The sequence below is a fragment of the Amblyomma mixtum genome, chromosome 2, assembly GCF_055824585.1.
Source record: "Amblyomma mixtum isolate Tamu chromosome 2, ASM5582458v1, whole genome shotgun sequence".
In the NCBI taxonomy this organism is placed as follows: domain Eukaryota; kingdom Metazoa; phylum Arthropoda; class Arachnida; order Ixodida; family Ixodidae; genus Amblyomma; species Amblyomma mixtum.
Window position 1 is genome coordinate 302,478,032 of NC_143013.1, and position 67,812 is coordinate 302,545,843.

The following is a 67,812-nucleotide window of genomic DNA, read 5'->3' on the forward strand; positions in this document are numbered from 1 at the left end:
CGGTAGAAACGGCTAGTTCAATATACAGGACCGGCGGTAAGAAACGCCTGTGTTTCTCTCTGCAAAATAAATCCATGTTACGAACTTAAATCGCAAACTGTGACCGAGACGTTCTTTCTATTACTTGAAGTGTCCGCGGAAATTTCCGAAGGAAAGAAAAAATCGAAAGAACATGCGGCGCTAAAAGTTCAAGAGCTTTTTTTTATGGAAGGTACTTGGATTGATGCCCTTGCCATTTATTTTCCCTGCAGTGAGAGAAATGCGCAACATGCGGGTTTGACTCCCTCCAAAACCGTGCTACCAAGAGTGTCTCGGCGAAAGCCGGCAGCAAAGCAAGGAGCACTAAGCAGACAAAAAAGAAAAGAAAAGACAGCGCCGAGTAGCAAAAAACGTAAATAAAAGAAAAAGGGGCGTAACTCCTCTAAGTGGCTGTGCTGCCCACCGATACGCATTTCGCATTTTAAGCTCGGTCTACCCGAGAAGAGCCTTTTACCGGCTCGCTTTTAAGCAGAGAGCCCGCAGCGAAACCTTGTTCGCCTTTCTCTTATGGTTCTATCTCCTTTCGGAGTTTTATTTGTATCTTATACCCCTTCCCTCCAACTGAAGTTTAAGGCGAGGCGCCGTCGTCGGAGACCCTCGTAAACTTCTCTCTAAGGACGCCCGTTATGTTCGAACTCGCTGCGTTTCGGTCGAAGTCTAAAAGGAGCGCAAGTATCGGACATAACGGCCACCCAGGGAACTTCTTTTTCGTTTTGCCCTACCGTTTTCGTTTTAGTTCGTAACTTATGCATGTAGTAGTCCAAATACTGAGACGCGAGGTAGAGACAAAGGGGTTGATCGTGTACTTTCTCTAGCTGGATTCCGTTTTATTTTTGAATTTTTTCCCTGAATATATAAGAAAGCAGCTTTTGTGCGGAAACTTCCAGTTCGGTTGGTTGGTTGGTTTATTGAGGTTTAACGTCCCAAAGCAACTCAGGCTATGAGGGACGCCTTAGTGAAGGGTTGGTTTGGTTGGTTTGGTTTATGGGGTTTAACGTCCCAAAGCGACTCAGGCTATGAGAGACGCCGTAGTGAAGGGCTCCGGAAATTTCGACCACCTGGGGTTCGAAATTTCCGAAGCCCTAAACTACGGCGTCTCTCACTGAAGGGCTCCGGAAATTTCGACCGCCTGGGGTTCTTAAATTCTTGTCTCCATATGTCTGTTTTCGGATTTGGTTAAGTCACCCAGTCGGTGGTATCCTTTCTTGCAAGGCGGTGACAATGCGACACTTTTTCTAGCCGCTAGCTTATTGAGATCAGGTTCAGTGATGCCTGAAGTCATAAACAGTGGGGAAAAAATTATGAATTAAACTTTACATGCAACAAAACGAAGACATTGCAATAAGTATGATACAAACTTAATTGAGTTCCTTTTGTGCGCACCCCGACAGAATTCTGCTTTTGTGTACTCAACATTCTTCAGCATTTTAGCCAAAAGGAATAGAAATATTTGTCTAGAATGATCTTTGTTCTGCTCAGGCTATCGTGATGCACTACTGTAAAATAAAAAATGAGCCCATTAGTGTATTTGATTGGAATAAATTAAAACTGTTATATTTACTATAGCGCACTCACGTTTTCGATATAGGCCTTTCTTGACTTTCATTCCCCGCGGAAAGTGTGATTATGCATCAGGGGCAACGCTGCTGTCGACTTCGCCTTATATCATCTGGAAGTCGCCGCACATAGCGAAAAGGACTTCGGAGAATTCTCTCCGAAGATGTCCGCGACCCGATTCCCATTCCTCTAGCTTATTATTTGTAAAGTTATATTAGGCTGAGAAAAGTTCTTTTCAAGTCGCCCAAGTAGAATTTATGAAGGAGCACTTACGCAATCATGATTTGCCGTCAAAACCTGAACGCTGAAAAGCGTACAACGTTTCCGACCCTTACCTGACTGTTTTGAAAAAAGATTGGACAAGAATACGAAAAGTTACCAAGCCTGTCGACCTCGTCGTCCGATATATTGGCGTCGGATGTTCCTACACTTACTTCCTGGGTGTTTCTAAAATACTTTTTGTTGAAAACAAACAGCGCTCTTCCCCCTAACGGCTGCCATACATATGGTAGCGGAAAAACAAGACTGAAAACAAGCTGGAAGACAAGAAATGAAGACTACCGATCAGTCTAGTTTCCAAATGTCTCTTCTCGGAACTAGCATCTTGCTGTAACGAACACCGTCACAGCAACGCGTTACACAATGACGTTTGGCCGTTCCTTTGTTCTTCGCATTTGGCGTCTGTATTACGTCAAGCTTTGTACATTTTACAATCCCTGATTATGCAACACCCTGCAGTGCCCTTGGTGTATTAAAAGTAAATAAAATAAATTTAAAAAGTAAATGCTTTACGATGAGTAGGACGGATGGAGTCAGGCTAGAGTGTACACCCTCGCTATAATAGGGAGGTTTTCAGAAAATGGAAACATACAGGAAATAGTAAATATCACATTTGACAACCAGTGTTAAACATCGCATAAATTAAGTGGTTAGTTTAAAGTTACTTGTCTAAGGTTGGTTTGGTTTGGTTTATGGGGTTTAACGTCCCAAAGCGACTAAGGCTATGAGAGACGCCGTAGTGGAGGGCTCCGGAAATTTCGACCACCTGGGGTTCTTTAACATGCACTGACATCGCACAGTACACGGGCCTCTAGAATTTCTCCTCCAAAGAAATTCAACCGCCGCGGCAGGGATCGAACCCGCGTCTTTCGGGTCAGCAGCCGAGCGCCATAACTTGTCTAAGGATTCGACAAACTTAAAATATCTTCTGACCCACTCAGATCTCGACAACACACAGACGGAAAGTGAAATAAGTAACAGCAATCACAATGCCTTCCTGCAGCCCGTATTCAGAACTCTTACCGTCATACCAGCACATGCTTAAGAATAAAAACAAGTACGTTTCGATCAGACAATTCGAATTTGATTTGAGGAGTCTCAGGGTACGGCTCGAAAGGCACAGCGAACAGTCGCAAATAGGCGTACACAACTTTACGGGTGTAGGCTCAGGTCAAGCTTTTTGCAGCTCACAACTTAAAGCGGAATGTACTATCGGGGCAAAAGTGGTATACTCCATGCGGCAAGAGCCGGAGCAACGGAAAACTGAGGCATTTTTGCGAACTAAAGCACGAAACATTGAAACGAGCCAAGCGACATGCCTGCTGATAGTAAAGGTCACGCATTGGCTGTCTCGATCCCAGATGCTGCATGTAGATGGCGTTACAACGCAGATTTCCGTTGCTCCGGCTCCCGCCGCGTGGAGTATACATACCACTTTTGTTCCCGATAGTACGTATGATTTCTGGTCAAATAGAATTTAGAGTCCTATACTGAGGTTTATGCGCACGTTAGGAAACCACAGGTGGTCAAAACTAAGTTGAAGGTGAAAATGCAATTAAATTGACTTCTGGTTTCACAAACAATAAGTAAATAGGGAGCCCCAATCCCCGCGTAGACGGAAGAGCAGCTATGAGTGCGTGCCTACCTTTGAACAGTGTTCAGGTGAATTCATGCCTACCGTCAAACAGTTCTCAGACTAGAGCACCCTAACGGCGTCCGCTCAAGGCCGACCAGCGACTAACAAGTACCCTTGAATTCGTGTTCCTGAGTTGTTCATAGTTGCGACTATGATTATTTTCAAATAAGTGATCGTCTTTAGTTCAAAACTGAATTAGTTTTTTCTTTTTTTTTTCGCCAAGCCAAGTCGTCTTGAGAAACGTGGGGTCTGCTTCCACGCAAGATGTTACGAAACTTGGAACAAGTTATTATCGATGCAAAAAAAATCAGCCAACTGAGCTGAGTGAGCGCGGAGCGTAGATCTATGAAGTAACCAGGGTACCCTTCGAAGGATTTCTCAGCCTCACGATAACAGGCAGCTCACGGCAAGCCAGTATAGCGTCGCAACTTCAGCTCACTTGCGTAACTAACCTGTCGTCCCCAGGGAAGCAATTTCTCAAGCTTTTCTTCGAACTTTTCCTCGGGCGGGCAGCTAAGCGCTTACGAAATCCCCGGTACTTGCTCAAACGACAACAGTAATCGCGGAACGACCAGGACTGCAAAATCCTTTGAGGTGTAATTTATAACGGATGCCTCAGCGTGCGTCAACGCGAAAAAAATTAAAAAAAGGGTTGGCCCGGCATATTTCCGTGCGGAATAAATGCATCAGATAAGTTAACCCTCTGCGCTACGATATTAGACTCAGGATCGAGTTTAAGCTGTTTCTTGGTTGGATTTGGCTCCGTGAAGTAGTGCTTTCGGACTAAAAGAAAAATGGTAGCTGTAACGTCAGGAAACAGTAAGAATACGCGTGAATTAAAAACCCAGAGAGAGAGAAACCCTTTAATGAAATACAGAGAATTTAGCGGGCGTTTTAAAATCGCTGGCATGCTACTCTGCACGGGGAAGGGAATTTGGGAGACAAAGACGGAAGGAGAACAGCGCAGAAAAGGTAAAATAAAAGAAAATAAAAAGGGTAGAAGATGAAATGTGGCCATTAAAAGCGTATTATGGTGCATCGGCGAGTAATGATGAATTGCATAGTCCGAAAAATTGGCTAAGTTCACTGCGTGAAGAATGAGTGAGAGTAACATGCAAGGTGAAATTAGAGCTTTTCTAGATGTCCAATGTCATTTAGATATACAAAGAAAAAGTTAATTGCGTGTCTTTGTTGCCTATGGCAAGCTAAAGGACCTAAAACACTGTTCATTGTTAGAGGCACTGGGGAGAGCTCCTCCGTGCAATGTTTACAGTGCGCACGCTCGTCAGCATAAGCAGGACACTCAAACTGGATATGCTCTACAGTTTCGATCGAGCCTCAGTTATCAGAGAGCGGACTGTTCACTTGACCGAAACGGTATCGCAAGCCACTTGTAAATGCTGCGTTCAGGTGAAGTCGGTGATGAAGTGTTTCCAGATGGCGAGGAATTCTGATTGGGAGTCTTGATATGATATGTGGGTCGATGGAGTAAAGAAACTGGCAGAGATGTGTCGGCAAGCTCCACAGTCGACACATTTCTTCAAAAGCAAATCTTTTTGCCATTTGAGATGCATCACCTTTCGTGAAGAAAGTCCGAATGTATCTACAATGTTGGTGGCCTTTACGGGCCGCTTCATCTGCTTTTTCGTTGGCCAGAATGCCACAATGTGCTGGTATCCATTGAAATGTTTTGCAGTGGCCTGCGGCAATAGCCAAATGATGTAGATACCCTATGTTAAGGGAAACGGGCTGGTGGTTGGTTTTCTTCAGCAGGTTGGATAGGATCTGCAGAGATCGCCGACTCCAAAAACCCCGATAAGCATGTTGCGCTAGAGCTGATGACGACTGCTTGCTGACTTTGCAAACTGACGTGCAGTAATTTGCCTGCTACTCTCTTTTCTCCTTCATCTTTTTACCCCGTCACCCTTTTCACCCGTACAGGGTAGCAAACCGGTTTGTTGTTGTTTTTATTGTTGCCTTAGTGACATGGCACACGTTTATTCTTCCGGTTAACCTCCCTGCCTTTTCTCTTCCTTCTTTTCCTCCTGATGGTGGTTTGCCCCCCGCCATACCAGCAGAAGAACCCGCCGCGGTGGCTCAGTGGTTACGGCGCTCGGCTGCTGACCCGAAAGACGCGGGTTCGATCCCGGCCGCGGCGGCCGAATTTCGATGAAGGCGAAATTCTAGAGGCCCGTGTGCTGTGCGATGTCAGTGCACGTTAAAGAACCCCAGGGAATCGAAATTTCCGGAGCCCTTCACTACGGCGTCCCTCATAGCCTGGGTTGCTTCGGGACGTTAAACCCCAATAAACCAAACCAAACCATACCAGCAGCTTACGACAACCGGTCGTCGATACAGCCATCCATGCAACCGCTAGCCCTTTGGCTGTACCGTAGTTACTCGCATAATAGACGCACTTACGTAATGAACGCACCCCTCACTTTGGCTGTCAAAAAGTCCCAATTTTTTACCATTTTTCCCGCGAAATAAACGCACCCCCAAATTTATAGATTTCTGGAGGAACAAAATTATGCTCATCATGCTAGTAAATACGTCAATGATTAACGGCAGGCCGCACTGCTACAAGCTCGGATGTTCCCTTCCACTTGGGTTTCGAATGCCATCGGAGTAACGGCATCGCATCACTGCCGCCACACACGTTCAGCTGAACAAGTGTCAAGGTCAAAATGGTGGAAAGCAAAAAACATAGCGAAGAAAAGTGGCAGTGCGAGAAGAGAAAGAGAGAAGGTCACTGGTCTTACAAAGAAAAGAATGGCATGAGAAATGGCCCGCACGGTTGCCGCGCGCACTTCTATTTCGCCGATTCGCTTACACATCGCAATCCCTCGGTCCCACCGAGCTGCACTGTTACAGTTTCGAGCTGCGCCGTGGCCCCTGGGGCTCTCTGGAGACCGAACGCAGGCAGAAGTGGGGCCGAAGAGAGCTCCGGTGCAGAAAGGCAAAGCACTGTTTGTGACGCTCCATTTGCAGCTTCCAACGATGTGCCGGCACGCCGCCGCTGAAAGCCGGCAGTCATCCACGCTCGGAGCAGCAGTATTTCATGCCTCATGGCCCACTCTCAAAGCTATCGAGGGGCGACCTCGGAATCACCGGCATCCGGCGTGACCGAAAGGAAAGAACTTAAGGAATGAAAGAAGCAGAAATGGCACACTGTATAAAAGCGCACGCGCTGTGACCTTGCTAGTATATATAGTCTTTATTTTTTTTTTTGCCTTTCTTATGCGATCCAAGATACGACCCTGAACTTATTTCGTTCCAGGTTGTTGCAGCAACGATCCGCTAAATTGCCTATATTTCTTGGAGCGGACTTATATTCTGTCGCTTCACGCGGTTATTACGTCTGTGCACAGAAGTAGTCGACCTGTTACGCAGACAAGCCATATATTTCACTTCTTGCGTATTCTACCATTTTTTTTCCAAAATTTTGTTCTCTTCTTTCCCTCCTTCCGGTTTCTAAAAGAAGTTTCACCCAGCTTACGGCTGGCTATAAATCTGCAGCCTGTAGCCCGAGGACCCAAGAGGAACTTGCCTGTCGCTTTTAAAGCGAAAGCTTTACTGCCTAGTCAAGCGAAGGTCATCACTGCCGCAATTTGACCTTCAAGCGGAGCAGGGGTGGAGGTGTAGCAGCCACGTGACATTCCGCGTCACTAGCCGCAGCTGCAACCGCGAGCACTGTGGGGCGAGAGGGACCCTCGACCACATAATCTGGGAATGCGCTAGCTCCCCAGGGGCTGAAGCAAATATAAATTATAGAGAAACCTGGGAGCCCTGCTGGGGAGCGAGGCCCCTGCTCCACAGCAACAAGCCCTCCTCCTGGCGGAAGAAACCGCGAGGAGTCAAGACCTCTTTGCCTGCTTCTAATCGCGGAGGTCCCGGCCCCCGTCACCAAGGCCTGCGTGCCGGGGACGAGGAGCAGGGGGCCTCCTTATCTTGTGCCGCCGTGGTGGCTCAGTGGTTATGGTGCTCGGCTGCTGAACCGAAAGACGCGGGTTCGATCCCGGCCGCGGGGGCTGAATTTCTTTCGAGGAGAAATTCAAGAGTCCCGTGTACTGTGCGGTGTCAGTGCACGTTAAAGAGCCCCAGGTGGTCGAAATTTCCGGAGCCCTCCACTACGGCGTCTCTCATACCCTGAGTCGCTTTGGGACGTTAAACCCAATACACTAAACTAAACTGTGGCCACGTGACTAGCCACATGACTTGCGTTCGTTGGAAAAAGGAGCCGGCGCCGCTAACGCGCCATTCGCTCTGCAGTTCTCGCTATGGACACAGCGAATTGGCTGGGGCCATCTACGACGTCGGGACGATTCCGCTAAACCACGCTTAGCTGAGCTAAACTGCAACCATTTTTTTGATGGGGTCTAACCTTTGACCATCAGCACGTTTGCACTAAGTACAGGTGGTTCGCGAGACGCAGTAAGTCACAGGCGGCTCGTATCGACAACGTTACTTTTTGGCTTCGTCGAATGCAGGTGTACTTTATCAAGCCGATAATTTGCTATTAATACAGACATTAGAAGGCTGTATTTAAAGAATAAAAAAGAAATTTCTATGAAAGCCAACCTGTTCTCGCGCTTGTGTTACAAACACGGGAAGGTAAACAGACGCTAGGCTGGAGAGTCCTTTTTCAGAGCGACGCATTATTTCTGAAATCGAGAACGGCCAAGGCATTGGGGAAAAAAAAGGATATATTTACAGACGCTCAGATGGGCTGATACGATGATCCGTGAGCATAATGGGGCTTTAGGATGATGCTTTTCCATTTGATGCTTTTCTGTTTAGCCGCTTCCAACTGCGTTAAAGTTACGCCAATTAATTTCGCTTCACTTAGGCTGGCTTAAATTTATGGCTCGCTGGTGATTTTATGCTTTACATTTGCTGCATTTACACATCGATTTAGTTTGGCTATATTTGTGGCTCGCTATTAATTTTGTTTTTCTGAGACTTTTTTTGCATTATAGACATTTCGCGTTACTTAACGCGCCGTATTAGATCAGCAAATGATGTGCTCCCACTTTCGGTGCCTCTTTTCATTTCTGCGCACTCGCTTGGAGGCGTCGCTGCGCCCGCCTCTCTACAGTTTATTGAGGGCCTTTACTCTCTACACCTCTCCGTCACCACGATTTTCCCTCTCGACGGGGGAGGGGGGTAGGAGGCGGTTCTCGTGAGTGAGGTACAACAGGCGGACGTGATTCTACGCAAAGCCTACAAAACCGCACTCCACCTTCCTCACAGCACTTCAACCGAAAAGCTCCTAGCCCTAGGACTACACAACACTTTCGATGAATTGAGAGAGGCACAACTAGTCTCCCAACTGCGCAGACTACAACAGAGCCCATCTGGCAGGGAGCTCCTAAAGAAACTGGGCCGCGCCGATCAAATTCAAGAGATACAGAGGACAGAAACAATCCCGCACGAATATCGCAACACACTAAAAGTAACGCCAATACCCCGGAACATGGATCCCAACCTACACAAAGCACGCAGAGAGGCAAGGGCTGAATACCTACAAAAGACATTAGCACCCCAAGAAACGACGGTATACGTGGACGCAACCACATACACCAGAACAGCGGGGCAGCACAACAGCAATGCGGTAACAACGGTGATTGACTCAACCCTACGCGAGATCACCAGCGCATCACTACAAGACTGTACGATAGTCGAGGCTGAGGAAGCGGCCGTCGCTCTAGCGGCAGCGGAGGGCTATCGGTCTAAACGGTCTCTAAAAACCCTTACAGACTCACAAACAGCATGCCGCAACTACCTACGCGGCAGAATAGGGCACAGAGCGCTCCGCATACTCCGCTCTGGGGGCCACATAACACAACGACAAACAAACGAAGAACCAATCAGACTGTAGCAGGATTTCCGGGGAAAGGAACTTAGCGTCAGATAGCCAAAATGCCGTTCCGAGCTTCGGTCATCCAGCCAGCGATCTCGCGCCGCGCGCTAGCGGAGCGGCGGCCGCCGCTGCTCATCTTCCTCTTTACAATCACCCCCGGGCTGAAGGCGAAGCCATCCTGGCGAGTCAGGGAGACGACAACACACACGGGTCATAGTACGGCTTCAGGCGTGACACATGAACAGTCTCGCGGCTGCGTCGGCGTTGATCTGTGGAGGGTGTCACCGGGTCGACAATGTAGTTGACCGGGGAAGTGCGCTCTACGATGCGGTAAGGTCCGTGGTACTTGGGGAGAAGTTTGGACGAAAGGCCAGGTGAGGTAGACGGCACGTGAAGCCAGACGAGAGAGCCGGGTAGAAAACTGTCATCAGTGTGGCTTGTGTCGAAACGGAATTTTTGACGCCCCTGCTCGCCGGATGTTAACGACCGAGCGAGCTGACGGCACTCCTCGGCATGCTTGGACGCCTCCGAAAGAGTGGTGCACTCGGACACGTCGGGCCGGTAAGGAAGTACTGTGTCGAGTGGTGAGGAAGGTTCGCGTCCGTAGAGGAGAAAAAATGGCGAGAAGCCGATGGTGGTCTGCGTGGCGGTGTTGTAGGCGTAGGTGATGAACGGCAGGATCCTGTCCCAGTCGGAGTGGTCGGAAGACACGCACATCGACAGCATATCGCCCAAGGTGCGGTTAAACCGTTCCGTCAAACCGTTAGTCTGAGGATGGTAGGCCGTGGCGGTATGGTGAGTGATCTTACACTGAGAAGAGATTCCACGACCTCGGACAGAAAAACCCAGCACCTCCACCAAATTGTAGCAGGATTTCCGGGGAAAGGAACTTAGCGTCAGATAGCCAAAATGCCGGTCCGAGCTTCGGTCATTCAGCCAGCGATCTCGCGCCGCGCGCTAGCGGAGCGGCGGCCGCCGCTGCTCATCTTCCTCTTTACAAGACATACGATAGTATGGACGCCGGGACATACGGGAGTAACAGGGAACCAAGAGGCGGACAGGATAGCTCGAGGGTACACTTATTACCGAGCATCCAACGTAGGCGACCTCGAGGGGAACGAACCTGTACCCCAAGATTATTCGGCGATACTAAATTATTACAAGGGCTGCAGAAAGCGGTATCCACCACCGGACAACTCCCTTAGCAGAGAGGACTCTGTCGCGTGGAGGCAGCTACAGACGGGCTCCTACCCGAACCTACACGTACTCAACAAAATGTATCCAACACAATACAATGACAAATGCCCTTGGTGCCAAGAACCCCCCACGCTGTACCACATAACGTGGGCATGCCAGAGGATAAGCGTGGTACCAGTGATAACAAACCCGAATGCGGAGCAATGGGAGGGAGTGCTCTCCAGCGATCGCCGGGTCGACCAAGAAGGTCTGATTCGGCGAGCAAAACTGGCAGCAGCATCCAGCGGAGCCCTGGACTAAGGGCAACCGACCTTTGAGCAAGATGGACGAAGCCATCTCAAAACCACCGAACACAACCGAATCTAGAGCTAATAAAGTTTTCACTCACTCACTCACTCGTGCTTAGCTGGCTGCAGGCGCCGGAGGCACTTGGCGGCCACGCAGAGACGCACGCCTGCATTTTCGCCTAATAGCATGCTGCTTATACAGTAAAAAGAACAAGTCTCTGAACGTAGTGAACTGCCAGCTATACCTCCCTGAACAAAATACGAATACTACCCAGTAAAGAACGAGGCCAAATATCCCAACAGTTGACAGTTACTCCGGAAGACCGCAGTGCCACTTTACGACTCTCCCCTACTCCGTCCCATCCCCCAAAGTGCACTTGAAGAAAGAAGAAGGCACTTTGAGTTTCGTCTACTCTACTGGCTTCGTGTGTGTGACGAAACAAATACCGCGCTGTAATTAGCGCCTCCAAGAAAAAAAAAAGCAAGAAACAAAGCTTTCGTTCCAGATTTCGCTGCATAATTATAATACCTAAGCAGTTGTAGAACGCCCACTCTTCAAGCATTCTCCCCCTACAGGACTTGTGGCATCTGTCTTTTTTTTTCGGTTTATTGCTTGTTCAAGCTAGTTTGCTTCTGCATTTGCTTCAGCGCGGCGGCGCATGTCGGCTCGTTCCGGATCAGTATGACGCAACCACCTACAGATTCCCAGCGCAAAATATCGGTTTTTCTGGCAGCACTGAAACGAAACAGAAGCTTAGCGAGGCAGACGTATCTTCAAAAGCTGGGCACCTTATAGCTCGGGAAAAGAAAAAGGAAAAACAATACCAATTCTCAGCAAGACACACGGAAAAGACTTACGCGCAGAAAACCAGTGTCCTGGAATCGAATTGCTTTACGGCGAAAAAGTAATCCGTCAATCCTAATGGAAGAGATTAGCCCGAGCGACCACGAAATTTTCCTGAGAATCAAACACCGTAAATCCTCCGAAAGTAGCAGTCGTAAGGTTTCTCTCTAAAAAAAAAAAAAAACAAGCTTTTGTGTTTGCGCAGAAAAAAAGCATACATTTCACGGAAATGGCTTCTCCTCGCGTCAACGAGAAACTAGGCAACACAATCAACATAGAGTTGTCTTTGCTGTCAGCACAGACGCTGATTGTGCAGGAGCTTTGTGTTTCTTTTGCATTAAATGCTGCCATAAGAATACATGTATTGCATTGCTTCAAGAGCCTCTTATATGTAGCCTGAAATAATTCGTACGCCACCAGAAATTTTCGTTTCGTGCAGTTCGCTTGCTCTCATAGATAGCCATTGTAAAGAAATACTCGACTAGTTCTTCGATGTATTGACGGTGTTATATTTAAGAGCTTGAAAAGTTCTGGTTTTCTTTTTTGATCACAATATACAAAAGTGCCTTTGGTTGCTGCTATAGTCCTCGAGCGACACTTGGCCTCTCTATAGGCACACCATACGGACAGCTCAAAGCCAACATTCAAAACCGTTACGGCACGCCAGCGCAGAGAACATTGTTGTTGCAGAGAACATCTCGCGTTCGTGAAGAAGAAGAAGAACGGAGCTGTAAGCGAGCCCTAGACGCCTGTGAAATCGCCTCCGCTGTCAAGAATGGTAAGTAATCTCATCAGTACCACTGCTTCACATGCCCCACCTCTTGTGCTGAGAGACAGAAGTAGAACTTCCATTCTCCTCAGTGGTATAAAACGAGAATGCAAGTGATGACGGTCACCGCTCCACTTAGTCGGCCAGGCTTTGCCAGCGGTCGTGGTACAGTAGATCAGCCGGTCCTCAAGCAGGTGAGGTTAGGGTGACGGATGTAGAATCGGTGAATGACGACCCGGCGTTGCTAAACCTTGTCGGGAGACCTCCACAACGGCACCTCTTCCTTCCTTTCTTCTTTCATTCTTTCCTTTATCTCTTCCCTTACGACGCGGTCCAGCTGTCGACCGAGATATGTGAGACAGTTCCTGCGTCATTTACTTTCCTCAAAACCGATTTTCAGTTTTTTTCTGCAAACTACGCCCCGCAGTGCAAACAGAAGGATGGACCGGGACGATTTCGTGAACGGTAAAGACGATAAGAGAGAACGGTAGAAGGGGAGGGGCGGTAAAAGAGCCTCGCCGAAGAACATCACCTCAGTAGCCAAAATTTCACCTGACTGAAGAAGACTGTTACAGCCAGCGTCGTCGCTTCGGCGGACGCGGTTGTTGTGACGCGCATCTGTTCTTTCACTCTTTCCTCATATCTTCAATTTCTCCTCTATCTGCACGTGCCAGTGGTTGTGGCTCTGCATGAGGATGTAGGCAGGCCCATGGAATTGCCTTTTCATCCTTCCTTCAGTCGCAGCAATAACAAGGCTATTAATACTGTACAGCGACGCATGGAGACAAGGGTGGGAGGGGTATTGGGGCACTGGGGTATCTGTTACAGCCGGCGTCTTCGTTTCGGCGGACGCGGTTGTTGCGACGCGCGTCTGTTCTTTCACTCTTTCCTCTGATAGCTTTTAATTCTCATCTATCTGCACGTGGCAGCGGTGGTGGCTCAGCTCGAACCAGTCGGCAGGCCCGTGCGATTTCCTTTTCATCCTTCTTTCAGTCGCAACAATAACATGGAGACAAGACACCACATAAGATCATAAGATACGAGGCGAAATTATCGATTGCGCGTCCGACGTCTTTCGCCAGAGTCGCGTCCTTTTGTGCGGTGCTACTCAGTGCTGACGTCAAGCAGGTCATTACTACGAACGTGTTGTGCAGCGTTTCGCGATATCAAGGCGAAAGCCTTTAATGGCTCATGCTCGCGGTGTCCGTCCGTGCGCTGGAATCATGCCAACTGTGGCCTCTCCTCCGCGCAGCGGTGCGACCTCCTCCGTAAGTTCCTTCCCTCAAATTCATTTTTCTTCATTGCGGTCCCTCTTTCTGTTTCTTCTTTCACACCCACTTCCTCCCTTCCTCTACAAACGGATGACAGGTGTCCACCGTGATATGTGAGACAGTTACTGTTTAATTTCGTTTCCTCAAATACAATTTTCATTTTCTTTACTACTGCCCCTCTTTGTCTTTCTTCTTTCACTCCGACTTCATCCCTTCCTTTACGGTGTGGTTCGGGTGTCCACCGCCGACGGTTGCCAGGCAACGGCTCATACGGCCGCACCAACAACACAACAGCGTGATTCAGGCGTCCACTGATCCAGGGAGCCAGTTTGCGCACTTCCTTTCCTTAAAATGATCGGAGTGTAAAACGTCAACGCAAAAGCCAATGAACACAATGAACGCCGAACGGGCAACGGCGATGGCGCGAAACGGGCGCCAGAGAGCTGCACTCTCAAACACTACAATGAAAAAAGCGACCGCAGTCGCCAAAGACAATAAAAACCGCACGTGCAGGAAGCCCGCCACGCGCCAAGCGGTTCGGGGATGCGGCAGTCGGTTGACCACAAGGCTTTCGCCAAACACACTTTAGAATTTCCAAAGTGTCTTCGATAACTTTTTTTAACTTGAATGACCTAGCCCGCAACCTCAACCTGTGATAGACCAGCTTTTTCTATAGATAATTAAATTGCAAATGCGTGCACTTATCTTCAGATTTTGCCGAAAATTCCAAGAATGCGAAAAATTTACACAAAGCCCTGAGCGAATGCCAATTTCGTTCGGTTGACGACCAGATCGTCACTGCTAGAGCGGCACGCAGCTGGCGATGTGGCGAACTCTCCGGTTAAGTGTAGCACGAAGGCGGTAGAGCTGGAGTCGCGGTGAGGGCTTCATTTCTCACAGGAGGACCAAAGACGCCAGCCCAGGAAATGTGCCGCAACCGACATTCCTAACAAAATGGCAAATGAAAACTCGATTCAATGACAAAACGTGGCGCCATTCCCCACAGTAGCAGCCACTTCACACACTAACATAAACTAACACGTCAGGGGCAAATGCAGTTAACAGGCCCGAAGGAAGTCAGATGTCATCATCATCGTCAGCCTGACTATGCCCACTGCAGGGCAAAGGCCTCTCCCATGTCTCTCCATTAACCCTGACCTTTGCCAGCTGCGGTCACCGTATCCCCGCAAACTTCTTAATCTCATCCGCCTTCATAACTTTCTGGCGCCCCCTGCTACGCTTGCCTTCTCTTGGAATCCACTCCGTTACCCTTAAGGCCCAGCGCGTATCTTGCCTTCGCATTACGTGCCCTGCCCAAGCCTATTTCTTCCTCTTGATTTCGATTAGGATGTCGTTAATCCGCGTTTGGTCCCTCGTCCCCTCTGCTTGCTTGCGCTCTCTTAACGCTACTCCTATCATTTTTCTTTCCATAGCTCGCTGCGTTGTCTATAGCTTAATCTGAACCCTTCTCGTTAGCCTCTACGTTCCTGCCCCGTAGGTGAGTACCGGTAAGTTACAGCTGTTATATACTTTTCCCGGCTATAGCTGCAGGCAGTTGAGCGGATGAATGCATATAGACGCAGGCCTGTTCATAATTCAAGCATGACTGGCGCCGCTGTACATTTTTTTTTTTCCAGTGCGCCGCACCATCAGGACTGTGGGACACAATGGCCGTAGTGATCGAGGAAGTCTACCACTTCGCGATGGCGTCGATATGTGGCTACGACCTGGTGCTGGACACCTACTACGGTGTCAAACCCAAGCGTCCCATCGGCAACGTCGCCTTCGGCATGGTGCTACTCGCTTTCCACTTCACCTTCTTATCGTGAGTCAGGCCTATGTGTCTTCGCTTTGTACTCAGTTGTGTTCATTGCAAAGTCACAGTTTTCTGGGAGGGTATGCTACCCCACTCTGCTGAAAAAAAAGTTCTATGATACAATAACCTCATAGAGGCTTCATCATGCATAAAATATCATACAATTTGTATGATATATCATAGAGTTTGTATGGTATTCTATGACATCTCTATGATGACTGTATATTTTTGCAGCAATGTATGACATTTGTATGATAATTTTCTATGATTTGTATGATAAGTTTATGATATTTGTATGACGAACTGTATGAGTTTATTGCATAATACAACTTTTTTCAGCAGGGTTCAAATCAAATCAAATCTTTATTTACATCATCCAGATGTTAGGGGCGCAGACAAAAAGCTGTCACTGGAGCTTGATTGCGCGCCTGCGCCCCCGTACAAGGTTTCAAGGTTTGTTTAATTACATATATTGTTGGCAGCAACTAACAAAACAATTGCGTTTGAGGAAAAATAAGCGAGACACAACTGACTCGGAAAAAAATAGATAAAAGAGAGGTAAAAACAGACAAAAACAGCAAAAGAAATAAGATGCAAAAATACTGGTTTGTAAGACTAACACAAAGTATTTAGCAATAATGGTAAGTGGTGGCTGAGCATTTGACGTCCATAGTTAGTTCGTATTTGGGGAATGAACCATTTATCGCGGTTTCTTATGGCATGAGTGTGTTCTCTAGGTGTTAGTTGAGACAAAGTTTCAAGAAAATTACGGTAGGTATTACTTCTCCTATATCGTTTTATTAAGTTGACATTATATAGCTCGTGTATTGGAGTTATGTGGAAGGCACTAAAAAGGGGTTGCAGCCCCTAATATTGATTTATTCGTTGCATACAAATCTAGAGACATTAATTTCTAATTGCCGTGTGAATCAAAATCCACTCCGCTGACCTAAACCAACAATTGGTTATATGCTTGAAGCAAAACGTGTCCTGCTTATTTCAAAAGCCACTCCATTTTCCTTCCCTACCATATTCTTTCAATGGCCCGCTGCGCTGTCCCGACTTAACTTCAAGCCATTTTGTTAGCTTCCAAGTTTCAGCATCGTCGACTTTTGTGTCAACCGCGCTGCAATTAATAAAAATGTTACGTACAAAAGCTCGGAGCATAATGTCAGTTATATTTCTATGAATCTTGAATCCCGAGACTCACTGCCGTTCCTTGCAAATAATGTGGACAGGTGACAGCTGGTACTTCCACCATTCTTACTTGCCATATTCTAAGTGGGGCAAAACATTTGATTTTGATTTTTTTTAAAATTCTGAAGTTTGGCTACAGAAGGCTCATAACTAAAAAAGAACGCGTCTACCATGCTTGGTCATGATCTGCACAGCGAAAATATAGAAAATTAAGTGTTTCCCGATGAAGGTGGCGCGCGAGGTATCGCCGACAGTGCCCAAAAACATTATTTCCAACGCGTGGCGCAGTGATGAACAGTCATACCGGAGTTTGGTTTGCCCTTTCTTAACTGCTCAGGCAGTTAAGAATGCAGCAAAATCTCACTAAAATCTCGAGCAAAAACAATAAAATATATCCTGGCCTTGAGGGCTGCTCCTGGAAGCCTTGTTTTCAAGGTAACCTTTCAAAACAAATTCCCCTTGTTTATTCTTCATAGCGCATTGGTTTTATAGCTATATGGTATGGTACGGTACGGTACGGTACGGTACGGTACGGTACGGTACGGTATGGTATGGTATGGTATGGTATGGTATGGTATGGTATGGTATGGTATGGTATGGTATGGTATGGTATCCTGTCGTGTGGTGTGGTGTGGTGTGTGGTGTGTGGTGTGGTGTGGTATTTGGAGTTTAATGTCCCAAAGCGACAAGCGCCCTGTGGGAAGCCGTAGTGGAGGGCTCCGGATTGTTTTCGACCTCCTGGGGTTCTTACTTGCGCTGACATCGCACAATACACGGGAGCTTTACCTTTCAATGAAGGCAAAACGCAAGGCGCCCATTTATGTGCAATAAAAAACCTGTCAAAAAAATTTACAGGTGCTCAAATCTTGCAAGCCATTTTTCTGAGTAAATTTGCATTTTTGGCCGAAACTGCCCATTTTTTGTTGTTCGGAAGAAGAGTAGAGCCCAGAGTAGAGGACATCAATTGAACTAAGACATGATGGACTAGTCGGTTCAGAGTGTGTGCGCGTCTTTGTGCCTCTTCTTGTCCCGTCATCTTCGCGCAGTTTTTTTGACAACTACTTTTTGCACCGCTCAGCCAAAATTTACTTTGAAGGCGTTTTCCGGACGAAAATTTTGTGAACAAGATAACTTACCTATCATTCTTAGCTGTCAGGCTTTTGTGGCACAAGACAGTCACATTTTTAAATACCAATGGCAACAAAAAAATCCAAAGCTGTTTTCAAGTGGCATGTTTTTCAGAAATAAGTGGCGATGAAACAAAAATCTGTTCCCTTTTTCATCTATAAGGGCCTTTGCAGACATTAAATGTGCCGAAAAAGTGAATAAATTGCAAGTATTTTCAGAATGATAGCTTTCCTGAACAGACACACTCAGCCTTCAGCCCCTCGTCCCAAAGAAGGTGAATCCCCGTGATCGTTGAATCTAACTTGCTCACAGACAGGCCGCAAGCTCTTGTAGTGTTCTTCTGAACCAAGGAGGTTTAAAAACGAAATCTCTTTGTTCTGAGCCAAAGAGGCCCTTGTTCTCAACTCAGTCACTCCCGTGAAGTACGCATCGACAGCCTGTTTCGCTTTTGAGTGTTCCGGTATAAACGCACAGCAGCTGCATCTGACTATACCAACTTAATCACGGTCAGCGGGAACACGATAGTGCGTGGCCTAATGTCGCGCTTTCTAGCTAGACCTCAAGGAACATGTGATGTGCAGCGCGTATCACTGCGCATATACACGCATGTTCCCGCTAACCATTGTTAAAATATTTCAATAAGCGAAAAATCTGCCACGCGGCTGCCCTTTTTCGTTTCGCAGGCGCGAAGAGGCGCGCAGTGTGCTACCCGCGAAGCTCGTCTACCTGCTGGACATGCTGTTCCATGTGGCACACTGCGCATGGGAAGCCATGAACGTGGTGGCGATACTGCGCTGCCCACGTGGCACGCTGGACCCCGAGGCGGCACTGACACAGGACGGCGCCAGCTGCTACGCGGACTCGGTCATGGTCGCCCTCATTACCATTGTCTACCACGTCGCCGCTCTCGTGTGAGTCGTCGGTTCTCGACAGGTATACCTTCGAAATCAGCGTGAATGGAAAGCAAAACGATTATACAAACAAAAAATTCCCATCCCATCCCCTCGTCGAGAATAGATGTGTAAGCATGAAATTCAGTGCATTAAAATCGTAGCGCATTCTATAGGGCTCCTGAGAGATGGCGGTAGCCGCAATCCAGTCCGGGGCAGCCTGCGTCAACAGGCCTTCTTAGCTGGACGACGTGTTCGCTTCCTTTCGCCGCTTTTGCTGTGAAAAATGTTTTTTGAGGAAAGGAAATGTTGGAAAAACCACGTAGACACGTCAACCGCGCCGAATGGAAAGGGTAATGGAGGGAATGAAAGAAGAAAGAAAGGGCGCCGTACGTAGTGGAGAGCTACGCAGTAGTTTCGACCACCTGGGGTTCCTTAACGTGCACTGACTGCGGTTGACGGTGAGTCAACCGCCCTCGCCGAGGAGGAGAAAAAAGGATTTGACCATATTGAAGATTGGCTTGGGGTCAAGCAGGTGGGGCCAGCCTTTATACCAGGTATCCATAGCCAGGGCTATCATAACTTGCTGGATGAGGCGCTAGCTAGTCTCCAGAATGTCGCTGGTCGGTTGTATACCTCCTCCTGCTCTAATGACGCGCCAGACGTCTTTAAGCGTTCTGGTTTATCCCTACACCCCCCACGAAATGTGGTACAGCGTGGGACGGGCGTTATAGCAGCGGCAGGTGCGCTGGTATTGTCTGGGGTACATTTTGCTGTGTTCTTGTGAAGGCTTCGAAAGGAATTTGTTTAGATTAATTTCCATGCTGTGGCTCCCGTAGAACTCGGGGTTTCTGTAGGGTTGGGGGAGGTCCGACGACTGAGTCGCTGGGCCTATAGTCTATCGTTGTATGCGGATGGAAGGGGTTCGAGGTGGGTGTAGGCTGATGCGCTCGGTTGGTTAGCGAGCGAGCTAGATCATGGATCCTTCGAGGCCTGCATGGCCTGGAGACCACGGAATTTAGTGGTGTCGGAGCAACGAGTTAGCCTCAACATAGAGGGCGCCATTGAAGTGAGGTGGTGGTGGTAGAAAACATTTATGTACAGGTACACTTCAGGAGGTTATGCATGAGCTGACCCAGAGGGGGCCAGACGTTACAAGTACTAGGTGGAGGCCCCTAGTTCGGGACCCCAGTGGCGTCGGCCGCCGCCCAGGCTCGCGCGACCAAGGCCCGTTGGGCCTGCAGGTCAGAGCAGCCAAGCAGGGTCACCTCTCAGTCCTCGCGTGTTGGGTTGGGGTGAGGGGGGATAGCAGGGTTGGAGGGACAGGCCCACACCATGTGGTAGATGTCCGAATACTTCTCCGCACAATGCGGACAGCTTCCCGAGAAAGAAGGGTCGAAGTGTTTGACAGCTGCCGGGCACAGCAAAGTATTTGCATACAGGCGAAGCAGAAGCCGCTCATCCGCCTTTGAGAGACCTTTACACGGGCGGGGATAAAGGCCGTGGCCAGATTGATAAAGTAAAGCAATGTTTTTGAAGGAATAAGCTGGAGTGAATTCGAGTTCCTGATCGTCAAGGTCGGAGGGGAATGTCCGGTGAGAGAGAGCGCGGGCGGCGGCGTCAGATGCCTCATTTCCCCCAAGGCCCATGTGAGCAGGAGCCCAAACGATACGCCAGTGAGGGGGTCACCGGTGTAGACACTGTTTTGGAGAATGTGGTAGGCTAGATACGGTACCCATCCCTGCTCGACGTTCAGGCCCCTCGCGAGTCGGAAATAATTGTTTTACAGCCAACGCAATAGCGACCTCCTCCGCGTGTGTTATGTCACGGGCTCGGAAAGTAAGGCCGTTCACTGTTTTGGACTGGTGGACGACTGCGGCCGTGTACCATCCCCCATGGTGGGGGCCGGAGGCATCCACGCAGAATACGCCAGGTTTCGATCCTTAGTGGCGGGCCAGGGCTTCAGCCTGCGACAGGCGCCGGCCGTTATGGTCCTCACGGTTCATGTTCGCGGGTATAGGGCGCACGTGGAGGGCGCATCTCCACTGGGATGGAATACGTACGCGCGCTCTTCCATGAGAGTGGTGTGTTGGATGTGTAGTCGGGCAAGAAGGCGGCGACCCGATGAAGTGAGGAGCGCAAGGAGAGCGGACATGTAGGCTCCTTAGGGAAGAGCAGATTTTCCACTACTATGGTCCCGGAGTTTTCATGTGCGGGTGATGCCCGCTTCAGTCGCACGGAGGAACAGCGTCATGCAGATTCTCGGGCGAAGGACGCGGCGCAAATGAGCGGGAAGAGGCGCAAGCGCAGCAAGGACCGTCTCGTCCACATAAGCGCACGCACGCCGCGTCGGCAATGGGCCAAGGACAAACGTGAGGCGCATGCGAACCCCGAGCATGAAAGGCAGTAAAATCCTCGCAAAAGCGGAACGACAAAACCGCTAACACAAAGCATCTCCGTTACCACGAATATGTAATCACCATACAGTTGTCTTAATGCGATTCGCATTAGAAGTACAGTTGACTAGAAAAGCCGCGGCGTCCGTCCGTGTCGCGAAACAGAATTATTGGCCGATAGGGTCGCGACGTCAGTGCAGTTTCACCTTTACGGTTTCACTGGCCAGGAGGATCGTGACGTCACCACGCGAGCCACTGAAGAAAATCAATTTCTCTGGGAGAAGAAAATGGTCCACCGGGGCATCAAACCGCTGTCCTTTAGGTCACGAGCCAGGCGCGCTACCTCTACTCCACTGAGTGAGCAGAGAATGAGAATGGGCAAAAGTAAATTAGCAACTCCGCTTCTAAAGGCGCGTAGGCGTAACCCAAGTGAAAGTTACGGAGTATATGCGCGGGAGGGACCTCTAATGCAATCGCATTGTACTGTTAAGAGTCCAAGTTTTTTGTTTTTTTTTTTTTTGCTGGATGACATTTGGGCGGAAAGTTTCGGAATATTAGAATAATAAATTCGAACTCATGTTTGGAATTAGGCTTGCCGCGCCTTCCGGGCGATGCTCGCATTAATTTTCGAGAATGGGGCTGCAGAAATTTCATGCTCAAAAGAAAGGGTAGAAAGGAGGCCTATGTCCTTGACATGTAGTGAAACTGTCCCAGTCATTACATACTTGCTTTCTCTGTGTGCCGTCTGCAGACATGCGGGATACACCCACAAGTACAATTTTCTAAGGTCCCTATTGTGGCTTCGGCCATGTAAGTAATGAAATTCACAAGAACTACAACAACCACGTGACAAATAATGATAGGGTGCCCATGCCTATAGTTAAGTACGTATCCAACACAGCTTCAGTTTGTTGCTTCGTGCATGGAAGCACGTAGCACTGTCAGAATTATTTAAAAAAAAAGAAAAAGTAAAAAAAAAGTTAAGACGATGACAGTGACGCGGGCGTCACTGTCGTCGTCTTGTGTAGTTAGACGCAAATTAATTCCAGTGTGCATGCTTTCGGCACTGTGTCCCGCATTCGTTCGGTTCACTCATAAACACAGGTAGCAAATCCTTGCCGGTTCCATCCGCTCTGTGCCATACAGGCCCACCTGAGTGACATACATCTTATAAGGCCAGGAGGTGAACGCTGAAGTTCTTGGTTGTGGCCGCTAAACTTTATAACTGTTGCTGGAAAAGGCATTCAAGCTCTCAATAAAAGAGGAACTTTAGAATATAGTGACGCCAGGATAGTGACAGCCTTCGCTCCACTGCACCATTTACAGAACATACTACCGCTGGGTTGAGATGAGACCAACCGCGAGCACCTCGCAATGCTTGTCTGCATGCGCGTCCTGGCTACGTCAGCGGATGCGCAGCAGGTTGTCCCGACCAGTCACTCCCCTGAGCCCTCAACTGCTGGGCGACACGCTCGATCTCGAACGGCCACTGGAAGGCCAACAGGTATGCAATAATTTTCGTCGCTGACTGAGCTGCACTTAATGATAATGGAGCTGAAGGACCACTTTGTTATTTATTTATTCAAAGATACCTGCAGCACCACGGAGGGGGGGGGGGGGGGGGGCATACAAAGCGATAAAACATGCCATAGTAAGATGATGAGATGCTCGAACAACACATGGAACAACCTTTACAACTACAACAAATTACAATACAATCAATTTAAGCAGGAATGAACTGAACGTTTCTACAGATGTGCAGTCGACCATGTTTTTTAGTAGTGTGTTCCACACAGATGTGACCTGAGGGAATAAAGGGTTTGGTAAGCGTTAGTTCGACACCTCATTTTTCGCACCTTAAAAACATGACCACGACATTGGGATATAAAAGACAGCAGCTCAACACGTACAGCTTTATAAATCTTGGCTTTGCCGAAATAGACGCGGTGAAACATTTCCTTTACTGCGCAGGCAACTACTACCGAGTAGTTCCCAACCAAAAGATTTAGTGCTGAAACACTGGCATATTCAAGAATGGGTCTGACGTGTGTGAGAAACAGTTATTTCATATTTACTGGAGCTTTATAAAAAATTTCGGAGCCCGATTCAACATTCTTGATGTTTTGCCTATTATATATTCAACATCGGCTCTCCACGTCAAGTCCTTCCTGAAATACACGCCAAGTTGCTTAAATTCGGCAACTTTCTCTAAAGGAGTGGAATTTCAACAGTACACGAGTTTATTGCATTATGTTTACGCGTAAAAGAAACGTATTTGCATTTCTTTGAGTTCAGGATCTTTCCATATGATGCACCATTGCTGACTGTGGTATGATTGTGTTGTAGAGCGCGAACATCGTATTCGCTACAATGGGACTCTATGCGACGTAGTCGTCTGCGCACAATCAAATTTTTCACGAAATATCTCTGAGCAATATGATTAATATAAACTAAAATCAACAGAAGTCCCACACCGGACCTCTGAGGTACACCGGATGTACTATCTGCAGAGTGGTATATAGCCTTCTTCGTTACAGCTACAGTTCCGTAATATCTAGGAACTCGATAGCGGGGTATTGGTATAGCATCACGAAGCACTTAAACCAAAAAAAGGAGTAAATTTCTGCATGTAAATGTAAGTGTCTATAGTTTTATTACTATTGTGTATATACTCAAGGAAGGCCTTGATTATATATGTTCGTATGGCCTGCATTTGAAACGTATCAACTGTGGCCGACGTAGCAAACTGTCCAACGGCCTTTGTTTAGACGACCATGTCCAAGAATAAATGTTAGCTTTCATATCTCTGTTTAATTCATGCCAAAAAAAGGGGGAAGGGGGGGGGGATGTTTGGCTTCATTTTACTGGAGACGCCGTGCAAGCCACAGGAGCACTGAACTGTGGCATCGGATAAATGCAGCATTGTACATCTTTCCCAAGATGAACTCGGCATGCCTACATGTAAACCCCCATTTTTCAACCTCACCTGGGAACTAAGTAAAAGCAATAGATAGGACGAATTCTGCCGGATTGTGAAAGGGTGTGCACTCTTTTGAGGATAGAAGCTCCAAACAAATGAATACGCTGCTTTCTTGACAGCCGCCAAGAGACAATGGTTAAGCATCGATGCCAGTTGCGGACATGGAACCCTCGGTCTGAGCATGTGGCTTTCATATAGATGTTACCATTGCCCTTTATGACTATGTTAGGCGCATAAACGTGTAATCTAGAAAAATCCTATCCAGCACGTCTGCCGAAGTTTTGAGTTTATGTTTGATGTGTGCCTCTATGCATACCTACTGACATTCTCACGCCTCCTGCACAGATATGTCTGGCCTCCTTCGAGATCTCCCACCGGCCGGTACCAAGTGGGCTAATCAAGCGGCGACCCACAGCCCAAGTCAGCGGCATAGCTGCACAGCTTCAAGACGATGTAGATGACTGAAAGCTCTACACGCCACTCGGAGGCAGCCAGCAAACGCCACAAGTTCTAAATTTCCCGCAAGGTGTCGCGCACGAACACAGGCGTTCACTGAGCCCATTCGTTAATAAAATCTGCACTGCTAAGAAAGCAAACCATGTCAGAAGCATGTCACAGCTAGGTGCACATATAGCTGTCATGTTTTTTTCTTTGAGCGACACATATTAAAGAGGTATTTGCCATGGCTCGGGCATGAGTGAAGTGCATTCCAAAAACATTGGCGGGGAAATGAGAGTATTTCATGCCCAGTGCAGAAACTGCAAGCAATCCTTTGTGTGCCCATACAAAGAAGTACCAGCAGACAAGAATCTGCTCACGCTGTGGCGTCTAGTGTGGGTTCAAGGACACTTCGCATGCGCACAGTTGCTGCAGAAACTAATGATGTACGTGAACTCAGCACCCGCATCGCACAGTGCAGGATTGTAATCGTTACACTGATTTCTGATCACTATGGGACTTAGCGAACAGAATTCGCTTAGTGCAATCGTACAAATCAAAATGGTGGCACTTGTCAGGCACAGGATTTGATAATTGTGTGCATTGTCCGGAAAGCGAAACTATAATGCGTAGGGTAGGTTGTGATGAAGGTCATGTGACCTAGGTAGCCCACCTGGGTTTCTTCTCCAGGGGTGGCTGCCTGGGCCACCTTACACCGCCCTATTTATCGCTCACAACGCTGATGACGAAATCCCCCTGCCCCTTTATAGACCTTTCCATCAGGCGAGGAGGATGTTGAAACGCCTCCTCTCTGGGCTGTTGCAAAAGGTTTCACTGCTGCTTTACCGCGCTAGTGAGGGGTGCACACAACAGCCCAGTGAGCAATGTGAAGACACCCAGGGAACACTCAGTGGAAAGGTCCTTACTTCTGTGCTAGACCAGTTTTGAATCCTAAACTTGTGTATTTATGTCACTGCCCTGCCTTTGAGCCACCAATCTTCCAATTGCTTTTTCTTCCAACGCTGATTCATTCATATTATACCTTTATTATATATCATGTATTGCTTCCCGATTTTTTTCTTCGTTCCCCTTTCCAAAACACACCATTGCACCATCCTCTTGTTGAATACATTTATTCCATTTGGATTGTCACGGTCTGTTTCACAAACAAGCATCGCACATGTTAATGCAGTATTTTAACAACAGGTAAAAATGTTACAAAAGCACGTCAAGCTTTCCATTATGGCCATGATAGCAGACCTAACTACAGCACAAGTAGCATTTGGATTAAGCATGCTCCAAATACAACTCGTTATTAACAATGAGGCAATTATATCATTTTCTGGAAAGAAGAAAAAGGCACAGGCTGCAGATCTTTCACCCATCATGGCAGTGCAGTTCCACTACATATGCAATTAGGAGCTAGCTTGCGATAGAAATGAAAGTAGCAAACTGAAGAGTAAAAGTAGTTGAGTAAGAGAGAGCTAAATACTCCAGCAGACACTGTTGATGCAGGAGATCAAAAGCTGCAGTGCTGATCATCAGGGAGAACAGTGCACTTATAGTGGGACACAACTTAAAAAAGTAGCAGTTGGCAACACTGAGCCACGGTCTGCAGCATCCTGTATTACTCCACTAGCCAATCGCAACAGTAAACAACATCAGCTTTTTAATGTCTGACTTTATTAAACAAGCCAGGTATAAAAATTTTAGAGCTTATCATTTGTTTCTTGTCGCTAGCTTCTTATTTAGATAACAAGAAAAGGAGGAATTCTGTGAGGCGGACCTGAATGTGGGCGGAGCTTCACTGCAGATTTAAGTTGCATCAGACTATAGTCAATCTCGAGTTCGGTACCAATCTAAGCTAAAGTACTCTCCACTACCTGCATGATAATTAGCACTGGAACAGAGGCATAACAGTAGCTATGCACACAGAAGCAGGCACAACATGTGCAACAATTAACTGTGCGCATAAATAGAGCACTTGATTTTGGACCCTATACCCACCTTCCGTGTGGAGAACAATTCGTACATGGACACGTTTCGACATGAATAGCCAGGCATATCCACTGGTCGCATGATGCTCCCTCAAGGCTCACCTGCACATTTTTCCTGAGGTACTTCAAAGATAGGCACACCGGTTTTGTAGCTGTCAACTGCCCACACGTGCTGCTGAAAACAGCACTTCAGGGAAAAGTTCAGTGTTAGTGGCTGAAGGAAGCTTACTGGGACTTCACATAGGTTCACATCACCGATCACATGACGTAACGTGATTCCGCAATAAAACAAATCATGTACACCCGTGATTTTTTTACCCTGTCAGGGAAATAATGTATACATATTTATGCGGAACATGTATATTTGTGTGCAGTGCGACATAGACAAACTGAAATAGAGGCATAAAAACACTGGTATGTGGGGTTTAACATTTCGAAACTACATGCGAACTATCATAGGTGCTGAAGTGTAGATCTGGATTTATATTTGACCATCAGGCTTCAAATGCACTGAGGCTGTAGCTCACACATTTTGAGCCAACTGAAAATGCAGCTGTCACAATTGGCATGCTTCAAAAATATTCACAAAAACACTACATTGTTTGCATTTTTCCTTGTCAACAACTGTTACACTGAACACAAATACCAGCAGATACCACTTAGCTCAGTTTATCATACTTATGAACATGTGCACAAAAGTAAGCAACAACTTCTGGTTTGGTTTGGTTTATGAAGTTTAACATCCGAAAGTGACTGAGGCTATGAGAGACGCCGTAGTGAAGGGCTCCGGGAATTTCGACCACCCGGGGTTCTTTAACGTGCACTGACATCGCTATTAGAGCGTATAAAAGGTAATGCCCGAAGCGTTTTTCGAATAAAAGTTGGAAGTTCTGCGCTCAGTGTGTACGTGTGTTTCTGTCTCTGTCCATGTTTTCTTCGCGCAGTTTAACCATGAACTGACATCGCACTGTACACGGGCCTCTAGAATTTCGCCTCCATAGAAATTCAACTGCCGCGGCCGGGATCGAACCCGCGTCTTTCGGGTCAGCAGTCGAGCACCATAACCACTGAGCCACCACGGCGGCAAACTTCTGGAAAGGCTCATAATGCATGTTAGTTGCCACTGTAGCTGAAGGCACAAATTCATGAATGAACACATCAGCAGTTTGAGTCACCAGCAAAACACTTTCATATTTAAGAGCAAAATGAAAAGCAAATGATACAAACAGAAGTGAGAAAGGAAAAGGCATCCAGTTATATTGTTCCAACCTGCAGAATCATCAGGTCAATGCTGATACACTGAATGCATTACGTAAGGGGCACTGAAATATGGCATGGAAGACACTACAGCTTTGCAGCAGAGACACAAGTGTTTCCATACACATGAACCCCTCACGCATTCTGGATATGTATAGCACTGCCCTACGATTTATATATATAAAAAAACAAGCCAGCAAAGTGCACCTGTAATTTTGTCATGTAATGTACCAAACAGCACATCCAAACTGTGTTCCAAATCTCAATGTTTACCACTTTTTACAGCCAGTGGATTGTAAGAAAGCTCGAAAACAAGAGCACTTTCCTTTTCTTTTTGTAATTCCCTTTCCTTTATCTCCCAGACACAGCCTGTCCCAAACAGAGAACCAGTTTGATTTCAACATGCTTCAGTCCCTGCCTATCTGATGTGTTGACACAGGTGCATCAATGCGATACATCCACTCAGCAACGTTAAAGTAGCCCAGGTATTCGACCTCTTCAGGTGTGGTGTCGTAATGGTAGTGTCCTCCCTGCTTGTGGTCGCTGAAGCAGTGAGTGTGCTCTATGCGCAGGTCCCAGCCCTAGAAATACCACAGCAACATGAATAGTGTTTCAGCTGAGCACAATGCACAACAGCAAGTTGGGTATCAGTTCTCCAGAGTGTCATCCTACAAAACACAGCAGCCATCTACAGACAAGTTTATCCGCCAGTTTTCCGCTTCATCTATCTCAACATATGTGAACATTATTTTTTACCAGTGAAAAATGCACACAAGACTGAAATTAAAATTTGTTCAGCATCTGTGAGTTCAAAAATTTCCAATACACTAAAACATGGCAGGTGGCGTTTACCATGCCAAAGCTGCATTTGACTACAAGGGACGCCGTAGTGAAGGGCTTGACCCCTTAGGATTCTTTGATGTGCACTATCACCGCGCAGCTCATATGCATTTTTATATTTAACCTCCATCAGAGGGGTGGCTGTCACAGCCCGGATTTGATCTTGCAACCCTGGAGCCACTGATACCCCAAGGCAAGTCTTAATATAGGCATCACGTGCTCTTTAGAAACAAGAAAATATAGTCAACCCCCTTAATTTCCTAGGCAATATTTGTTACCCAAACAGAAGATATGCCTTCAGCAATGTTCTATGTTGCTTTCACAGCCCTTTTCCTTGGCTTGTATATAAAACTGACAGCTTAAAAGCAAAGTCTTCATGTCTCACTAAACAGTAGTAAAGAGAATGGAAAGCTGGGCTAGTTGTAGGTTGTTCATGATGAAAATTTCTGGGCGCGAGCACACAAAAGACAGCAAAGAAACCACAAGGCGCTTGTCCTGTGGTTTCTTTGCTGTCTCTTGTGTGTTTGCGCCCAGAAATTTTCATCATGAGTAGTAAAGGGGTCAGCTTAGCTCCACAAGCAAACTAGGAAGGATGAATGTGACAGAAAATGAGGAAAAGCAGGGTGCAAGACTTGCTGGTGAGAGGGTGGTGCCGTACGCTGAAAAGGGAAGCAGAACACAAAGCGTGAGGGGAAATGCAAAGACAGCACGCAAGGGATAGACATGCACTCTGAGATGACACATGAAGCAAGGCCACACACACCACCAGGCCCGAGCATGCCAGGACCGAGCATGCCAGGTAGCAAAAGCATCACGCAGTCGTTACATTCAATACATCCCAGAATGCATAGCCAGAAAAGCATACAGGCGGAAGTGAAGAGGAGGTAATTCATTGTCAAGCATGCAGTGAAACAAATTATGAACGCCTGCCCTATACAATGCAAATAAAATTCAGGGGGCACTTTGTTGACCTAAACTGCGATGAGGCGAAAGCCTTAAGCGTGATTTTCCTGCTCGTGTCACTGATGTGTGGTTAAGATGTTAAGCTTCGCCTCCAAGAGCGGAATGCGACAGCGTCTTGCAACGCTGCCACGGAGTCCATGCATAGAACGCCATCGCCCGTTCGGTTCTACGCCTTGCTCGTCGGTAAATTGGTTTTTGAGGAAAGGAAATGTATCTCATATCTCGGTGGACACCTAAACCTCGCCATAACGGGAAGGGAGGAAGATGGGAGTGAACGATGACACCGTATTCACTAGACGCGCCTTTGTTCATTCCAAACCATCGAGCTGGCATGGCGGAGTGGTAGCGTGCTCGTCACGCACTCCGGAGGCCGGGGTTCGAATCCCGAGCTCGGCCAATTTTCTACTCGGTTTTATTTATCTATCTGGTCAGACTAGAAAGGTTAATTAGGCGAAATGGTTAATTAAGCAATCATCTAAACTCAGTCCCACTTACTTGGACCATCACTATACAATCCCTTTAAGTGGTTGCATTGGTTACTAGCCAAAGTACAATTGGCTCTGTTTGAAATTCGCGCATCGTGACGTCACGACCGTTTCGACCAACTGAAAAGCGTGACATTTCTGTCGACAACTGCTGCTTACAACGATGAGGCATTAAAGGCTTCCGCCTTAAAATGTTACAAATGGTATGCAGTCATCTTCCTGGAACAAGTCTGCATAGGCTACATCAGAAAAGAGCTAAATGCACCTTAGCTTTACATCATCTTACAACTGTGACATCATGTGACACAGATTCCTTGAAATTGAACCATTTCGTCCAAGTTCTTCAGGCATCTTTATGCAAAAGATGCACACCACTTCTACAATGCATTTAAAATAGGAGGCCATTTATTTGAGAAGCCACAGTCTCACATGGCACTTGCGATGGTAGGTGCCGCCTTTTGTTGTCATGGTGCTAAGGACACTCTAGTGGCATGCACTACCAAACATTAATGGGTCCTCCTGGTGGTCGAGCTGATCAGGATCAAAATCGATGGAAACCAAACTTTGCTACATAGCCAATCTGAATCGCAGTAAACCCTGATCTTGCTTGACACCAAGCCAAATGCAAATGAGATTTCAAATTTGGATCAAGGACCTGCCGTTGCTATCCTCAAGGTCAAAGAAAATCCCAACGCAAATTAAAAATGACATACACAGAACAATATGCTTCAGAAAGATGTGAAATTATCAAAGTATAAAATGTTTTAATCAAGACAGGTAGATTTATTTCATTACAAACCCATCCATGTGCTACAGCTAACATAATGACAGATGCATGCAGCATAGCCTGGTACTATGTAGCAGGTCAACTCATCGATCAGGATCAAGTGAAAATGTTAAGCAGCACTACATATTGAGGGTACTCAGGACTTCTATACCAGGAGTGAAAATATGACCCACTGCAATTTCACTGTAGCAACAGCGACATGCTCCTGCCTGTTTGCTATACATTCCAATATACAGTCAAGCCCACTTATAACAATACTGGTTATAACAATATATCGGATATAACAATGGTCAGTCATGGCACCATCAGCTTTGCCATGTGTTCTATGGTAAAATAAACTGCTTATAGCAATGCTGTCAAGGCACATTATAGGTTATAACAATTAAATCTGGTAATTGAGTGTAAACTATTATAGAAAAAGAAAGAAGGAAATGCTACAACCACACCAGCAAAACCATGCTTACAACACAAAAGCGCGCACGTGTGGGACCGACCAATGGACTAAGCTGGCGCAGCAACGCCACGAAAGCAAAAGAGGCAGGCATCATTGCGTCAGGAGAGCTGCTGCATTGGCTACGCACGCCATGCGTATCCCCAATCAGTCGGTGCAGTGTGTGTGCATGCAGCCAGCGCAGTTTTTCTCTTGCCAGCTGTCACTGCACCCTTAGTTCTGCATGCTTCTTGAATTTCCCATAAGAATCACTTCCGGAAAGCCGGCTTGATTCCTGTGACGTGGAGGCGCGCGAAGCTCCCAGTGGCGCAGTGATGGCGGTGCTTTGGTCATTGGTGAACATTGTTCCGGTTCCCTGAAGTTTGAATTAACGAGCTTTTACAGGCATTAGAACAATCAAACCCCTCCGGGTATTTACTGTCAATAAATGCTCTGAAGTTTGACGTCTTTTCTTTTTTTCGGCACAACCCTGTTATAACAATTATTGGTTATAACAATGGTATTTCCATGGCACTTGAATATTGTTATAAGTGGGCTTGACTGTATTGCACATTAACTCAGCCAGTGCAGAGGTTGCAAGCTTTATGTTACAAAAAAAAAAGAGCAAGTAAAATTGTCCTTACCGGGTCATGGGACACAAATACACTAAGGCAGACCAAGGGAGCATCCATCTCAAAAAACTTGAGCCAACTATTCATTGCCTCATTCGTTAACAAAGGTGCTGTGGAAAACTTCGGCTGGAAGATAAAAGATAACACAACTCAGAGGCCACTGATAAACTCACTGAACATCTTGTATTTTGAAACTTTTTTTTCACAAAAAATTATAACTATGCTGTTTCTTTGATCTATTAATAAAAAATGAACAGCCTGAAAACACATAGCCTAAAAACTCGGGGGTTGAAGTCGCATCCGCTCTGCATTGTTTAATACATGGACGAATGGCAATAGGCTGGCAATAGGACTGGGATACATGAAAATGAGCACGTAAACAATGAAAAATGCTTCTTGAACGTACCTAACGACATTCCTGTTGCCATTATTGCGAGGCCATGAAATGTGTACATCAAGCTTTCTATTGCAGCAAAAGAGATTAGGGTCTACGTCTTAAACCAGTTGTCGGTCCCTTTAAGAACAAACTTGCGGCATGATGTCACAAAGTGTACGCACCATGATGTGGAGTTTTGCTTTTCCTTTTTCAAGGAGGAAAGCTCCACCAAGGCCAACTGGATTGGAACCATAATGAGCAGCCAGCACCTTCCGCATGGCCGTCACAAAATTGTCACCACCTGTGCGCCTCTTGGCACTTACACGGATCACCTAAAAGAAGCGTACCCTGTTAGTAATTTTCAAAACTGTCTCTCCGACGACCACTGCAACATGTGACTGACAACAGTGAATGCCTGTTCAGAATCTCCTTCACAATATATTGTTACGTATACGCAATATGTACCACTGCTGTCAAAGGTTGATTAAATGTGACTTTGGCGAGTAAATTTAATTTACTGCCATCCACGACACACTACCTCAGATTTCATCTTGTATGGTAAAATTCACACACTCAGAAATAGGCTGCACATATAAATTCCATGCTGCATATAAAGAAAGCAGCAAAATTGAGCTTTTTAAGCGATGCATTTCATTAAAGTATCAAGCCACGCTTAAAACACCACATTTTTGATAAAATTCAGATTTTCAAATTTTGTTTCATAAATATACCGATTTGTTCCTGAATGAACTGCAACAAAAATGTTGTTTCTAATTAACACCATCACACAGATACAGCAAAATCAATCAGTTTTTGTAAATTTAGCCTTTCTACAGCGAAAGTTGCTTTTTGCCATATAGCAGACATCCGTCTAACGTTGCACAATGTCTACAGTCCTTATGTTCCAAGTGAAGCTGTTCCTCTGCATGTTGCATTGCATGTTGCATGCAAGGTTAATCCCAATTCATTATTGGTTTTAAACAGGCTAAAACAACTGCCAAGCAAAAACCTGTTCAAATATGTTCTCAGCACTTTTAGAACCTCTTTGCAGCATACTGTCTCCCCACACAACACAAGGACACAGCAGCTGACAGCCATTTGTTGCCGTGGCAGCTCTAGTGCTAACCAAAGTCCACAAGTTAGAAGGTTTATGCAAATCAGTTTCTTTTGCACTGTGTCAGCAGAAAACTAAACAAAGGTCTCCAACGTGTTCGGCTAAGCGGAATTTGACTTGAAGGGCGTCCATTGTACCACAGCAGGATATGGTCCTGAACCCATAATTCAATAACAGCATGAATTGCAGTACAAAGCTTTTTTCTCTGCACACTATGATGACTTGGTTGAGGACTTTACACATTCATTCTTGGAATATATAAATATCATGCAAGCAGAACTTCATTCACATCATGATTAATGAAATCAAAGAAGATTAAACTGTTGTGAGTGGACACATTGGTAAAGCGCCTCTAACACACAGTGATCAAAGGTTCCATTCCATCCGCACAGCCATTACCGTATTTTCCGGTGTATAAGACGCACCCTTGTATAAGACGCACCCGCCATATATGTAGGCTGTCATTGAAAAAGTTGGTATATAAGACGCACCCGTGTATAAGACGCACCCCAATTTAACCGGTTAGGCTAGTGAGAATGAAACATGCTTGCGCGACCATCGCGAAATTCACTGTACCTGTGACAAATTCTTAAGCAACGCTAAGTGATCGAAAATGGCAACACTCACGTTATACCCGCCCACGTTTTAGAAAAAAGAAAAAACGAAAGTGCCCTGCATTATGTCCATAACAACATTTTATTTCTACTTAAAACCTATGAAGTCTTCATCTTCGTATACGCTATCAAGAAGTTCGCCCATTTCTGGCGGCAACGAGGCTGAAACCTTATCTTCGTACTACGTACACGGAGCAAAGTTGAAAATGGTGGCTAAAAAGAACACCGGCTTGTCTTGACTTGTCTTGACAGTGGCGAGAAGCGCGATTGTCTTCATCTTTTGGCATTTCACTTTACTTTTGCTTGGGGCCTCCGAAACGGTCGCGTGTTTGTGATCCCGGAAGTCGTCATCCCAGCTGTTTCATGATAAAGTTCATCCAAGAAAAGCTGCGCACGGCGGTCCCCGTATTGAAGTATTAACCGCGTTACAACCGCGTCATTGGTAGAGATATTTTTTCGATGAAAAAAGCTTGAACATGAACCTGAGTAACTTCTGAACTCGCAAAAAAAAAACGCGAAAAATTAGCGCGCACCAGCAAGATTTCTGAAAAAAAGTCGCGTCTTATACACAGGAAATACGGTACATTCAGTTGCACATTACATGTCACAGTCACTAGTTACCAAGAAAACTAAACTACAGCGCCATCAGTAACCAATCACTTCCCAAGTGCGAGTACCAAAAGGGAAATGTTAATCATTCGCCTAGCAGTCATGCCTGGCTAGAGCATCCTTCCAACTCACTGCCCACTGGCGAGTGCCAGTTAGGGTGAAGGCATGCTCTATCAAGTAGTTCACGTTTGTTTAAACCCCTTCTGCAGTTGACTTATCGAACCTTTTCCTCTTAGCGTACTAAACAAAGCAGATGCTAGCACCTGCCAGCAAGAACCAATCCATGCTCACTCCAATCAGTTTATGCCACACACACAGTTACGCACCTTTCCAGGCTTACCCTCAGAAATGAGCAGATTAGCCATGAGACCAAACTCGCAACACGTGGTAGTGAATCGGCCTAGCTCATAGCTGCCATCCTGCGTGCAGAAAACAGACTGGGTGTGGGAATACTGATCACCGTCAAGCAACTTGTTTTCATGTCACTCAAAGGTACCCTGAAACACAGCTGTCTTTCTATTATGACTTAGTCTCTTGCCATCCTACATAGTACACCTTGCAGTCAATGAAAGTAACAGTGTCACAGGTGCCCGTTTCCCAGCAGAAGAAGAGCACGTACACAAATGCAATCATAATGTAAAATAAAAATCTGCACCATAATGAAGCAAGAATAGTCAAGCAAGAGGAATGTTAAGTGTACCATTCCTGTTCCCCAGCACACTGCCAATGCAGAGAAAACAGGGGAAGCCAGACAAAGAAATGGCAACCCTGATGAAACATGACTCGAGGTCCCTATAACAGGAACAGCTATAAGTAGTTACAACTTGAGAATGCAGTATCAGCACCGCTTCCTAATGCTAATGCCTAATGGCCGCACAGTGACAAACTTCTTTCAAAATGTCCTCTTGCATTCTGCAGAATACTGTTGCCTTGGCCTAATGCTAATGCCTAATGGCCGCACAGTGACAAGCTGCTTTCAAAACGGCCACCTGCATTCCGCAGAATGCTGTTGCCTTGACTGCCAGCGTGGAAAGCATGCTACGCATATTTTGTGCCATTTGTCATGAATTTCGTGGACCGTATTTGTCAAGAAGTTGCAATAGACGTGTCTTCGCACATGTGGCCTTTTTTGTGTCCTGTGACATGAACTGAAAATACGAGCTAGCCCCAGAGTTGTCGCATTTCATCAGCTGATCCTGTTGTGCACAGATGCCTCATTGGACAAAGACGCGGTGGCCAAGCTCATCTGGTGCAGTTTATCATGAATGTCAGGTAGTATGTGCATGACAAAGCTGAGTTGTCCACATTCACACCACGCCGCTTATGTACATGCCCGTACTGCAGAGTGGAAAATAGCTAGAAGAGCGCTGCAGCAGCCAGGGAAATGCCCATGAGTGCCAGCTTCCCAGCGTAACCACAGCTGACTCAGCAGTTGCAGTGGAGTCGGCGGCCCAAGGCCGGTGTGCATATTCCGTTTTTTGCACTCATAAAGCAAGGTAACACCCCCAACTTCCGAGCTTCCTTCAGGCAGCACCTCTGAGGAAGCCAAAGAGACTGCTATAGTCATTGCTCTGGCATACACAGACACCCGTTACATTATTAGCGACTCAAAAACTGCCATTCTAAATTTTACCAGGGGCAGGGTTCATTCCCCTGCACAATGCCAACAGCACATGCTCACCCTCCACCTCCCCCGACACGATGAGCTCATCTGGGTGCCTGCGCACTCGGGAAATCCTGGCAACGAGGCTGCATACTCCTTAGCCCGAGGGGTCTAGAAACCGGGCACAGGCGGGCATCTGGGGGGGATTCCTCGAAGAAGCGTATGCACTCGTTTGCTGAGCTCACCACAAACACCCATTTGTTTTTAAACGTTCTACCTATCTCGGGCGGCTGAATTTCGATGAAGGCGAAATTCCAGAGGCCCATGTACTGTGTGATGTCAGTGCACGTTAAAGAACCCCAGGTGGTCGAAATTTCCAGAGCCCTTACTGTGGCGTCCCTCATAGCCTGAGTCGCTTTGGGACGTTAAACCCCAATAAACCAAACCAAACCAAACCTTTTCTTTAAGATTCATCATCATCATCTGCCGCTAAGCATATTTTCTCCCGGCACGATCATGAGCAACATCGTCACACGTTTTGCTCTGCGTAATAACTTTTTACTACCTAAAGTCAGAACTAACTACGGGAAACAATGCCTTCATTTTTCATCCATATCATTTTGGAACTCTTTGAACTTAGACATCAAACAAACTAATACGCTTTCTTTGTTCAAGGTCAAACTTAAGCTTTTCCTTCTTAATGTGTGATTTTTTTTTTGTTATTGATCCTATGTATCGCAGCATCTGTGAGTTTTATTGTACATTCTCCTGTATTACATTGTTTGTATTTACATATCTCAGTAACTGATATTACACTATGTACCTATATTTATTCTGTGCGTCCCTAATTAATGTCTTGTGTATTTTGTATTTTGTTGCATACTGAAATTTATTTTCATGGGAGGTCCCACCCGCGGTCTTGTACCATGGGACCTCTCACTGTATACGCTTGTAACTTTGACTGAAATCCTGAATAAACTTTCAACTTCAACTTCCCGTGCAGAGCGCCTAATCTACCTGTCACCCCAACCATCCGTCACCACTAGGGAACAGTCAATCTGGCATCGCCTGCATATGCAAACGGTGCCTACACCAGCTAATCTTTTTAAATTTATGTTGGTAAGGCCGCCCTTACCCACGTCCTCCTATAATGCCCGGCATCTCCTCCCCACACCAGGCCGGTACCTTTCCGAACCTAGGAATGGGGAGACTTCACTACGGTCAGCCGACGTGGCCAAGCAGATCACCGTCAGCCGGGCCACATACGTCATGGACCAACACCACATAAACATTTAAACCGTGAGTGGTGCCACCTGCAGGCCTCGAATTCTCTTGCTAAATAAAATTTTTCCATCCACCCATACCTATTTAGCATCGACCCAATGCCCATTAAATTTAAGAGAGAAACGCTCTTGGTTGGTGCAACAGAAACAAGGTCATATGTGCAAAAAGCGTTACTGTGCGAGTGCTTTAACACTTACACCACATTCATTCCTGATGAACGTGAGCATTTTCCACCTAAGCCGAGCAGTCAACGAGCACTAAGGACCTCTCTCAATGTAGTCAATAGGAATGAAGAGTAATTTGTCGTGCGTCGCTCACGAGAAAACTGCTGCTGCTTTTGTGTGTGTTGGCCAGTTGCTTTGTTGCAAATGATGAGAGCACACCGGACATGTTGACAAGAGAGAAACACATACTGACGTCACTGACAACCCGCATTCACACAGACTGCAAAGCATGCAGTGACATGAAGCGTGAAGATATGCAAATCGTGCTAAGTACTCAGCATTGCTTTCTTTTTCTGCCGATATTGTGGTTGTGAATACCAAAATATTTAATTTCATCAAAAACAACTGATTTTATTCAGGTGGAGGAAGAAAAACGTGCCGAATCGTTTTTTGCGAGGAGCTGATTGTGTAGATGCTCTACACATGGGCTTCTACAAACAACTTATGCTCATGAAGGCATTTTCTGAACTCTGCAACTTCCTACTCATTACAATGAGCTTGCACCAATTACAGGGCTGTGTATGCCTAGCAGCAGTTCTAGGCAGTGTTATCTGCCTGAAAGCCACAAGTGGAGTGGAGTGAAAAGTCGGTGGGAGAGGAGCCTCTGCTGCATTTTCAAGTTGCAACTGACAACAATTTGATATTTATAAGCAGCCACTTTTCTTATGTTTTAGCATTTGCCCTTACTGTAAGAAAAAAAAGAGCCATGCTTTACTATCTTTCCCCATATGAAAAAAATCGTACTGCATGCAAATGAAACTTACAAAACAAGGCACTATGATTAGGGCTCCTAATTTTTCACGATAGCTCAGAAACTCGCGGATTGGAGCACTTTTCGCAGAATTCTGTATCAGCAACCACATTCTCTTTTTTTTTGGGCGATACTGTGTTTGTGGACATCAGTGTGAATGATACAATGATAGAAATGCGATTATTTAATTGTCTGAATTCCCTTGAAACATAGCAGTATAACCAGGTAATGAACAAAGATCCGCCGACACCTTGGCATGCTTGCTACCCCATTTGCTCAAGCAAGCTAGTTCATCAAACGCTGTGGCTCTGGCATCAACACGTTCACACGCTTGCAAGAACAGAGTGATGATACTGGTGCCTGTTGAAAGCATATCAACGGATTTTCTGGAATATAATACAGTTCTCTTTCTTAAATCATGTGCTTCTGAAAGCACCTTGAGCTATATTTGGAACCAAGCTACGAAGACAGCGCAAACTTTTCCGTTTTTCGTGGCACCCACAGCGAGCTCACCCACCAGGCTTAACAGCTGTGAGGAAATGCCAACTTTTCAACAAAGCGAACCGCACAACACACACCGGCAACAAGAGTTGCAACAAACGTGAAAAGAAGACGGTGCAGGCCGTTCAGGAGAAACAGAAGACAGTGAAAGAGTTGTGACGAGCAAACAAGAAAAAAAGGGGCAAATGGGCTCAGAATTGAGCAGCACAAAGCAACGAGGTAGGAAGTGATGGCGCAACGACCGCTGCTGTGCTAAAAGCCACATGTGTTACCACACAAGAGGATTTCCACGGAAAATTGCATTCTTTGTTCTCAAGTTGCAGAATTTTAATTTTTCCGCTGCAGAAAATTAGGGGTCTTAAGGCATCAACTCTGACCAACAAGAAAAAAAAAACATACTAAAAAATTGAGATGTGTACACTCATTCTGTCTTTCTTTTGCACCAAGCTGCATATTAATATGCATCCATAATGTCTCTGAGCAACTTTCTATGAGGAACACAAAGCACATTTTCACTTCTTGCAAAACCTACTGAAACAAATCAGCTGCCTCCATTGGTTCAGGATGAAAAACAGCAATGCTTCCCAAATTAGTTTCTGCGAGTAGCTTCCAAATAAGCGACTTCTACTTAGTACGATCAATTCAAGACAGGTATGTCCATAATAAAAGTGCTGCCACTTACCTCGTTAATCTTGGCATAGTGACTGTTATTGAAAGGCTTCTCGCCACACTTCATGTTGTGCATCATCTGAGTGAATAAAAAGAAAACGGGGAAAAAATATGAAATGACACTTCCAGAACTGCCCTTGATATGCTGCTAGAACTGAAAAAGCACGCTGGTAACCTCACTTACTTGAGGCTAACCAAGAACTGTTCTATTAAACTGCTACCTGTCATGCAAGGTCATTAAATAATGTGCCCACGGTCATTGTGCATTCTTATGTGAATAACGTTCCAGACACTTGTCTAATATGCTCAAATGATGTATGCAGGTGACATTTGCTGTTGCTTCCATGGCTCAAAAGTTTTTAAAGGTGCACTGAAGAGGATTCTGAACTTGTCTTTTTGCCGCGGGAACTCGATCTACACGTTCCTAGCATTCTTAGAAACTGCAACTTATTGCCCTGTATGGCCGATTTCCCTAATTAAATCGAATTAACGTCCGGCTCCCGCCCTTTTTATTTAATTCTGCCTCGTACGATGGGCAGAGTCAACCAACGCGTGAAGTTCCTTTCAGCCAGCTCCGTGGAGGCTTTGCTTTCGCTTTATTTTGTTTTTTAGGTTTTCATGAATAAATAGTTTCATTCGCAGATAATATAGCCGCAAAATAAGCCCGCAGAAATAAAAATATGCGCGGACTATTTGCTACTACGGACTACTACGTATTACTCCGCCGATGGCAGAGCGGCAAGCCGCCACGGGACTGGGTGAAAGGCACTCCACGCGTTGGTCGACTCCGCCCACCGTACGAGGCAGAATTCAAAAAAAGGGCGGGAGCCGGCCGTTAATTCGATTTAATTTGGGAAATCGGCCATACAGGGCAATAAGTCGCAGTTTCTAAGAATGCTAGAAACGTGTAGATCGAGTTCCCGCGGCAAAAAGACAAGTTCAGGTTCCTCTTCAGTGCACCTTTAAGGCATAACAGATAAAGCACTAACCATACCAAAACACTCTGTAGTATGCAGTTCATGCGTCTTCGAGCTGTGTCCACCCCAACAATGTTCTCAGTACTTCCCCACCATTTCACGACTCGCCCTTATTAGTCCTCCACACGAAATACAATCTCGTAGTTATGAAGCAATAGGCGCTAGAATGCTGCAAAGGTTGACTAGTGGGGGGCTTTAGACACACATGCCATTAAACCCTTGGCGAGCCATTCCATAGTCTCAAAATGCAACCGCTTCTAAACGCAGCCGAAGTTCACTATCTGCTTTCAGCATAACTATATATACGAGACATCATGATTTGTTTTCTGCGCCACACTGATAAAGAGCAGACATTTCTCTGAAGCACCAATGTGTGCATCATCAATTATATTTCAGTAAAAGTATGACACAATGGTTTATTATAAACCCATTATTAAACACTAAATCAGGCACATTCAGTTTCTCACGCTAGTGCCTTCTTTCTGAAGCCCAATAACTAAAGACAAAATACAATTGTGTCAGAGCAACCTCCAAATACGTAACAGATAAAGTAGCATACATATTGCAATGTGCTGCAGCACAAATATATCAACGACAATAGCATACCTCACTGTTGACGCCGACCACATTAAAGGGGCCTGCGCCAGCACCAATGGCAAGCCCATCAGGTACTTCAGTCTTCCTCATGACTTCTTCTAAGTTGTAGATCTGGAATAAAAGCACTAAGCTGTTATTAGCGCCTCTCAACAGAACATGTACTGCAACACAAAAGCGACACACTTGCTCTCTTTTTTTTTCTTTTTTTATGAAGATGAACCTTTTAACTGAAGCAAAAAAATGTTTCTACGTCGCACAGCAAAGATTGCATTCAGTGCTTCAAGTTCCACATAACTCAATGGAATGACTACATTGCTCTCTGAGCCTCTAATACCTGTGCTGTCATGCAGTGCTGTGCTGGCATCTGTCAAGTATTTGCACAGTTCTAATTTGCTACTGTGGCTAAAGGTCTTAAAGGTGCACTAAAGGAGATTTTGAGCTCGTCTTCTTACCACGGGAACTCGATCTACACACTTCAAGCATTCTTAGAAACCTCGAATTATCCTCCTGTGCAGCCAATTTTCCTATTAAATCGAATTAAGCGTCGCAGCTCCCGCCTTTTTTTTTTTAACCCACCTCCGAGGGGAGTCAACCAACTTGTGGAGTGCCTTTCAGCCAGTCGCATGGCAGCTTGCCACTCTGCCATCAGCGGAGTGATATGTAAAGCAAACAGTACACGCGTATTTTTATTTCTGTAGACCTAATGTGCAGCTATGTTATCTGCGACTGAAACTATTTGTTCATGGAAACCTAAAAACAAAATAAAAGCAACACCAAAGTCGCCACACGACTGGCTGAAAGGCACTAATATCACGCAGTGATTCATGAATCACGGTGGATACCACACGGTGATTCATGTATTCTAATATATAACACATCATTTTGAAACAAGAAAACACGCAACTAGAAATAGGTATCTAAAGCACTTTAAGATCTTAAGCCATGTTTTACCATTCCACACCCTACTAAATGTCACTGTATACTACAGCCTACGACAGGACAAAGCTGCTAAAGTGCTGACTACTAAGCCTCCCAAAGTACTCATGCTGTCTCTATACTGGCTGCTCCCTGGACCAAGGGCCTCATCCGTCTTAAACAACTTTCCTCTCTCCCTCTCAATAAATGTTACCACCACTTCCAAATGAAGTGAAACAGGCAATGGAAACTTCTCAATCTAGTTTAGTCTAGTCTAGGTTAAGCCTAGTGCACATGCTCACTTGCTACATTCGGCTTCTTTCCATGCGTCAAAGTTAAACGTGTGCCATTTAACAAACTAAAATAGTTGCTACACTAAGGTACTGATGTATACATAAAAAAAACAGAAGTTACGGCTAGCAATACACTGATCATCTCATATGCTACAACTTTGGATGGAATCTTGCATCAAAGCTTTCTCATTTTCAAGTTAATGAGTTACAACAGAATGAACTCTTACCTTGTCTTTCTGCACAATAGGAACTAAGTAAGGAACTCCGCCGACATCTGCCAGCCGTGGGTTGCCACATATCCCTAATGAACAAGACAAACATAAAACAGAGAAACATCGCAGCAGTAAAGCTGCCACTTAGTACAGCCAAATGACAACCACTTAAGATGAGCTGAACCACACTCATGTATTTGAGTTTGCCAAGTTTTCACTGCAGCAGTTTGCAGAAAAGTTATGCCAATTACACAGTAGGCTAGTTATTAGTTACAATCTGTCTTGTGCATTCTGTTTCCATGTGCATAGCAGATGCTGCAAATGCGAAAAGAAACAACAAAACTTACATTGCTGGCTTTGCTACCATAACTTTTGCACCGTCTGCTTTGCAAAGAATAACCTTCCTTACTACAATCCAGCACACCTTTTGCTCTCATTGCTCATAACAGCCAGCCTTGATTTTTTTTTTTATATATATTCACCACTCATTCTCGTGGTGCCTTCAACTATAGAAAATCAGTATTAGTACATAGTTGGCGACAGGTGCTAAGAGTTCCCCCAGTTGCTTTACGTGTTAGCTGTAACAAGAAATTAGTTCACACAAATAAAAAAAAGTCATGGCACCCACCAACAGAATAATCACAGCATTTTTTACTGCTATGGCATCTGCATTACTGGATACGAAGTGCTCCAAGGTACATGTAACCATGCACAAAGTATATCTTACAGAAGATGAGTAAGCCTTGGGAAAATTGGTTTTAATGTACAACTAATGCATCTGGTAAATTTCTGTTGGAATCAAGAGTGTTCTAGATGTCTAATCAAACTACTAATTTTTGTGTTTATTTTTTTGCAATTAAAAAAAGCAAATATCAAACGTATTGCTGTGAGACAGTGGAAAAAAGTGACTAATGAGCAGCCCCTAGAAACAACGACTATCAACTATTTTTTTTTTTCGTGCTCTAAAAATGGATGAAATGCAGTGGTGATACCAGGCTGAAGCTGCTAGTGTCCAGTGTGAGTGATTGAATGGCAGTAAACGTGCGTGGCCACACTACAAAATGACATGACGTAACTAAATTTTCAGCTCAAGCTGAAAGGCTGTTTAAAGTTATCTATCATCCAGAGTGACTGCAATACACATTTTGTGATTAATAGCACACTCAGAATTACACCATAAAATTTCATCCCAACAGTGAGAGATAAACTGAGATTTTCGTTGGCCAACAAAGTTCAAATATTCACACGATCTCAACAGATAATGCATCAGAGATTCTTTTTTTCTTCCGAAGGTTGGCTACAGGCATTCAACATGCACCATGCAGAATGCGGAATGCGACATTTCGTGGTCTTGAATCAGCACTGCTCTGAACGTCTTTTATTTGCACCTAACCTGCCCCTGAGCCCTCTTAACTACTTTGGAAGGTTACATACAAGGGCAGTTACCTTTCTTCAACAATGGCACCAGCACGACTCTTGTTATCAGACAATACTGTACTTTTTACACTACAAGCCACATGTTGTCGCTATCATGCAGTACCCAGAGAGTAAGCTACCAACAACAGCAGAAGACACAGTGCTAAAAAAAAAAAAAAAACAGACAACAGGAGAGAACACAGATATGTACTTGCTCTCTTGTGTCATCCATGTTTTTTATTGCTGTGTATTTCATAATTAACACCTTAATACATAGCCAAACAAAAAGCTTATAAAGTTCTAATAACGTCCACATTTAACAACAAAAACTGCTAGCCAGCGTCCTTGCTCTTTTGAGGCCATTCATCACTACTACCTGTCTTAATGATACATACACCCAACTATACGCTACGTCACGTATACATAATGGATGTAAAATGTGATAACCTATCTTGTGCTTTTTATTCTCTGATGCCTAGCACTTAATGTCACTGCTATCAAGGCAGCAGCAAGCAATCTGCGGTCCCTGTGGTGGTCTTTACTCTTTACACCTTCGTTCCTTACCCCTGAGACTGCTGTCTTGGCACTAGGCCAAATGCATCCTCATTAGTGCGCGTCAATGCCAATGAAAGCCTGTCAGGGAGTCTTGTTGGAGGCAGAGCTGTATCACTGAAGAAAACGCTTGCAACCTCTCAATAACTTCACAGACAGCAAAGCTCTACTGCTTTGTTCTACAAGGCCTATGTGCTCAAGTTGACTACAGCAAAAATGTGTCGAGTTCTACCTCATTAGGAGTTGAAAGAATGAGCACAGCACACAGCACAAGCAAACAACTGAGGCATGTAACGAGTGTACTGTGAAAGTCCTTAATTATTAACAAAAATAGAATTAAAAGTCTCACCTTCAGAGGCAAGCATGAAAGGTTTTTCCTTGAGGTTTGGGCAGTCAACCACTGAAACTTCAACATGCTCGAATGTGCTCTTCAGTCCGTCGTTCAAAACTGCGCGAAATAAAAATGAACATGCTGACATAAATTGAACGGGAAGCACGTTTAGATACACTAAATTTAAACAACACAATCCAACGACTCACAGACAGGGCGTTTACCGACAGTCAAATTCGAGACGTATTTCAATTGCAAGAGGTCAGAAACAAGCCTTGTAAACTGTTCTAGCATATATACATTTTATGCATATGCGATCCTGAGTCCCAAGTCAGCTGACAAATGCGCTTCTTTCAGCGGTATAATTAGCGCATAACTTGCACGCGCTCACGTGCGTCAAAACAATTTGCAGCAGTCGCAAAAGCGGCAGTTACGGTGTGCGGCTTCCCGGCCGTACACGAATCTGTGTGACGGACACATGTACTAATTAAGGCAGTGAGAAAGAACTGAGCAAAACTACTTTATTCTCTTCTTTTTTACACGTACATGCAAAAGTCCATATAGCTACCATACAGAAGCGGAAAATAGGTTTGTGAGCAGTCTTTTGCGATATAAATCATGCCTGCAAAACGTAAACCAAAACGGCCAGCGGGTACGGTTTGGGCAGCTGCTCGCAAACAGCTAATTTCGCAGTTGGTATGCACACGACTTTCAGGGCTAGCCGCCTCCGATAGAGCAAGGACAGCAACACTCTTTCATCTCGGCGCAAAGACGAACGACCTTAAATTTAGCAGGGCGATCGATCTGCTTCGGCCATCGAGAGCCACGTACGCGTACTCACCTTTGGCGACTTCGTCCAGGCTGGGACGGTGCAGCGAGTGCTTCACGACCTTTGACGCCGGCATCTTGAAGTTGCGACCGACGAAAACAACACTTTCAAAACGAAAAGATCACTTCTGTAACGCCCTTAGCACTGTCCCTCCCTCGTGTTGCTGCGAGGTCAGCGGTGTAGCAGGTGTGGTGCGACCGACGTGTGCAAAATACACACAAGAGGCTGCTGCCTCTCGGCGACAGAGCAATCGCCTGAACCGAGCGACGGCCGTCGATAAAATGCTTTTTATCGCACTCTGGTCGAGGTATCGCCACTTATTATCTATCCAGCGGCGACAGCAGGCGCATTCAGAGAAAAATAAAGGACATCCGAACGACCCGACACCGTGAATTGAGGAAACACGCGCGTCGGACACCTACAACAACTTGTTGCACGGTGCCAGTTTCGCGCCGACGGGCGGCGGTCGCACAAGTATCGCTCAATCAAACGCCAAAACAGACCCCTCGATGCGAAACTGGTCGTGGGCGGGCGTTTTTGCACAATAGCGGCGATGATGATGATGACAGACTAGCCTTGTTTCGGTTTCGGAACGATACCCGCTCTATGTGCGAAATGCACGAGGCGTTTTTTAATTGCGACTTAACAATATTAAATTCCTTCACTCATGTACTGAACATAGACGTTCTGTTCAGCAAGTTGTGTGCAGTGCATTCTATACCCCACTTACCTAAACATCGCTTAATCTTAGATGTACATTTAACTTTAATGTATATTTATGTAAGTACATTTATGTACAATTAGAATCAACCAAAAATGTGAACAGCCAGTGCCAACAAAAGACACAAAAATATTACCTCCTACAGAAGTACACAAGTAGGACCTATTAACACTTCCATGCAGCGCTCTTCGTGCCATCAAAGTGAAAATCAAATACACTAATAGTCAATCTGCCGCTAGTAAAATTTTGTTTTGCTGTTTCTACTTCAACTGCCTTGTTCATGTTGCATTTGTGCTTCTGATACTGACAGTACATACTCAATACATACAATACTTAAAAGTAAAGTAAATACAAAATACAGAAAACAGAAAACAGACAAAAGTAATCTCTCAAAAAGGTGCACAGTTTAGAGAGGTGCACAGTTTTTAGAACCACAAAATTATTCAAATACAGGCAGATACAGTACAAAGCAAGTTTATTTTTTATGTGTTACACGCTCGTACACATCTATACAAAGAGCTAAGTTCACATGACAAGTGTCTTGTGTCAGCCCATTATGTCAGTCCTCTCGGTTCGGAGTGCACTGAAAGAAAATGATACAGATGGGAAAAAAAACATGAACTACTAATGAATAAAAGCATACATTGATCAGAATGCGCACAACACCAGCAACAACTCCACACTCAAATCCCTGTCTTCACTACCAAAGACATTGTTAACATGACTTAATGAACACAGATGAAAGTACCAAATCAGAGAAAGAATTCACATCCTTGTTTACTGCAGACAGGCGAGTGATACACCACGGTATCAAATATAATGTCCATCATGAACAAGAAAACCTTACTTTAAAAATCTCAGCTGAAACAATACAACCACAGCAGCAAATGCAGAAATCTCTCTCTATTGACTGCCTAATTACATCAAGGGCAGGCAAACCCTTTAGAGTAAAGAAAAAAATTTTCTTCACACTAAACTACCATGTAAGATAATCACTTGATTCAAATAAAAATCTCTGTGGTTTTACCAACAAGTTAAAAAACTATGGATTATTCCAGTAGCATTTGATTAAACCAGTTTCACCTGTGAAACCACAATGTTAGAACTGTGCTTTTATGTTTTACACATATTGCAGTAATGGTGAATTGCAAAAATACTACTATATATTTCAAAGCACTTCGAGAGAGGCTCTGACTTCATTTAGAAAAAGTAGACACTGAATTGTGAAACTGTTATCTTTACTTAAAATTAAGCACCCCTAATTATGAGCAAGCAACCAAGCACTCTACAAGTCCTGGTTAGAAACAGGACATTTTCATGCCCCTGAGCCTTAGCCACACTTAATTACTCTTGTAGAAAAAGCATTTGGCTCCTGATGCACACCACAAACTAGCATTAGCACCGCCAGCAATGGAATCTTCAAACTCAATGCAGTAGCCAACACAAAATGAGATGCAGCTGTCATTTAGTATAAGAGCAAGTTGGAACACCTCACCCTAACCAACATTTAATATCTCTACCACGGAAGGAAAAGTCTGGAAGGAAAAAGTCTGAGAGTTGTTTTAACCTCCACATCATCTGTCCTGTCCAAGTGCACTTTTTCTAAATCTGAACTAGGATGTCATAAACTAGTATCTGCTTTATCCCTTAATGCCCAACGCTCCACAAGTGATGTTTTCTTCCACCGCTCGCTACACCACCCTCAGTCTGATTTGAAGCGTTTTCGTCGATTATGCATTATTCAAATAGAGCTACGCCGCTACTGATAACTTAGCGGTATCTGCCAAATGCACTCCCAACTCCTCCTTATCTTGCTGCTTATTATATATCCATTTGTCCATCTTGGTTCATTTAAAGTGGCATCCATTTACAGCGGTACGCATAGGAAAGCATTCCAGAAGTAACAAACTGCTTGAAGATTCCTCATCTATGCTGCTGCTATCTCCCATGAGTAGATACATCACTGTTGCCCAACTCGTCCCTCAGCCACCCCTTTGTATACACAACGAGCAAGTAGATTTGACTGAAGAAGAACAAAATATTCAATGATGTTTGTAGATCACCCAAGACGTCCAACCACATGTGCATGCTTCTTATCTGCCCAAATCTGACTTTGGAAGAGAAACTCTGTTTGGCACTTTCACCGGGACAAAAGTACAGTCTTCCATTGTGTATGATTTGCTTTAATTTCAAAAACTGAAACTGTGCCAGTGAAGCTGTTTTTGCATCCACATGGGCTCTCCTGTGCATTGTAGGCTTAATTAAGCTGCTGGCGATGACTTTTCCTCCTCTTCTCATTGCCATGGCTCTATTCATTTAAAGACATTTCGTACCATTTTTCCTCAAATTCTTCATGCTCCCTAATTATGTGCATAAGACATGCTGCCCATTCCAAGGCTCACTTTCATGCGTAAGTTTACAGGCCTTCACCTATCCTCTCTTTAGACCAGTGCTAATTTGATACTAGGATTAGATGGAAAAATATCTAATATAGAGGATAAAGAATGCCAAAAGGAACTCACGTAGTACTCAACAAATGTCGCAATGCCCTCATCTGTACGTATGAGGAACTGGAAGCAGAGCAACCCTAGCTGGTCAGTGCGAATGGCCACCTTGTGGGACAGGTTCAGCGCCTTGATGCATGGCTTCATGAGATTTAACCGATACCTGAAGACAAGAAGGGAGAAGGAAAGCACTGGTCTACCTTGTGACAATACATATGAACATGGTCTTGTGCAGGGTTCTCCATTAAGGGACAAAAAGTTTCACCGCAGCACCCCATTTATTTCAATGTGATGGAATTTCAAAATGTATAAAATATTATTTAGCAGTAGATTTTACTAGGGGTGTGCGAATATCAAATTTTTCGAATACGAATCGAATACGAATACTTGATTCTGAATATCGAATCGAATATCGAATAATCAAGGACAGACGCATTTAACCACTACAAAACATTTATTTGAGCACCCAAGAACATCACAGTTCAACTATCGATGATTGAATGAACACAAAAGGTGTGTGTGGCTGCACAAAAAGTATTAAGTCTCGAACATTATTCTTAGAAGAGTGGAAATATCAGAGAGGGTGGCTAGTACACAGCATTGATTAAGGCTAGCTAGCCATCAGCACAAAAGCACGTTGCTGGGATGAACATAAAAGGTTGTCGTGAAGGAAAACCAGCTGCTCTACATGGTCAGGCAGAAGTAGTTCCCTTCTAGCTGAAATGACTCCTCCAGCCACAGAAAATTCCCTCTCAATTGGCACTGACCTGGCACGTATTGCAAGGTACTTCGTACACAGCTCTGACTATAGCAGCTTCGCAGGTATAGCCACAAAAAAGCTCACCAGCGCACTACGCTACGGCATGGCTCTTCGAGGAAGGAAGGAAAAATTCGAAGGAAAAATTTTCCTTCATCCATGCGCATTACTCTGGGCCATGGTGTTATGCTCTAGGCGCCGCCACGTTGTTATGTCTCTGTCGATAGGACTTGCGGACCGAAATGAACGCCGGTGCTCACAATGAATATTCGGCTAGATACGAATATTCGCGTCGGGTCGAATATTCGAAACAACACGAATACTTGGATTTTGAATCGAATATGAATACTAAAAATATAATATTCGAAATATATTAGAAAATTTCGAATATTCGCCCAACCCTAGTTTTTACTTTCATGTGTAGCATCGTCAGAGGAAAGCAGCTTCTGAGCCACTAAGGCATTAATAATGTGCTTCTGAAGAAATTTCCATTTTCTCTAAACCACAGAAAATATACGACACATATGACTTTTGTAAACAGTAAAAAAGGACCTAACCAGATTGTCTCAAAGTGACCCGGTAAGTAAACACTTCTTGGAATGCAATATCATGGGTCATTGGCAACCAGTATGTTAAAAAAACCTGCATGGCCATAACATTGCACTATAATAAACAGGTCCAAGAGGGTAAAGGTATAGACAGACGTGGTGCCCCCTTAGATGATTAGGGTGGACGGCCGCACCCCCTGACCCTCTGTTAACATGCCTATGAATATGCAATGCTTGCAGTGGGTGGCTCAGCGTCATCTGCACCAAATGAAGAAATTAAGTGGAATTATCTCTTTGAGATGCTATGGTCACAATTGTGTACAGAGTGAACTTTGAGCGCTTTCTGGGAGAATGCTAGACCTAGTGGTGTTTTTTTTTTTATGAATTCAGTGCTATTCGTGCCATAACCGGGTGGTTTTTTTATTGTGACTAGAAAATGCAGTAAATAGTAATTCTTAAAACAGTGAGCTTGGCAGCACATGCTTTGGCAAAGTGATACAGACCAATTTTACCATTACATTTTAGTCTTGGTAGATCGTGTTACCTGCTGCAATGAAAAAAACAAGAGATAGCACAATCCCTTCATTGCCGATATTGTTCACTTGTCAGAAGCATGTACGCAATTCTGCCGTCGTACAGACACTTTTTATCCAGCTGTATACATAAGAAAATTAACAACAGGTGTTTTGCATTTCAAAACAAACTAACTGGCTTTCTTCAGGCCCACATAGACTGTTTAGGTGGAAAAAAAATGTTATTTTATAGAAATGACGAGTGGCTTCTAAAAGGTAATAAGGGAGTGATTACTCACTGACATCAAAGTAAAGGTAGTATCATTATTCTAATCATGCTAAAACTCCCACACTCGTGCTGCTTTATGATTCCATCACCTAAGAATGTGTCAAGTTTCTCTTCTACAGGCTGCTGATTCCACACCGCCGCTTCCAGCCTTCATTAAAGTAAATGCAACAAACCAAGCGACCACCAGACCTGTGACTATACTACACACATCTCCTTCAGTTTCTTTAAGCATGCCGTCTGAAACTTGCCAAGCATTATCTCTGACTTTCTTGTGCTTCATAACCCCCCGTAGGCAACAAACAATGTTCAATAACACATTCAACCAATTAGTTAAGCCCAAAACACTGAACAACTCACGAGTTTTTCTGCTCCTTCTTGCACTGGAATGAGTCCACATAGTCTGATTCTTTGGAGTAAGCCACCTGTGTTGTGAAAAAATAACTCACCATAAGCAGTAGCATATCACACCTTGTTTCCATCGTATACATTGAAACTTTTTTACACTACCAATAAAAAACTTCCATGAATCAGAATGTATTAAAAGCTGAAAGCACAGCGCAGCAACTGCACGCAAAAGTGACTTTACATGTCTTTCACTAAAAGTCAGTATTGAAAATTATTTCCAACAGGCTTCTTCTAAGCAGGGAGTGAATGAGAAGTAAAAGCGACAAATGCCAGAATATATAGGACCATTCATAAAGCTCACCTCAACAGTGCCCGCAGGTCCAAATGTGCTCAGTCTGAAGTAAGGCTCATTTGGAGATATAAATACCTCCAGGTCTTCACTGGAGGTATCAAGCTCTGACCAGACCTCTTTGATGCTTTCAGATTTCAAAATGACAACGTTAATTACATTGTCTTTAGATAAGTCAAAGCTCATGACGCCTTCAGACTCCATTGTTCGTATCTTGCAGTCGGTGACAACACCACCTTCTTCGAGGCTGCACGGATAACTGTTATGTACACCAACCAAATGAACAGAAACGTGGCAACTAATACCGAAGTTACCAAATCACAAAATTTGGCCCCATATTGATATTTCCCGGTGTAAGTTATGTAATCTTTCTATTAACATCATTGATTGGCTGTACATCTGTACAGCAATGAATGAATGACTTTAAAAAAATGAACTAAAGTTTTGCATGCTGGCACATTTTCGCATTCGGCTAGAAATGCGTGATCGACTGACAATGCACTCACAACATCACCAGAGGATTTCCATGACCCCCGTAGCAGAGTCGCGTCGAGACAGGTCCACCCATGGCACCAAACATTGTGAGACATTCCTGTGTGAGGTGGGATACACACAGCACTTTATTAAATTAGGCGAATAGTGTAAGCAGAATGCTGCTTTTCTTTTCTTAACTGATATTGTATGATTAACAGCAGATTTGCCCTGCAAGCTACGTACATGCAGGCATACGCAATGTCGCAATAACATATACTAGTTAACGCAATAAGGGTAATAGAGCAAGAAGCAATATTAAGAGGCAGGAATTAAAAACAAATTATAAACTTAGAGCATATTATTTTAATGCCCGATGACATTTCATCTTTACTTTAGTGGCTAGTATCTCACCAGCCATATAGATAAGCTGATGTCGAACGACAGCGTCCGTTCCTTGAGTGCATAGCTGTCAAAGAGCTCTCGCTGAACGAATGCGATCGCTTGAACACATTTGCCTTCTTGGGCGATGACTCGGATACCGACTTCGTTTATTTCCACTGTAGCTACCTGCAAACAAGTCAGAAAAAAAAAATTAAATGCCATACTTCTCCCTGGCAACCTGATGACAACACGGCATAACGCTGAGTAACACAAGAACACGACAAGAACACGATACGCACTTCTTTTATACTTATTCCTCGCAAAAGTTGCGACAGGTCTTTGGCGTTGTCGAGTTTGGCGATGAACGCGTACTCAACGTCAGCTAAGCTGCTCTGATCCTGGCTCATGTTCTAATCACGCTGGAAGCTGGCAGCCAAAGCCTCATAATTATAAACAAAGATCACGCAACGCATCCGCACACTTTCCCCGCACCGCTGATTTGCCGCCGCTCGCAGAACTGAAATATCTGGCCCGGCTTGACTTCGACTTCGATGGAAACGTAGCCAACAAACGCCAGAACAAAAGATACCGAAACTAACGTTTATGTGCTCTGCTTCGCGCTAGAAGGCGCCACTAACACAGCCCCAATTATACGCGCGCAATTTACAAAAGCACGCTTTGCCGTAAATATACGTACCGCGCGTGTGCTAAGCGCAAGAGGCAGTACTCCAGCACCCTTATCTTTGAGTGAAATTCTACGGAATATCCCAGTTTCGTGAGCCACAGGTAACTGTGATCTTCCGTAGAATCTCATTATTATTCGCAGGGTCGCATATGCAACCCCGTTCCTGGATCTCAGCCAGAGCGAGGAACAGAAACTAGACACTCTAATTAGGGGGGCATATAAAAAAGCGCTAGGCATTCCCACCAGAGTCTCAAGTGAGAAGCTGTTGAAAGCGGGGTACATAATACGAGGCGTGAAATCGCTACAGCGGTGAGGGAGGCGCAAGTCTAGAGACTCAATTCAACGCGGGCGGGAAGACAGATCCTGGCCAGCATAGGGGAGAACCAGAAGCAGCGGTCATACGTGGCAGCAGAAATGGCTCTTCAGGTTCGAAAGAGACTGAAGATCGCTCCGATTCCGAAGAATAAGCACCCGATGGAAAACAAGGAGCGCAGGGAGCATAGGTCAAAGTTATAAGAGAAAGACTACGAGGGGTAGACTAGTCAAACTGCGTACTGCGACGCGGCCTGCAGCCTAGAAGGGGTGGCGGTAATGGCAGTAATCGATGGGGACTACGAAACCGTGGTCACAGGATCCCTAAAACACCAGAGATCATAGCGAAAGAGGACGCTCTGGCGTTAGCCTGCAGGAGCACCAAAGCCAAATTCATACTTTGCGAGAGCAAAATAGCAAGAAGAAAATTTAATAGGCGGACCGCTTCGAAGCAAGCGGTTAAGATACTAGCAGAATCGGTATCGGATAGAGAGATCTCTATCATATGGGTCCTGGTTCACGAGGGGATTCCAAGCAGTGAGTCTGCTAACAGTCTCGCCCGAGATATCTACGCCCGGGCGGCCGTGGAATCACACTTACCCGGGTCAAAGGACCCGCTTATCACGTATACGGAAATCACGGCTGAATACAGGGATGGCAGACTAGACCTCCCACCTCCAGATCGGTCTCACACACCTAAGGAGTGCAGAGACTGGAGAAGATTGCAAACCAACCGATTCTTTCCCCCTTATCTATATACGGGGTGGGAGGGGAACCTCCAAAGTTCTGCACCAAACGCGGGATAACAGCTAATCAGGATCATCTCATTTGAAAATGCTCCGATTCTCCCGGGCATATTGACGGAATCACAGAGAAAGAAAAAGAAAGCTGGGATGCTCTCCTCCGGAGCCTGGCTCCGGAGCAGCAAGCTCGAGCAATTCGTCTGGCAAGGGACGTTTTGCGAAAGACGTCCCCCTGCAGGGCTCCCTCTCTCTTGGAGGACCCCTAGAACCTGGCTGAGGGAGCGGAGGGGCCTCTACATCGACGGCATTAAAGTTATTTTGAACTTAAACTTGAATTTCGTACCGCGCAGGTTCATGAGGTTTTTATTTTTGCAAACAGATAGAGTATTCCTAAGAGACGAAGTTCCTCTGTGTTAGAGCCATTAGGCTTGCATCGAAGGTCAGCGGTTTTTCCGGCGGAGAGCCACCGAAGCCGCAACTGTAGCTGCAATTGAGGTACCAGCCAGACAACGCCAGCCAAGCTTGTCGAATTTACTGGTTAGCCAGAATGTCCGAGCAACTCACAGGAAGGCGAAATTCTAGAGGCCCGTGCGCTGTGCGATGCCAGTGCACGTTAAAGAACCTTAGGTGGTCGAAATTTCCGGAGCCCTTCACTACGGCGTCTCTCATCGCCTGAGTTGCTTCGGGACGTTAAACCCTAATAAACCAAACCAAACCTCATACAGCACGTAGTAGACGCTGGTTCCTCCTAAAAAAGGCAGCGTCACCACGAAGTTTGGGGGAACTTCACGAAAGAACTAAATTGGTGAGCAACATAACGATTGGCAAGAGACGTTGTGATCACCCTCTGTAAGCTATAGAATGTAACAAGAGGCGCTCGAGGTTTAAAAAAAAAAGGAGGAAAGATGGAACGTGCACCACTGTTCTGCTGCGTTTAAAACCCGGTTTACTTATCTTTAATATCCTGGTGTAAAAGATAAGGGACGAAGTACACGGATGTTTCGCACCGTACGTTCATGTTCACACACGATGTCTACCACGAATCATAGTGCATGATAATTTGTGTGCGTGCATGTGTGTGTGCGTGCGTGCGCGCTTGCGCGCTTGCATCACTTTATTGACGTTTCTTGCAAGTTTGCATCTTCCTACAGAACCGCAGTGCCAGGTATGCCCCATGAAAGGAAGGCCCCATGGAATCACTCAATGCCTTAACGTCGCGGGTTGGTGACAATCCGCCATCATGCGTCAGTCCAGCTTAGGTCACCCCTACGAAAATGAACAGATGAACCGTTCACCCTTTGTACGATTGTATTAAAAATGAAAACGTTAATTATCACTTGGTCAGTAGCCTTTCGTACTACGCAGGTGCTGTAGTCCTCGTCGAGCTTCAGCGTTACTTTCTGCGTCCATGCTCACTTACTTTCTATTTAAAAGGATCGACTTCAAGTTCGAGCAATGACAGCAGAGACGCGTCAAAGCACTAATACTGACTATTCTTCTATGTGCTTGTGTTCAAAGATAATGATAATGATCTGTCTTTTTCTCTAAACAATGTTGTACACCGCGCAAGCTGATCAAATCACACAGAGAGTTGAACCGTCATGACATGAGCTTGATAGGTGGAACGTGCACCTATCTACCTCAGTTTACCCACACATGTTGCCTGTCTTAAATAGGCAAAAATTAACCTCATTTCAAACTGACCACTGCAAGGAAATGCCACCCATGTTGCCGGGATTGTCACCACCTTCCGTACAAGATGCAACAACAATGCTAAAGCTGAGGTGCGACCGCAACGAAGTCCCTCCTCCATGTCCTTCAGCACTTTGCGCTGCATTACCAATAAGATACGTCCTTGCAAAAAGTGGTCGCCTTGCCATGAAAGCATGATTTTATTTCCATGCACAACCGGAACATGAGAAATTAATCATGCGCACGTTACTGTTGAAACAGATTATGTTAGAGTCTTTCCAATATTATGGATTGCGCCCTTTTTTGAAGCGAAAGTTTCACTACGGGACCTCGTGCATGCGTTATTTCTGATCCCTTTCTAGATGACATGTTTTCCTTAAAATTTCCTTGAATTTTTTTCGTGGGTTTTTTCTTATATATTGCACTCTTAGCTCTATTTGTCATCACATGTTCTTTTCTTTTTGTTAATATTGCAACGGATGTTCACAGAAGACGATGAGAAGGAAGTGCCTGACTGGTGCGCGCGCTATTGTTCGGTGCTTCCTGTGTTGTTCGCTCTGCGCTCCGGTCGCCCTTGCTTGTGACTAGCCTTTCGGGCAACGTAACATCTTTGGTGGAGGTGCCGGGTATCGTTCCCAGCACCACGGAGTTCCGAAGCGGTCGTCAAACCGGTGCTACTACCATCATGGCCCCACCCAGCGAGTCGCCGACCACTTCTGCTGCTCCTTTCGTGGTCATGGCTTCGTCCCGTGACCCCGGTACATTTTCGGGAAACGACAGCACCGATGTCGACGACTGGTTAAGCCTTTACGAAAGAGTAAGCGCATATAACCGGTGGGACCAAACGTTAATGCTTGCTAACGTAATTTTCTATCTGAATGGAACGGCGAGGGTGTGGTTTGAAACCAACGAAGAAGAACTTACAAGTTGGGATCTATTCAAAGAGAAATTGCGAGCACTCTTCGGAAGACCTGACGATAGGCAGATCACTGCGAAAAAACAGCTTGCTTCTCGTGCGCAGTCGTCGACGGAAAGTTACGTGGCCTATATACAGGACGTATTGGCACTTTGCCACAAAGTCGATGCCACCATGAGCGAGTCCGACAAGGTGGGCCACGTGCTGAAAGGCATTGCTGACGATGCCTTTCATCTGCTCGTTTGCAAAGACTGCACAACTGTTGACAGCATTATCAAGGAGTGCCGTCGCTTCGAACAAGTCAAAAGCCGTCGCATTTCTCAGCACTTTTCCCGACTTCCAAACACAGCCGCTACATCTTCTTGCCAGGACCAACGACTTCAAGCTCAAGTGCCCTCAGAGTCTCCACCTGTCACCGACACTGTGACAAGAATTGTTCGCCGTGAACTCGAAGCCCTAGCACCAAGGGCGTCCGCAGAATTTTTTGCAGGGGGGGGCCCCATTGGTTGTTGGCGCCGGAGGGGGGGGGGGGGGGGGGGTATGTTCGTAGCAAAAAGGCACTATTTGCGGAGTAAATTTATTTATTTATATATAAATAAAAAATAAGTGAAATACACACATGAAATAAAAATTACAAACAGCAAATTAAAGCATGGCTAGGAGAGATACATTGGAGTTTATCAACGAAAAAACAATTAAAATTAATAAAAAATGGAAAAAGATACTGTCACTTCGTGGAGAAAAGTGCTCAGTCTTGCTGCATACGGGTTCTCGACTCACCCGGATTGATGACCAGCACACAGCACAATATCGTCACAAACACGCAACTACTGTCACTCAGTCAGTCTTCCTTGAACAGCAACTGTAGACGTCTCGGATTTTTCTGGGCGAATTGCGTGATTACACGGGTGATAAATTCATTTCTGTACTTCATTACACGCTCTCGGTGCACACTCATCACACACATTGATTGGAAAAACGGTTGAACGGGTACGTTGAAAACAAAAGATGACTATATATACAACGAAAACTTATTTACAAGATAAATGCACGCTCGCAGCTTCATACACCTCGCTCCATCTTGCTCGCGCATCCGCACAGCCGAGCAACGGCACACACACTGCTCGCCGCTCGTCGTTTTCTCGTCCGCTGTCTTGGTTGTTCTCAGCTTCGTTGACAACCGGCCACTAAAACACCGAAGCACAAACACAGAGGCGCGCACACGTGCAAGGGTTTACTTCCGCGCGACTTCCAAGGGGAAGGGACACTCGCCACTCCGGTCGGAAAATTTGTTTTGTGTGTTTTTATGGTGTTCAGTGCCCCAAAACGACTCAGGCTATGAGGGACAAAGTAGTACAGAGTTCCGGATAATGTCGACCACCTGGGTCTCTTTACCATGCACTGACATCGTACAGTACACGGGCGCTGTTGTGATTTGAGGCCCAGCCAGAGGTGACAGGCGAGCCAGGCAGGCGCCATCGGGCTGCGTTGACCAAAGGCGCTGGTTTTCAGAGAAGACGCAAGGAACGCTGGTGTGGGGGCGCCTCTGGAGACTGCGTCGCCGTGAACAAAAGGAGCTAATCCCCTTTGCCGAAGATTCTGAATGCGGCGCTTCTACCGAACTGCGCTCTCCCGCGGATCGGAGGAGACAGCGAGCGGCGGCGGCGCCAACTCTTCGCCCGCTTGCCCCTGAGCAGCCCGACAAACCGGGGGTGGACACGGCTGATTTGTCCTTCCCTCCTGAAGATGCCCTGTGCACTGTCTGCCTCCGTGTCGCTATCTCTCTAGAGATCAAAGAAACAGACACCCATCTCAAGACGGCTCGAAACACATGCTCGCCGGTGCCGCTGTATGTCTGCAACAGGTCGCCCTTCAACAGAGCTAACGACGGCGTGGTTTGAAAACGGCGTAAAGACGCGTGCCCGGACGCGGCATTTCGCAGATGTGACCCAAAGCGTGGAAGCGGGGCTGTTTTTACCCTTTTGGCTGAGCGCACCACCGCCCCTGGCGTGCGGCCATCACTCACGCTTCGAGTGAGTGATTTTCCAGGGGGGTGCAGCCGCCCCCCCTTGCCCCCCCCCCCCCCCCCCCCTCCGGACGCCCATGCCTAGCACCTGTGGTAACATCATCGACCACACCTAATGACACGCTGCCCTCCGTGTCGCTTATTCAGGCTGTCGTGCGACAAGAACTCGCCCATCTCAACCTCCCTCCGGCCTTGTGCGCCATCGGAAACTCGTCCCCACAGCCACCACCTCCAGTCCCTTTCCGTCCCACCTATTATTCACCACGGCGTTACCGCGATCCGAATAAGTGGCGCACGCCAGACGACCGCCCAATCTGTTTTCAATGCTCTCGGGTCGGCCACATTGCCCGCCACTGCCGCAGCCCCTGGTCGTCACCCCCGCGGGACACCTCCTACTACCGTCCAAACTACACACGCCGCTTTTCACCCCGCCGCCCATCCGAGACGTCTGAGGCCGCCGATCAACCTCCACGACAGTCCTCCCGTTCGCCTTCGCCGCTAGCCCGCCGCTCACGCTCACCGCAGTCGCCTCGTGTTTCGACTACTGCGTCCTACCGCCCCTCTCATCGGGAAAACTAAGTGATGCAGCTCCCGGAGGTGACGCTGCATCAACGACCCGGACCTCAAACCCTCTACTGACGACTCGACCCAATCTGCTAGACGTTACAGTTGACGGTGTTCCTGTGCAAGCCCTTATTGACACCGGTGCCCATATTTCCGTGATGAGTGCTGACCTCCGCCGTCGCCTACGCAAAGTCCTTACGCCTGCAACGTCCTGTGTGCGCGTCGCGGATGGTGCCATGCCTGCTGTCGAGGGACTGTGCACCGCTCGCGTGACAATCGGTGACCACAGTACGCCGGTTCAGTTCACCGTCCTTACCACATGCGCCCATGACCTCATTCTCGGTTTAGACTTTTTGTCGGATCATTCTGCCCTCATTGACTGCTCGCAGGGTGTCCTTCACCTTGAGCTTCCCCAACTCACTCCTGACCCCATCAACTCGTCGCTCCGGTTGACCTGCCCCGACTATGCCCACCTGCCCCCTCAAGCCTTATCTTTCGTTTCCCTCACACCTTCTCGCCCTGTTCCCGATGGTGACTACATCGTTGCGCCAGTCCTTGACCTCGCACTGACCAGCAGTGTTGTCCTGCCCCATACCATCGCCACCGTCACCGCCAACAACCTGTCTCTACCTTTCTTGAACTTCGGCTTCTCCTCACAGCTGCTTCCAGCCGGCATGTGCGTCGCTACGTTGTCCCCACTCGCCCAGTGCCATGTGGCTCCATTAGATGCCTCTCCTAATCGCGACCCACCAGACCCACCGCGGTCAACTCCGCTATCCTCGGACGCATTCACGACCATGATGCCCACCGATCTCCGCCCCGCCCAAACTTCTCAGCTTCGTGACCTTCTCCAGTCGTTCTCGGACATTTTTGACGTCTACAACACCTCACTGGGCCAAACTCTCGCTGTGACGCACCGCATTGACACCGGCGATGCCGCTCCCATTCGCCGCAGGCCCTATCGTGTCTCCCACGCCGAGCGCAAGGTCATAAACAACGAGGTCTCAAAAATGCTTTCCAAGAACATAATCGAACCATCCCACAGTCCCTGGGCCTCTCCAGTGGTACTAGTGAAGAAAAAGGACGGCTCATGGCGGTTTTGCATAGATTATCGACACCTCAATAAGATCACTAAAAAAGACGTCTATCCCCTGCCGCGTATTGACGACGCCCTTGACTGCCTACACGGAGCCAAATTCTTCTCCTCCATAGATCTTCGTTCCGGCTACTGGCAAATTGCCGTCGATGAGAAGGACCGTGAGAAAACCGCTTTTGTGACCCCTGATGGGCTATATCAGTTCAAAGTAATGCCTTTTGGCCTATGCAACGCGCCAGCCACATTTGAGCGCATGATTGACGCCCTTTTGCAGGGATTTAAGTGGACCACTTGCCTGTGTTATCTGGACGACGTCGTTGTATTTTCGCCTACATTTTCATCCCACCTCGAAGACCTTTCCCAGATTCTTTCCCTCTTTCGTCGTGCCGGCCTACAGCTTAACTCCTCGAAGTGCCGTTTCGCGAGACGTCAGATCACTATTTTGGGCCATATCGTTGATTTCCAGGGGGTTCACCCTGATCCCGATAAGATCCGGGCCGTGAAAGACTTTCCCCTTCCCCGATCTTGCCACGACGTCCGAAGCTTCCTGGGGCTCTGCTCGTACTTCCGTCGATTCATTCAAGGCTTCGCCGACCTCGCCCGTCCCCTTACCGACCTATTGAAGAAAGACGCCACCTTCGTCTGGGGACCTGACCAAGAACGAGCCTTCTCCACTTTGATCGCCAAGCTGACCACCACACCAGTTTTGGCGCACTTTGATGTTGCGGCCCCCACCGAAGTCCGTACTGACGCCAGTGGCTACGGCATCGGCGCTGTGCTCTCTCAGCGACAATCCGGTCAGGACCGTGTTATCGCCTATGCCAGCCGCCTTCTTTCTGCGCCCGAGCGCAATTACTCCATAACAGAACGTGAGTGCTTAGCCCTTGTCTGGGCAGTTGGCAAATTCCGTCCTTATTTATACGGCCGCCCTTTTACGGTTAAAACCGACCACCATGCGCTATGCTGGCTCTCCTCTCTGAAGGACCCTACAGGGCGGCTTGGGAGATGGGCATTGCGTCTGCAAGAGTATGATTACACCGTGACTTACAAGTCTGGCAGGTTACACCAAGATGCCGACTGCCTCTCACGTTACCCCATTGGCCAGTGTGACTTGTTTGGCACTGCCACCGAAGCCGACCTGTTTTCTATCTCTGTCCTTGCCAACATGGGCGAAGAACAGCGCCGCGATGACGATTTGAGATCAATTATCGACCGCCTCAATTCCACTCCGTCTGATCCCTCGATGCGGCGCTTTGTTCTCTCTGACGGAATCTTGTATCGCCGCAGCCTCAATCCGGATGGCCCCAACCTTCTACTCGTTGTCCCCAAGCACCTTCGTCCTGCTATCCTTCATGAACTCCATGATCTCCCCACTGCTGGCCACTTGGGTGTATCGCGTACATACGACCGTGCGCGACGTCGCTTCTTTTGGCCCGGCCTGTTCCGCTCCGTACGCCGCTATGTTGCAGCCTGCGATGAGTGTCAGCGCCGGAAACGCCCTGCTACTCTCCCAGCTGGCACACTTCAACCTATTGATGTGCCCCCAGAACCTTTCCATCGCGTCGGCTTGGATCTTCTGGGTCCGTTTCCAGAGTCCACCTCCGGCAACAGATGGGTTGCAGTTGCCACGGACTACGCCACCCGTTATGCGATCACGCGGGCACTGCCAACCAGTACAGCTACAGATGTTGCGGACTTTTTGCTATACGACCTCATATTGCACCATGGTGCTCCCCGCCAACTTCTTACCGACCGCGGCCGCTGCTTTCTGTCCAAGGTTGTCTACGACATTCTTCAGTCCTGCTCTACTAAGCACAAGCTCACCACCGCCTATCACCCGCAGACAAACGGACTTACTGAGCGTCTCAACCGCACTCTGACCGATATGCTCGCTATGTACGTTTCCCCCGACCACCGTGACTGGGACCTCGCTCTCCCGTATGTTACCTTCGCATACAACTCCTCCCGCCATGATACAGCCGGTTACTCCCCTTTTTACCTTTTATACGGCCGCGAGCCCCAATTGCCTTTGGACACGCTGTTGCCTACTCCTGCTGCTCCGTCCTCTGAATACGCCCAAGACGCCATTGCCCGTGCTGACTACGCCCGTCAACTTGCACGCTCCCGACTTCTCGCCTCGCAGGCCTCCCAGCAGGAGTTCTACAACCGCCGCCACCGCACAGTCTCTTTCTCTCCTGGCTCCCTCGTCTTGCTTTGGTCCCCATCTCGCCGCGTCGGCCTCTCCGAAAAACTTCTGTCCCGTTATGTTGGCCCGTACCGTGTCCTGCGCCAGGCAACTGCTGTCACTTACGAAATCGCTCCGGCCTTCCAGCCCGCTTCCTCCCGCCACCTTCAACGTGATATCGTCCACGTCTCTCGCCTGAAACCCTACCTCTCGCCCTGCCGCTCGACGTCATCCAGTACACCGTGACGGTGTTTTTCCGGACGGGGGGCCATGCAACGGATATTCACAGAAGACGATGAGAAGGAAGTGCCTGACTGGTGCGCGCGCTATTGTTCGGTGCTTCCTGTGTTGTTCGCTCTGCGCTCCGGTCGCCCTTGCTTGTGACTAGCCTTTCGGGCAACGTAACAATATCGCAAACCTCAGTATCAGGACAGGTCGTGGTGGCTACGTGGCTATGGCGCTTGACTGTTGAGCCAAGGCTGCAGGGCCATATTCCGTCTACGCCGGGCGGAATACAAAAAACGCCTGTGGATCATGAGATGTCAGGGGACACTAAAGAACCACAGGTGGTCTAAATTAATTCACCATCCTACCACGTCGTCTTTCATGAAATCGAAAGTAACAGGTCTCGTGAACCTTACCGCCTTCATGCGCTTGATTTCTCTTGCGAAGCGTGCTTCACTGCATACAAAACTTTACTGCGGCAAAGCACTACCGATGACTGGGCGAACATGCACACGAAGTTGTGGCCGGCTTGTTCTAAGAAAATAAATGTAAATAGGTGAGAAGTGTGTTTCCTGGCTGTCACTTGGGTTTTGGTCGAATTTATAAGCTGTTCATTGCTCTCAATAAATTTTCCAATCATGCGTTATACAAAATTGCAATACACCTAGTTCTGCCTAAAACACCACTCTCTTCAACAAGAACTACAAACTGAGCGCGGATATGCAAAAATTATTCTGAATATATCCGACTGATGATAATTAAAAATTTTCTGGAACCTTATCTCTTTATCTCCTCGCCATCGAACTCCAGGACCATCGGCTTTCCTGCGTAATATGTCGTTTACTTTGTCATTGAAAGTGGCGGTTAACGACATAATCATGTACTCAGTTTACCGCCACATTTCAATACCCACCCTGCATGAAATGCCCATAATAGACCTTTGAGTGAAATAAATGAACAAACAAAAATAAATACTGAATAAACTGCTGCTTCTATGGCCAAATGATCTATCAAGGGATGTATACGCCAGATTGAAACTTACATTCGGAAGAATGCAGCGCTTGTTGAGTTTGCCCTCACAACCGTTATCTAAACAGCTGCTGAATGTCATAGCAAGGATTGTTGAAGCGTTTAAAAGCAGATGCTTCTCAAAACCAACATGGATCGGCCAGACTTCAAGGACAAAATTTTAGGTATAATATTCAAGCAGTTATTATCACAATGCATTGTAATTTATATATGTGCTCAGCACCTGTGAATCTGACAGAGGCGCCTGTGTTTCCGCACTTTCTTCGTCATTGGAAAAGTGATCGCCATACTTGAAATTGATTGCAACATACATGGTCTGTTCTGAAAGTAGTAGGACTGGTTTTTTCTTGGGCGAACGGGCGGACGAGAGGCTGTCTGCGCGTGCAGGATCGTTGAAGGGGGATATTGGGAATGCTGGAGAAAATCGGCAGTAAGCTCTCGGCCGTTGAAGAGAGGAGGTCGCTTGTACTGTGAGCCTCTGTCGAAACGTCTCGTCACGCAGAATCGTCGAGTGTTTTTACTGGATCAGCGATACGCGATCACATTTTGAGTAAATCTTGGTAAAACGGGCAAAGAGACTCACAACATGATTAAGGAGGCCTACGGTGACGCTTCCATGGGTAGATCAGGTGTTTTTTGAGTGGCACAAGCTTTTCCGAGAAGGTAAGGAAAGAGTGGAGGAAGACGACCGCTCCAGACGCCCTTCGACCAGCAAGACCAACGAGAATGTGTAGGGAGTGAAACATTTACTCAACAGTGATCGTAGAATGAGTATCAGAATGATTGCTGATGATTTGAGCATTCCTCAAACCCAAGTTTTTGAGATCGTGACAGAAAACTTATCTATAAGGGAAGCGTGCGCGAAGTTGGTGCCGGGAGTGTTGTCAGCCAACCGGTAGAATCTTCTTCATCATCGGAATGAGGCCCCGATTTTTTGCCCAGCACAAGGTGGCAACACTGCCTCAGCACCCCTACAGCCTCGACTTGGCCCCGTCAGACTTTTTTCTATTCCCGAGAATAAAATCGACGCTTGAGGGGAAACATCACGGATCGGTAGAGGTGGTTCAACAGGCCGTGACGAGGGAGGTAAACAGCATTCCGGTCCAGACGTTCCTAGAGGCGTACGAAAACTCTAAAACTCATTGGCAGCAGCGTGTAGGTGCGGAAGGGTGCTACCTTTAAAAATTGTAATCGTTTGTACTATTTTCTTTAATAAATTTTGTTTAAAAAATTGAGTCCTACTACTTTCAGAACAGACCATGTATTACGGCAGTTCACAGCGTGTGTAGTTCGTGTGTGTTTTTAGTCTAGAATCTTGCTGTCCAGAGCCAAAACAATTCAAGCTGTGATGTACCACCAATTTCTTTGAAATGCTTTGAAATGAAATTATTTTTCTTACTCAGTCATGGAGAAATACTTCCCTGAGATCTTCCCGTTGAAGATATATTTAGGTGATTCTGCTTTACTGTGGTAATCACGACAATATCGAAATGCTTTAACATGATGAGTTCAATTTCCCCTATTACTGTCGGCTTACATCATGTTGATGATCTCGAATCTGGCAGCCATGACGGCAAGGGTAACTGAAAGATGGTTTCGCAAATTTACTTCTTGCCATGTTTCACGTTCAACATGTGGCTTTATAGGGCGTAGGTCTGAATTAATTGCGTCAAAGGCAAACGAAACACTATTGCGTGACCTATAAGGGCTTCCGCTTGGGGCATTGGAGGCACAGTATGATGGCGTATAGTGTGATAGAAACTGATGACTCGGCAAAAATAGACAGGAGAGAACTGATTGGGTATGGCATGCAATGGAGCTAAGACAGTAACGGAAAGAAAAACGGAGGCTGGGACGGCATGCAGACATTCAGGTGGAGAGACGAAATCGGGAAATTTGCAGGGATAGGGAGAGGAAAGTGTCAGTTCTAGATCAGTAGGAAAGGCCTGATGATTATGATGATGATGACAATGAGGAGGAAGAAAATGGTAATAGTGGAGGCTGACAAGTGCGGCGTCGGTATTGAGGCGCAGTGAGAGTCTTAAATTGAATGAGCCCACGTCAGAACACCTTGATCCCAGAACCGTGTGTGTATGTTTGGCGGCATTTGTACCTCGTACACCACAACGGTAGCCTGTGGTGCTGGTGAGCAGTCTCAAGGAGAATTTGTACACTTAAATGTAACAGCGACTTCGAAATAAGACATAATGCTCACTTGGTAAGAACAATGCACGTCATATGCGGCGTTAGCGGGCTCAGTATACCTCAGCGCGCGTCAGAGCTAAGGCACGACAGGACTCGGTGCGCATTAACCCATCCTTTTGTCCCTCCTGAGAAAATAAAACGAGAATGAACAAACGAACGAATTAATCAATCAATCAATCAATCAATCAATCAATCAATCAATCAACCAACCAACCAACCAACCAACCAACCAATCAACCAATCACTCAATCAATCAACCGACCAATCAACCAATTAATTAATTAATTAATTAATCAAGGCGGATCGCGGCAGGTTCCGACGAAGGATTGCTTTGTTCAACTCTGCGTATGACCTCATTCCCAGATCGCGCTTGACTTCCTGTGGTGAAAGGAAAGGGCTGCAATATGCGAATGTTGTCTAAACTCACCTTCGAACTTATTTTTCTGAAATTGTGCGATCTATTCATCTTCATGCGCCTCTCTGCGACCATTTCATCGACACTTTTCGTCTGTGTGGAACGCTGTGTCAACCTATACAACGGGGAATTTCCGACGCAACATAGAGATAACGATGAAGCCAGCAAGAGTGCTGCTTCCTTTGCCTCATTGTCTCCTTTTTCTTTCGTATCCGATTAGCTGTGCGCCAGCCACGCAGAAAAAAAAAAGAATATTAAAAACTTGGAAGCCTGAGAAACTAAGCACGCAATATATAGCGCATTGCCAGCAGTTAGTAAGATTATAGACTGCATGATCGGAAGTCCTTAGTCTCTGCACTATAAAACGCTCTGCTTGCGCAATGATATACTTGAAAACACCACGATTTAGTGAGCGTTGGCTATTGAAAGCAACCTGCTTGCTCGTTTCAGTCAAGCTCTGTGTAACGAACACAGAATGCAGCAAAGCTCAACGATGACGACGCGAAGAGACCTTGCGTTGATGCCAAAAAGGTTGCCCAAGAGATCGTCGAGGCAAGTGACTTTGAAACAAACAGAAAACAGACAAACAAAAAGGGGCGTGGGTGGGGTGAATAACTGTGCGCAGCGGAGTTTCCCAAAATCTTCACCTCTCGCTCGGATCATCAATCAGCCGAGCTGCGCGTCATGCTAAGACGAGAGACAAGGAAAGAAAAAGTAGACCCAGTCTGGTGTCAGTCATCGGCGATAGAAAATCACGCGCGAGCTCCACGGAAGCGTCAGCGTCGTAACCGCGACGGCGAACCCCGCACGTACGTGCAACCGAGCCATCTTCCTCCCAGAAGAAAAACCGAACGCCTCTGCAGACTGAGGGATTGTAAGAGGGAAAGGATGCTCTCCGGGAACCTCTCCTCAGAGCGCACCGAGAGTTCGACAGAGGTACTACTTTGTTCACCGGGCTGTCAAAAAAAGCGAAGGGAGAGAGAGAGGAACGAAA

The 67,812-nt window shown here is 46.3% G+C and overlaps 3 protein-coding genes across 4 annotated transcripts; 1 reads left to right on the plus strand and 2 right to left on the minus strand.

Annotated features, from left to right (window-relative positions):
- Window positions 1-13,655: 13,655 nt before the first annotated feature.
- Window positions 13,656-24,838, plus strand: LOC149364717 (uncharacterized). The gene is made up of 5 exons (XM_089570177.1): window positions 13,656-13,739; window positions 15,380-15,567; window positions 18,567-18,794; window positions 22,496-22,673; window positions 24,495-24,838. The coding sequence occupies exons 1-5, from the start codon at window positions 13,656-13,658 to the stop codon at window positions 24,612-24,614; spliced, it is 798 nt and encodes a 265-aa protein (XP_089426303.1). The 3' UTR covers window positions 24,615-24,838.
- Window positions 24,839-25,704: 866 nt separating this feature from the next.
- LOC149364718 (beta-keto L-gulonate decarboxylase-like) lies at window positions 25,705-46,357 on the minus strand. The gene is made up of 9 exons (XM_089574660.1): window positions 45,858-46,357; window positions 45,035-45,133; window positions 42,733-42,806; window positions 41,307-41,408; window positions 39,737-39,802; window positions 35,018-35,110; window positions 32,537-32,686; window positions 31,991-32,104; window positions 25,705-28,422 (listed from the first exon to the last, which is right to left on the minus strand). The coding sequence occupies exons 1-9, from the start codon at window positions 45,919-45,921 to the stop codon at window positions 28,249-28,251; spliced, it is 936 nt and encodes a 311-aa protein (XP_089430786.1). The 5' UTR covers window positions 45,922-46,357; the 3' UTR covers window positions 25,705-28,248.
- Window positions 46,358-47,024: 667 nt separating this feature from the next.
- On the minus strand, window positions 47,025-53,277 carry Rad1 (Radiation insensitive 1). 2 transcript variants are annotated; one of them, XM_089574659.1, is made up of 7 exons: window positions 53,021-53,277; window positions 52,756-52,907; window positions 52,377-52,462; window positions 51,883-52,117; window positions 51,534-51,598; window positions 49,089-49,233; window positions 47,025-47,149 (listed from the first exon to the last, which is right to left on the minus strand). In XM_089574659.1, the coding sequence occupies exons 1-7, from the start codon at window positions 53,130-53,132 to the stop codon at window positions 47,126-47,128; spliced, it is 819 nt and encodes a 272-aa protein (XP_089430785.1). In that variant the 5' UTR covers window positions 53,133-53,277; the 3' UTR covers window positions 47,025-47,125. The 2 variants fall into 2 exon arrangements, with proteins under 2 accessions (XP_089430785.1, XP_089430784.1); XM_089574658.1 differs by having other exon boundaries at window positions 52,756-52,911; window positions 53,025-53,271.
- Between the last annotated feature and the right edge of the window lie 14,535 nt (window positions 53,278-67,812).

Coding starts and splice junctions, on each gene's coding strand:
- Rad1 (XM_089574659.1), bottom strand. CDS start 53,132: ATGAGCCAGGATCAGAGCAGCTTAGCTGACGTTGAGTACGCGTTCATC. Junction 52,908..53,020: donor AATAAGTATAAAAGAAGTGC/GTATCGTGTTCT, acceptor GTTTGCAGGTAG/CTACAGTGGAAATAAACGAA. Junction 51,599..51,882: donor GACCTGCGGGCACTGTTGAG/GTGAGCTTTATG, acceptor TTCACAACACAG/GTGGCTTACTCCAAAGAATC.
- LOC149364717 (XM_089570177.1), top strand. CDS start 13,656: ATGGCTCATGCTCGCGGTGTCCGTCCGTGCGCTGGAATCATGCCAACT. Junction 13,740..15,379: donor GCAGCGGTGCGACCTCCTCC/GTAAGTTCCTTC, acceptor TTTTTTTTCCAG/TGCGCCGCACCATCAGGACT. Junction 22,674..24,494: donor GGCCACTGGAAGGCCAACAG/GTATGCAATAAT, acceptor CCTCCTGCACAG/ATATGTCTGGCCTCCTTCGA.
- LOC149364718 (XM_089574660.1), bottom strand. CDS start 45,921: ATGCCGGCGTCAAAGGTCGTGAAGCACTCGCTGCACCGTCCCAGCCTG. Junction 45,134..45,857: donor CCTGGACGAAGTCGCCAAAG/GTGAGTACGCGT, acceptor TATTTCGCGCAG/TTTTGAACGACGGACTGAAG. Junction 28,423..31,990: donor TATTTGTGTCCCATGACCCG/GTAAGGACAATT, acceptor TGGTATTTCTAG/GGCTGGGACCTGCGCATAGA.